Genomic DNA, 70,401 nt, shown 5'->3' with positions numbered 1-70,401 from the left:
CTTGACGGTTAGCTTGTTCAACTGCCTGTAGTCGACACACAATCTAGAGCTACCATCTTTCTTCTTCACCAGCAGTACCGGTGCCCCCCATGGTGATACGCTTGGTCGGATGAATTGTTTTTCTAACAGCTCTTCAATTTGCTTCTTTAGCTCTGCCAACTCTGCTGGGGCCATTCGATATGGAGCTATCGATACTGGTCCAGCTCCAGGTATTAAATCGATGGAGAATTCTACTTCTCGTTGTGGTGGCAATCCTAGTACTTCTTCTGGGAACACATCTGTCGTAACCGGAAAAAATCGCGACGGGACGACGATCCGAAAAGGAAAACTTAATTTTGAAAAAGAGATTTGGAGTCACCACCATAGTTTATTCTGGAAAACTACGGAAAAACCATAAAATGATAAGGCATGGTCTGCGAAAATGAGATTCTTGGTTCGGGAGTCGGTTACGTGTAGGGAAGGTATTAGCACCCTACAACGCCTGCCCTAAAGCAGTACCTTTAATTAAATACGCGAATATGATGTGGTTTTCAAAATGTTTAACTATCCCCTAAAATAAAACTCTAAAGAAACAAAATTTTGCAACACTACTAGACTCAATGGGCCCAACACTATTCTTTTTACAACCATGACAAGGGTGTGAATTCCTCTATTTTTATTTTTTTGCACAAATACTTGTTCACACAAATGGAAAGGGAAATTATGAATTGAAAACACAAAATCTTCATAAACATTTTTTTATTTTTTCCAGAAATTCAGATGCACTGGTTCAAGAGAAACCGCATATGACAACGGGGCCTAATGGGCTCAAAAACTGTTCATCTTTCATTTTCAGATTTTTTTTACTACAAATTCAAAGAAAATGACAACTTGGAAGATTGTACTCTAAAGACATTGTTGAAAATTTGCACTTTGATACTTTTTTGAGATTTTTGGATTGACTTTTATTTTACAAGACTACAAAGAAAACTAGGTCAAGCTTGGACCTGAAGAAAAATCGAACCAAATGCAAAGCAGTCTGAGCTTAACGGGCCGGACGTACCCAAATGTGAGTGCGACACAAGGAATTGAAAATATTTTTATTTTTTTTGTTTTAAAGTGAAGTTTGACATTATGTGAAAATTATGAAACATGATGAGGGAAATATTTTTTTTTTTTTTTTTTGAGAATTATTCCATGAACTCGATAACAAGATAAATGCGAAACAAAATACATATGAATCAGAACATGTACATTTTTATTGCTCTAAATTTTTTACGTTTTTTTTCTTTAGGTACATTTATTTGCTGAAAAAGAAATGACAAAACGATCTCCCTTTCGTGTCTTAATCGAAGGATGGTACTTAAAGTTCTAAGACCACATACATGCACTCACCAAGATGGTTTCCTAATTCTTAAATCAAGGCCACCAGAGCTATGGCTCTTTCCACTGTCTCTCCACAACAGTCAGAGTAATCAACTAGATGTGGAGACACAAATGAAGAGAACAGACTCTAGCTGGAGTTCTCACGATAGCCAGACAGGAAGTACATCCTAGAGTGACACCGCTACACAACCCCTCTATTTCTAAGTTGCGCTCAGACCCGGGTATAGGGCCTCACTCATGATATGCATATTGTGTGGAGGGAGATTATATTGTAAAACAACAATTGCAAAAATAAACACAGATAAGTAGAAACAATTATTTCAAACATAAATAAAAAGTAAAAGAAACTCACATGCAATTATTCCAAATATTAAACATAGATAAAGACAAAGGGAATAAAAACACAAAAGAAAAACCACATCGAATTCGCTTATCTAATTAAATGGCCTAACTCTCTAATCCCCAGCGGAGTCGCCATCTGTCGCAACCGGAAAAAATCGCGACGGGACGACGATCCGAAAAGGAAAACTTAATTTTGAAAAAGAGATTTGGAGTCGCCACCATAGTTTATTCTGGAAAACTACGGAAAAACCATAAAATGATAAGGCATGGTCTGCGAAAATGAGATTCTTGGTTCGGGAGTCGGTTACGTGTAGGGAAGGTATTAGCACCCTACAATGTCTGCCCTAAAGCAGTACCTTTAATTAAATACGCGAATATGATGTGGTTTTCAAAATGTTTAACTATCCCCTAAAATAAAACTCTAAAGAAACAAAATTTACTTTTTTAGTTTTTTGGGCCCGACAAGGATTGACCTTGCTCCTACGTATTCTCATTCAGAATGAGAAATCAGGGTTCCGTAGTTCGTTTAGAAACTGTTTGAGAAAATTGTTTGGAAATTTGTTTTTTGATAATTTGGATTTTGATAATTTGGATTTTTGGGAGAGTGAGCCTGACAAGGACTAGCCTTGCTCCTACGTATCTCCACTTTTGATGGAGAATCAAGGATCACGTAGTTCTGCAAGGCGATATTGTTTGTTGTTTGAAATTGTTGATGTTTTTAGTTTTTGATGATTTCACATTTTTTTGTATTTTTATGAAACAAACAGGAAAGGTTTTTAGCACAAGGACGATGCGTGCGATCACACATGTGCCTAAACCTTTAAAACATTTTATTATCATTTGAGAAAAAGGAAAGGTTTTTAGCACAAGGACGATGCGTGCGATCACACATGTGCCTAAACCTTTGAAATATACTTTTATTTAAGAAAGAGAAAAGGTTTTTGGCACAAGGACGATGCGTGCGATCACACATGTGCCTAAACCTTTAAAACATATTTTTTTGTAATTTTTTAATTTTACTTTTAATTTTGTATTTTTCTTTTTGTCTTTTATTTTATTTTATTTTTTTATGAACAAATCTGACAAACAATAGATACAATATACGAGAGTTATCACCACTGAAAATAAAACAAATCACGAAAAAAGTATTAAAGAGCATAAAAAAAAACAACCAATAAGCATAAAAGTGTAGAGATAAAAACCAGAGGTGTGGAAAGAATTGAAGCTCTTTGGTTTGGGCCCAAAACCTCTCTTTTTTGTCTTTGTACCTGTCAGGGGTGTAATGATGAAATTTGGAGGTGCATCCCAAGATGTGTTAGGTCCAAATCTTTTTTTCTTTCTTGTGTTTTTTTATTTAATTGTTTGCACAGTGGGCTTAAGCCCCAAATGGAAAGGGGGTGTGAATATGAGTTGCGCCAAGGAGGCATCCCACGCTAGGCCCAAAGCCTCTTTTCGTTCCCACATCAGAAACCTAGGGTCTCCTTCCCATCCAGCAGCAAAGGAATCTTGGGGCCCCTTCTTCATCTTCTGCGGCAGCCATCTGCCCCTCCGACGAGACCATCCCGCCGCACATCCCCGTAGCTGACCGAGAAAGTCGCCGGCGACGTCACTTATGGTGGAAGCACCGCCGGACACCGTAGAGTCTCCTTTTCTCTCGCGCTCGTTCTTCTTCGAAAATGGTAACCCAGGGAGGGGTTGGCCTTGCACGCGTCGCCACCTCCTCCGCGCATTTCGCCGCGAGTTGCCTCCACCGTCGGAATCGAGCCCTGGCTTCTTCCCTTCGCTCTCGTGTCTTTGTGCCACGCCGACGCTGCTTCTCGGTAGGGCCAACCTCCGCAAACCGAAGGTCGCGCCAGTGATGCCGCTCGCCGCCGGGGTCGTCGCCGGTCTTGGCGTCAGGTCTCCTTTCTTGCTCTTTTCCTCTTCTCCATCTGATCCAATGAAGGATGAATCGATGATGAGTAAGGAATGAATGTTCTGAGAATGAAAAAGTATCAATTTTGTCTGTGGACGGTGATGAAACCGAGGGTGGAGGAGAATGAATGATGATTGATGTTGGATGTTGGCCGTGGTATCAGGTGTTGGTAATGAATGAAGTATGTGGTTGCTATGGAGATTCGAAGAGGAGGATAAGGATGGTAGAACTGGTGTTTGGTTGTGTTGATGATGATGGTCGTGAGAGGCCTTGGTTGTGGCACTGGGTGAATATGGATGATGATTGTGGAGATGAAAGTCTGTGGGCAGAGGTTGAGAGAGTCAGATGAAGATGATAGGCTGTTGGAGGTGATCACAGGTGAAATGGAAGTATAGTTGGAATGGTTACGGGTGAGGGGTGGAGAGTAGTATGTTATGGATGAGAGGAGCAGAGGGAGCCAGTGCCCCACGGCTGTGGTTCCTGGATTGTGCCCCCCTTTGCAGTGAAGATGATGGGCTCCTTAAATTGGCATAAGGGGTGCCATTGTCGGCAGCTTTGATTGGGGAATTAGGAGCGTCGGCAGCTCTCATTGGAGGATTGGGAATTGGTGGAAGAATTTGGTAGGCAGATAATTGGAGGATTGGGAGTGTCGGTAGCTGTGATTGGGGAATGCAGAAATTATTGGGTTGGTGGAAGATTATAGACAGACATAAGTGGATGGTTGGTAGTAGTGGAAAAATTAGTGGAAGTTTGTTAACTATGGGATGATGGAAGTGGACCATGGCAAACTGTTTGAGAGTGTCGGCAGCCTTCATTGGAGCATTGTGAGAAACAGGTGGGAATTATGGACGAACGTTCAACTGAGACGAACGACCATTTTAAAATATACTACACTGTTTGGACGAACGCTTCAGACCGCACAGACGAACGCTCCCCACGAACTGAAATACATCATCAAGGCCGAACGTTCAAAACATCACCAAGGCCGAATGTTTTTGAGGTCGAATGGTTTGAGATCAAACGGCCGAAAAGGGAGGACGACCATGACGAACGCCAGCACACAAACGACCATTTTTAAAACAAATGACTATTCGGACGAGCGGTACAACTAAATGGACGAACGTTCGCACTAGGCATAGGACGAGCGTCCACAGTCGAACGCTGGAAGAAAATAAGCACTAGTACGAACGCTGAAGTAGACCGAACGTTCATTAAACAATATGACCGAACGCTCACTAACACAAACTTGCTAGGCCGAACGGTTGATGACGAACGTCCAAAGGACCGAGCCGAACGGGTCGAAGATGATCGAACGGTTGAAACTGAGGACGAACGTCCTAAATGAACAAATGGCCGAACGGCCGAATAGTGAACGCTTGAGGATGACCGAACGGTTGAACATGAGAATTGCCGAACGTCCTAGAAGTCAGTATGGACGAACGTTCGAATAAGGCAAAGTATGAATGGTGGAGGACGAACGTTCGTGAAAATTCAAGGACGAACGGTTGCAGTGAACGGAGGACGAACGTTTCGAAGTTGGAAGGATCAGGACGAGCGCCAGGATAGCGAGGACGAGCGGTTGAATAACGAGGACGAGCGTAGATGGGGGGAACGAATTGGTCGAGCGGTCGCACAAAGCATAGGACGAGCGTTCAAAACCGAACGCTGGAATAAAATAAGCACTAAGGTACGAACGCTGAAGGAGACCGAACGTTCAAAAGAGGGACCAAGCGTTCAAGTGATGACCGAACGCTTTATTAAACAATATAAACCGAACGCTCATTAAAAATATAAACCGAACGCTCACTAACACAAAACACATCAAAACCGAACGTTCACTAAGAATAAACATGACCGAACGCTATTTGCTGAACACCACAATGGGCCGAACGTCCAAAACCGAACGCTGAAGACATATATCATTGAGCCCGAACGTTCATCAAATCATTATGACCGAACGGTTGAAGATGAGGACGAACGTCCTAAAGAACCGAAATGCCGAACGGTTGAACAGTGCAAAGAACGAACGTCCTAAAGGACCGGGACGAACGTCTGTGATATAAAGGCGAGGACGAACGTTTTTTCCTTTTTTATTTTTTTATTTTTTCTATTTTTATTATTTATTAATTAATTTTTTTTTACTCTCTTCTTTTTTTGTTTTTTTTATTTGACACTCATGATAAAATAAATTTATTAGTCAATCCGGACGAAATTGGGTGTTGACAACATCACTAAACTCATTAACTATGGGAATATCAAGATTTTGGTCATTTTTCTCAACTTCCACATGAGTCAAGATAATGAAACACGAAGATCCTTCTTTTACTTCTTTTAACACTTGTTGTAATGACAACAACTCTGCTTCTTCAGGATCAGGGAAAATCAACTCCTTCTTATTGGAGTCTATAAGGATATGATTGGCAGATAACCAATCCATTCCTAAGATTACATCTAAACCTTGTAGAGGTAAAGATATAAGATGTACTTTGAACCTACATCCTTCTACAACTATTGGACATTGAGGACACATCCTCGATGTTTTTATCAATTTAGAGGTCGGTGTAGCTACTATAAGATAATACTACAGCTCTTTCACGGGTAGGTTCAACTCTTGAATAAGAGTTTCAGACAAAAAGGAGTGTGTCACTCCATAATCAAACAACACATTCAAGTCTTTACCAGCTATAATACAACATCCAATGATGAGGTTACCTGATTTGGCAGCTTCTGCTCCCGTTAAAGCATAGACTCTTCCAGTCGCTTGTGGCTTATTGTCAGTCCTTCCCTGTTGAGGCGGTTGTTGAGGTTGAGTTATTTCTCTTCTGTTAGAGGGACAATATCTAGCAAAATGTCCTTCTGCTCCGCAAAGAAAACATTTGTTGCGCACAGTAACTTGTGGACAAACGCTCTTCAGATGAGGTCCTCCGCAGACGTAACATCGGATTATTTTCTGTTGCTGATGAGAATTCCTCTGAGGCTGCGGTCTTTCATAAGGTCGGATTCTTACATTCTATCCAACTCGTGAGCCAGATGGTCCTCCCACCCTTTGTGACTTTTGTTGAACTTCAATCTCACTTGTTAACCTTTCCGCAACTTTGGCATGTTCCACTAAAGCAGAAAACTCTTTAATAGCTAAAGGGTTCACGGCTAATTGTATGTCTGCTCTCAATCCATTTTTAAATTTCCTACACCTCTATTCTTCATTTGTTGGTTGGGTGTAGAAACGTCCCAAATGTTTGAACTTGTCTGCATACTCAGCTACCGACTTGTTACCTTGCACGAGCTGCAAGAACTCTACCTCTTTTACATATCTTACACTGTCCGGAAAGTACTCAGCATAAAACTTATTCTTAAAAACTTTCCAGGTAATAATCTCACCACCTTCCTTTAATACTAGCTTCATGTTGTCCCATCAGTGTACTGCTTCTCCAAATAGTTGATACTCGGAGTATGCCAACCTAGTTTCTGATGAACAATTTTTCGCATAAAAAATCTTTTCCATATTTCTTATCCATAGATCAGCCTCGTCCGGACTTGTCCTCCCATTAAAAGTGGGTGGACGATGTTGTGGAAAGTTTTCTAAGGTCCATTCCTGAATCCTATGAGGTTGAGCTTCCACAGACGTGCCATTCTCAGATAGTTGCCTTAAGGCTTCCACATGTTCTCTTTGACTGGCTTCAGAATTCAGCCTAGCCGCTTCTAATTGTTGTAGAGTCGTTTTGTGTTGTTGCACTAAAGCAGCGCCCTGTTGTTGAAGAGCAGATGCGATAGCCTCCAAAGCCCTTGCCAAGCTAGGCATATTAGAGGTTTCACAGTTGGATTGTGTGCGTGTCATTTCTCTGTTCAAAAAGAGAATTATTGTCATTATGATTCATAATATGAGTTCGTAGGATAAATCCACAACTCTTAGGTCGTCATAAGGACGAACCGCTCTGATACCATTAATGTAACATCTCATAATCTCACACTTGATAATTCATAATTGATATATTGTAGCATTACATTTAAGGTAACATCCCATAATCTCACACTTGATAATTCATAATTGATATTTTGTAGCATTACATTTAAGGTAACATCTCATAATCTCACACTTGATAATTCATAGTTGATATGTATATATGTTTTAAACTCATATTTTATTATTTTTATAATGAATATGTGTATAAGTTGTTTATATATTTTCTTAATAAAATGCATTATATTACATAATTATTTATTTCAAATAATGAGTGATAAATTTAGATGTAAAGGAAGTAATGATTAATAATTTCAGATGTTATGAGAATAATTAATTAAATATTTTATGTTTTTCAAACTCAAAATAAAATTTAGTAATAAATTGAAAACCTTCGTGTGTGTCCAGAAGCATTGTTTGTAATAGTGATTAAAATAATTGAATGACTTTAATTATTATTATTTTTAATTCTTTTCCAATATAAAGGAAAAAAAATCAAATTAAATTATAGTTGAATAGACTCTACAAACTTCCTAAAGTTGTTAGTCACATTATAATCTAGAATTCCTTCACTCAAGAAAAATTTAGTTTTGGTGTATCAATTAGAACCACTTAATATATGAAATAGACATTTTAATCAAAGATGTTGAAATTTAAAATAACAAAATAACATCAGCTAATGCGCCGTAAATAAACTAAAAACTTAATGTAGTAAACAATTGTCCTTTTCTGTTTTTAATCTAAAAACAATTATAAATAGTTGACTCATGTGCATATATATATATATATATATATATATATATATATATATATATAAAAGACACTAAAGATAAAATTCAAGGTTAAAAGCATTATACGTACACCTACTTCATCTAATTTGATTGAGAAGGTGTATATGATTTTACATTAGCTTTTTTCTTCCTTTCCATATTCAACTGTAAGACAAAATGTTCTTTTAACATTTAAAAAAATAACTAAATGGATTTGCTTCCACACATTTACATTTACTTAGATGGATTTGCGAATGATCAATCTGTTTGTTTAAATGCATCTAAGGGTATTTGAAGGAATAGATTTATGAGAAAGTAACGTATTCCCAAGATCTACAGGAATGTACGGTACAGGAAGCGGAAAATGACGAATTAGCCCTTCTTTTTCTTTTGAAAAAAAAGGAACGCTATTAATCTACGCATGGGTTGATCCCTGCACTTACACATTATTCTTTAAAAGATTATATTATAAATTTAAATCAAATTATTAAATTATTTCATATTATTAGGTATTAGGTATCAGTATTTATAATATTAAGTTTTATAATGATATTTTTGTTTTGTTACGTTACAAATTTTAACCTAAAAACAATTTTAATTATTTTATACGAACACGTTGTATTTTAAACGAATTACACTTATTAGTTTTTTATTTATTTAAAAGCTAATCAAACAACATTTTACTTTAAACTAATTTTAACTCATAAAATCTTTGTTTTATATTAATTTAAACCACAAAAGTGCCTCAAATTTATTCTTATAAATAAAGATACTCCAATCATTATTTTATGTAAACTTTTCACCATCTTTATTTAAACGCTCCATCTTCAATATTGAAATTCAATCGACAATTTTTTTGGAATGTCTTGCACTTTAATTTATTTTTACAATGTGTAATCTTATACTTTGTTAAAACTATAAATCTTTTGTATTTGAAATAATTTATTGATGACTCACGTCAAATCTATATTATATTCCTTACATTTTTTTTCCATCAGCTTATTTCTTTTTCTATCTTTATCCATCAACAAGTCTTTTAGATGAGTACTTTCATTAAATAAAATTTATAAGCAAATTTTATAGTTTATCTTAAAATATATATTCACTTTTTATTGTTATTTCACTTTAAGAAAATAGATTCGAAAGATTCAAAATTAATAAAGTACAATTTATCTATACACATTACCATAACACTACTTTCAATTCAAATAATACATTTGTAAGTTTTCTTTCTTATATCTTTTTATTTAATGTAAGACTTTGTGTAAGAACCTAAAAAATAAAGTAATTAGAATTGATACATGTTTTAAAATAATGAAACTGATTATTTAAATGTTAAAATAATTCAATAATATAAATATAATTTTTAAACACGCTTTATTATTAAAAACACTCATCATCTCTCTAAAACACATTTTATAGACTTTATGTCCCATCTCTCTAAGATTTCTAACTCTTGAGATATTTATTTGACGATTAGGAGATGTTTAGAAGATCATGGTAACGAGTTTTTCATTTTCTATCGATTAGTCTTTCTTATAGAGTAAGTCAATTTTTGTTTCTTTTCTTTAATTTTCATTTTAAGACAAATGCAAAGAGAATTTCTTGCATGTGTCGTCCAACCTCTCTTGTTAGTTTCTTATCGATCATTGGTCCTAAAGACTTATTCTGATCATGATTATATGGTTTGTAAACACTTTTAGAGTTCTATGAGCTGAGGCATGAATAATGTGCTTCATAGAGTCGTTGTAGCTTTCCAATTAGGTATGAGAAGCAAACTATTATCTTTTATTCTTGGTCTAAAGATTTTAAGTTTGTATTCATCGTTGAAATGTAGTGTAATTGACGTTTAAATTTGAGTGGCCATTGATAACATGTATTGATTGTTGGTTATTGGATGATTTATTGGTTGACTGATGCTTGTACTTGTAGAATATTGGTGCGCATGCTTGTGTCTGGTTTATACTCATTTAAGTCACTTGAGACTGCTATGTTGGGGTATAAGTTAGTGGAAATATGATGTTGTTTTGATATCGGTGAATATATAGAATTTATAGTTGATTTTGAATAAAGAATGGGAGGGTTTTGATATGCGAAGTTTGAAATAATGCTTGAATGAGAAAAATAGAGGTTTAAGGTTTGTTCTTAGAAAATTTAAGACTTGTGTAGGTTTTAATTCAAGTAAATATGGGCGAAATGTGTAGAATCTGATATATGAGTTTAGAATTTTGATTTTTGGTCAATAGGTTGGTATATGGATCAGTCTTAGTCAAGAAATGAGAGGGTTTTGACAGGTGAAATCGGGAAGGAATGGTCTTATGAGAAAATCTGTTGTTTGGTGTTTATTAGGAGGCCATTTAGGACTTAGTTAGCTACTTAGAGTATTAAGAACCTAGTTTAAAGCCAAAGAAATGAAATACATGAGTTTTAGTTATAGGTTGATTGGTTGAACCTTGATTCCTGACCAAATAATCAAATTGGTATCTAATTTAAGTTATAAACATGTTTTTAAATCATTCCCAATGTCTAAGATGTCATTTTGATAATTTGAATAGGTGTGGGGGACAACCAAGCCTAATTTAGTGGTTTTTATACTTTTGGTGTGGCGCTCAATAGTGCCTGCCCACTAGAAAGTTGAGAGCTTTGGCACTCAGTAGCAGAGTGATGCTTAACGACAAGGATGTGTCGCTCAACGCTAGTGTCTTTACATAACCAATTCTATACTTTATAAAACAAAATTTAACAAACTATGGGTCTAAACAAGTCATAATTGACTAAAAAATAGACCTCAAACCTTTAGTTTTATCACAAACTTACTATTTTATATTTTCACCAATTAAAACCCTTAAAATGGACAAAAACAACCTCAAACTCAACCTATTAACTACTTACTAACTCAATGTCAGATTTATGGTTAATTAAGGTTCTAAACAAGTTTGTAATGATATAAAAATAGCTCTTTAACATTAGTTATAGTTCCAAAATCACTCTTATAGAAATTCACCTACAAAAATCTCAATTTAGACCGAAAATTAGCCCAATTACACTTCCATTTCACTACTTCCAACTCTATAACAAATTTATACCACACATAACTTCAAGACAACAACATCACATGTTTAAGCAAGCATCATATCACAACCATACACCACAATATTCATCAATAGGCAAATATTCACTCAAATTGTAACATATTCAACCAGGTATACATCTCATATTCTATCAAACATACCTACATACTTATTAACATAAAAATTAAAACAAATATTAATGTCTCTTACTTGACAGAAGAACAAACAGTTCTAGAAAGCTTAAAACAATTTCAACGTACAAAAATTTCTATTTGCTCCTACGAACCATAAAAACATGATCAGGATACACCGTAAGGACTACTAATTAACAAAGAGTCTTATCGAAGACTCAAACTTCACATTCAAAACAAAGATAGCTACCATGGAAGAAAAACAAAACTGACCAAAGAAAGAAGTATAAAACTAACTTATTATATATGAAAAAATGATTGGTTAGACTTGAAGATTTCGTCGCTGTGATATTTAAACAAATGAACTTGAGATGAGAACCCTTAGAGAGAAGTTAGATAAGTTTAGAAAAGTGATTTATAGAAAAATGATGTATTTTAAAATAATGAATTTCGTTCCTCACAAAACTATTTTTATTAAAACTTAATTTAAAAATAATTTAATCTCGTTATTTTTAAACCACTGTCAATTCTAAAATATCATTTTATAGATCTTTAATTTAATTTTTACCCATTCCATTTTATTTTCAATATAATTTTATCATTTTTATTTTTTATTATTATAAATAATAACTCACATTTCATTTTAACACAATTCTCATTTATTATATTTTATTTTAACTTGCTTTTATGACCAAGAATAAAATGATAATTTTTTAATTTTAACAATTAATTTGTTTTACTCTATGTAAAACATTATGTAGTTCACAAACTTTTATAAACTTTTCTCTAAAATTCTTTGATTTCTTATCATCTATTTCTTAATTCCAACAATCTCATTTCCATATTTTGTTTTTCAAATCTTATCATTTAAACCTGACTTTAGAAACAAATATACCCTTTAAAAAATATTTTAAAAATATTAATTTTTTCTTTACAAAAATTTGAAAAAACTAAATATATAAATATATTACAGTTAACAAATAATTTTATTTATACCCTCATATATATATATATATATATATATATATATATATATATATATTAATTGGAAGGCTAAGAACCCTAATTAAACAACGTGCCCCACGAACAAAACAATATTATCCAAAAAAAATAACGTGTATCCATGATCTAATAAAGTCACAAACAAATTTGTAAGTCATTTAAGGTCAACAGAGTTAACAAATTTCTTTTTTGATCTTTTAAAATTTGTAGTCCTTTCTTCAACTTCACAATATTGACATTGAATATAAAAGGTGGTTTAAGATTGAACTATTCTAAATTAACTATTTTGTTAATATAAATAATTTTACAAGTTTGTTTATAATATTTACACACAAATATCATGAAATGAAGCATAATACTTGCACCTTATAACCCAAAACATATTGTATTTTATGAGGAAATGTTACCTAATAAAATGGAAATACAAAATTTCAAATAAGGGTTGAAAGAATGAACATTATAAGATACTTTTACAAGTTATACGGAGAGAAGAAAATAAATTCAGATGAGGGAGCAAGAAATTGACCTGTGTTCCAAAGCCTATATATATTCAGTCGTTAAAGATTGAATATTCAATGATATTGAAATTATTTTTTAGGTTTAGGCAGATTTACTTATTGGACAAAGGTACCGAATAATAATCAACTGCAGTAGAGTTTTGATATTTTTTAAATGGATTATCTGTCTCCATTGATGCTACTGTTAACAAATTAACATTGTTTGAATATATCTGATGTCATGTCACTTTGTAAACAGAAAAATTAGTTTAAAGAATAAATTTAGTTGTTTCCAAAATGCAACGCTTATAAACTAGGTTTAAATAGTAGATGAATTAAAAATAAAGATATTAGATTTATATATTATGAAAAATGTATTAATAAGGTCCTAGTTACATATACTTTTCATAACATAGAGATCTAAAGTCTTAATTTTTAAAACCAGATATTAAACAAAAATTCACCTCTTAATACGATAACAAAGTAAATATTTAAGCCTATAAACTAATACAAAATAACTCACAAGTCTATTTTTTTCCTATATCTAACTATTCCATCTGTAATAAAATCTGCAGTTGGTTTTCTAACTTAAAAAGACACAGTACTTCAACCTTTAAGTGATTTGAGTAAAGAGAAAATGAAGGAAAAAACATCTAATAATTGTCTAAGTCAACAACATTTTTATAACATTATATTAAACACATGCTAATTATTAGAATATAATAGAAATTGTTCTTATCACATCAATAATTTTATATTATTTAGAATTTGACGTTGAAAACAATTTAAATTTTATTATTAAAATCATTGCATAGAAAAGATATAACATATGATATCTTGTTTATTTTGTTAGTATTTATCGTAATAAATATTTTTTTATCTTATTTTAAAAAATAAAAATAATCTGTAATTGGTTTGTTGATAAATAAAATGTTAATTCTCAAAATTATCTTGATCTTAATATTATTTATTATTTTAAGCCAAGAGGGTTGACTGGATTTCTATTTTCCATTTAAGACTCTTAGCTTTTTACTCAAAAACATAATAATTATATTTTATATTGTTTTATGTTTTATCCTTTTGTTGAAGACAACCAAACATACTAATCTTTTCCAACGTCCCCTTAAAGAGAAAGCGATCTTCGAGTGAAGAACCGGACGGTGACCGCCGACAATGGCGGCCACCCCACCCCCTCCGTCTTTGTCGCTCCCATCGAATAAACCTTTCTCACTCAAACGCTCTGACTTTCTGTTTCACCCCTCTAAGAACAACAACAACAAATCCCTTTTCTCTTTTAATTCGAATCTGAGGTGCGAGATCAAAGGCTTCGAGGGCCATCGCCGCTGGACATTTGACCGTATCTCCGACATGAACAAAGACTCCACCGCTCTCTCCAATTCCATTTCCAACCCTTCTTCTTCATTTGTTTCTGTCCCTGCTGTCACCTCTGCTTCCCAATTCCCCACCAAAAATGCCAAAAAGGTTGTCCTTTTCTTCTGCGCCGAGACCAAGGCCCTCGCCGAGAAAATCGCCGCCGACTCCGACGCCATCGAGCTTCGCACCATCTCTTGGGGGTTCGTCCCTTCTCCCTCACGCTGCATTTCTCACCATGCATGATGCATCCGCTGCTCCTCTCTGTTTTCTCTGGTTTTTATTTTGACCAATGTGGTGATTTGTGTTTGTTTTTCGTCTAATTTGAGTGTCCCATTCGGATGAATTGCTCTATTGTGTTGGAATTGATGTCATTGTGGTGCAATTTAGGAACTTGGAACTACCCATTACGGTTATATTGTCCCGTTTCTGTATTCCATCAACTTCTAGTGCCCCATTTCCCTAAATTTCTTTGTTGGGCTAGAATTGATGTTTCCGTGGTGGCAATTTAGGAACTTACATCTCATTCTTTCTTTGTATGATAGGTATTAACTGTGTTATATATTTGCATGCATTAAATGGCTTTTCATTTAGTACTTCCACGGGAGTAAGAGCTTTTGTTGGAGTATATAGCATTAGATAATGCTGCCCCATTGTGAATCTTGATCCCCGAGAATAAAGCTTAAAGCCCGAGAATAGTTTTGTGATATTTTTTTTTTCTAGCTAGTTTGCGGTTTGAGTGAATTGTATGGTTTGTTTCACTGAAGTACTTTGTGCACCTGAAAACTCAGCAAGTTTCCTGATGGCTTCCCCAACATTTTCATTCCTAATGCCCAAGGAATTCGCGGGATGCATGTGGCTTTTCTGGCCTCATTCAGTTCTCCAGCAGTGATTTTTGAGCAGATTCCTGTTATTTATGCATTGCCAAAACTATTCATTGCTTCATTTACCCTTGTCCTTCCGTTTTTCCCAACGGGCACATCAGAGCGTATGGAGGATGAAGGAGATATTGCCACAGCTTTTACTTTGGCCAGACTTTTGTCGAACATACCCATTTCTAGGGGAGGACCTACCAGTCTGGTGACGTTTGACATTCATGCCTTGCAGGTCTAATATTTGTGGAATTGCCTTTGACATTTGTTTTTTTGGGTGGTGTGTATCATGTTTTCCTTGTCTTTCTTTGTCAGTTGTGAAATTCCTGACTATAATTGTTTGATTATTTGTGGCAATTCAGGAGAGATTCTACTTTGGTGATAACATTTTACCATGCTTTGAGAGTGGGATACCATTGCTGAAAAGAAGGCTCCAGGATCTTCCTGATTCTGATAATGTGAGGATTTCACCTGTATTATTTCTGCCCTTTCAGGCTCTGTGTTCCTGTATAGTTTTCTCATGTGCACGTGAATTTTGATAATGGAAATTATGTTTTGACCTAGGCACATGGGTAAAGCTCTTCCTAAAAGACTAATCTATTAAGTAGAACTGCATCACAAAGGACTCACTCATAACAAGTTACTGATCTTTTCTAACTTTAAAGTTATAAAAAAAGTTAGTTATTCAAGTGAATGAGAAACATTGCTTTTGTACTATCGCATAATAACTAACAACTTTGGTTTTCTTCTTTCACAGATAGCAATTGCTTTTCCCGATGATGGTGCATGGAAACGATTTCATAAGCAACTGCAGCATTTTCCAACGGTATTGAATATGGTTAATCTAACAAATTTCCTCAAGTTCAGTAAAAGTTATAAATATCACACTGGTATCAGTCTTGCAGCTACTAATTTGAAGTTGGAAACATTGACTAGCTTGCTTTGGTGGTTCCATCTATTAGCACTCACTTACACAATGGATATGCAGATAGTATGTGCAAAAGTTCGGGAAGGAGATCAAAGGATAGTTCGTATTAAGGAGGGAGACCCTAGGGGTCGTCATGTTGTGATTGTTGATGATTTGGTTCAATCAGGTGGAACTTTGATAGAGTGTCAGGTATAAATGTGTATGTGGGTTCTTACATGGCACAAAAGGTGGAATCTTATGTAGTTTTAATTATTCTAGCAAAGATGCTTTTGTTTATACCTAGTTAATTCATTAATTTGTCATCTTTCAGAAAGTCTTGGCAGCTCATGGAGCATTGAAGATTAGTGCTTACGTGACCCATGGCATTTTTCCAAATAATACATGGGCACGCTTTGAACACGATAATGGGGGTAATGCCTGATTTACTTTGTTCATTAAGCCATGATCATTGATTTTCTTTGTTATAAAGAAAAATAACTTTATCTAAAGTATTTGTAAATTTATAATACGAATTGATGAACTTGTCGTTCATCCGATTATAGGCACCACTTGTTAACATGTTTTCTTACATCGATTTGATTTAATTGAATTTCTTGTAATTTTTTCTTTATTATTTTCCTTTTATTGGGTTAATAACAAATTCTTCTAAAAACATGTAGTCAATTGTCACATACCTTCAAGGTCGGTTCCCACCGGCCTGAACCCTTTAACTTATATTATGCACAAATGGGCTGAACCCACAACAGATATCCAATCTCCTCTCTTTTAGATCATTGACCTTCTTTTCATCATGATTTTATTCTTATACTCAAGTTTGTAGATTTTTTTTTCCAAGGTCTAGTGTCATTAACTCTGTTACAGTTGCTAGTGGAATAGGCACTTAGATTTATTTTGGTGTCTGATTACTTATTTTATTTGGTAGAGTTTCAACATATTATGAAACCATTCTTGTTGTAATTGAACACTCACAAATGCAGTATTGGTGTCAGGAAACAGTAATTAACATTAAATTCTGTAATGTTAAAAAAATGTACAAGATATTCTTCCATGTGTTAACAACACTTGTATTTCATCAAACAATATTTTATGAAGTGAATGGCTTACTGTTTACACTTTTATTTTCTCACCTTCAACCATTTCTAACTTTCATGCACAGGGCATCCAGAGACTGCATTTACTTACTTCTGGATCACAGATTCATGCCCCTTAACAGCTAAAGAGTTGATGAATAGGCCACCATTTGAGATTCTCAGCCTTGCAAGCTCCATATCTGCCAGTCTTCAAATCTGAAGGGGACATATAATGTCATTTTCCTTTCATGCTGAATAAAACGGAGAAAAAGAAAAAAAAAAGATCCTTTAATAACAATAGTCAAAGTTGAGTTCTTGGACTTCAGGATGTGGCTTATAGCAAGAGTTAATAAGACTCTTACCAAGGTTATTGCTGCGATAACTACTTGGGGGCTGCATTGATTTATCCAAAGCTTGCTGTTGTGTTATAAATACGTACTCTATCTTGTGGATTTTGGTAGCTTCAGTCGCTGTATGATCCTTGATATATGAAACTTTAAGAGCCTACTCTACTTTTCAAACTAAATAAATTATGATTTCAATGTCCATCTTTAAAATCTTGCCGGAACATTTTGAGGATCTAAATTTTTAATTGCCAGAACAATGCTTCATTTTAGTTAATGATTGTTTGAGGTACTAACATCAGAGGCTGCCATAGATTTGGTTAATGATTGTTTGCACAAGTTTGCCCACCTTATGATTGGCTGGTTGACCAATATCAATAATGAATTAATTGAAAGACAGAAGAAACTAATAGTGCTGTGTACTTTAATTTATATAATGAGTGCATCTTATTTTTGTAACCTTTTTATTAAAAATAATAAGACTAAATCAAAAGAACTAAAATTGAGCCATTCATCAGCTTGTGATTGGCAATTAATATGAATACCACATAAACAATATGTATTGCTATAATGTTTTTTCTGTTGCAATTATCTCTAAAGTTTGCATTAATCAATGCATCACTTTTAATATATCTATTCTTCTATTGAATATAGGTATATTTGTATAAATTCCTTTATAAAAAAAATATAGGTTGATAATGTCTTGAATTTTCTGACAATAAAAGCTTCTCAGTTTGGTAATTCTAGGATAAGCATAAATGTCAATTGAGATGATTTTTTCCATTAGAATTTCCAGAAAAGTAAAGAAGAAAAAGATAAAACTCGCATAAGTTATTTTAACCTAAGAAAAGGTATATTTTTTCTTGTCATTTATTTCTCATGAAATTGTTATGAAAAGTTTATCCGAACAATTCCTAAATCGTTGTTTTAGTAGTCCTTTTGCTATTCATAAAATAAAAAGTAAATATATTTAATGTCTTAAAAATATTAAAAAAGTAAGTGTTTTATTCAATTGGTAAGTAATAACAGTTAAAGGAAGTTACATAAGACATGAAATAAGTTTCGATGGCATTAGAGTACACTAAGAACGAAACAAACAAGATTCTACTTGACAAAAACGTTGCTTTCTCATCATAACCTGCTCGAGCCAATTTTAGAAGTCCACGTAAACCAAAATCTGTTCACAACAAGCTGCATTTACGTTAACACAGCAAGATAAGATATTGAACATACCAATATAACAAGCTGCCTTTACATTAACATGGTGAATACACCAATGAGAGCAAGGATAAATATAGTTGCTTCTGTTGTCTTTAATTCCTGTTAGTTTCAGGTTGATCAAATATTTGATACAGTCAAATCATACTTTTAAATCTTAAATAAACTCTGTAGCCAAATGATGAAGTTCCACATTTGTCAGAACATTGACAGTCAACTGAAGCAGCAGATATAAAATTTGAATATCTATAATGGTTAAAGCATACCTTTCTCGGCCTTTTGGCTAAGATCAAGTGTAGTATCTGTTCTTATCAGTTTAATATCTGATATGTGGACTATTAGTTCACACGATATTAAATTAATTTTTTGAGGGAGAGAACCATTAAGGTAGCTTGCTACTTGGTTTCTTATGCATCGTCCTTGTTTTGCACTTTTGCAAGGACTTGGTGCATCCCACCCAAATAGTTCAATTGTCTGGTCTGATTTCTTGATAGTTTTATATTATGTTTTAACTAAATGTTTATTTATTTGTTCGTGGTGGTTGTCAAACATATTGCACCATAATTAACTTAAATGTTACATCCTAGTTTATGCTTTTTGTTTCAGGTGTGGTAGGAGTGAAGACATCAATAATAATGCAGCAAAGGCTTGGCGCATCCCATTCAGATCAGTTCAATTACTTATTTTTGTGAATATTGTTGTCCACTCTTCAACTTACACTTCTCCAATTAGCTAGGTATACATAATCATTGGTGAATTATTTATCTGGGTTTCCTATTATAACCATTGGGTGAATTTAGAGGTTTTGACAGAGGCAGACATATCTTGACCTGTCTTCTGTTGGGCAAAAATAATTTAGTGTTCAAGTAAATAACAATGAAGAAAACAGCTCCTCGTGGTTGAGCATCACATATTCGAGATTGCAACATCACATTAGAGACATGGACAACAATTGGATTCTTGGCTTCAATGGAAGCTATATTAGTACTTAGTTAAGCCTTAATTAGGCATGAACCAGTGCCATTGGAGAAGAAGTAACATGGTTGCTTATATCTAGTAAAAAGAAAAATTGGAATGACTGGGTAGTTTCAAGTTTTATCACATGCCATGAACTCAATTGCTGATTTCAAAGTCTCTTACGGGTGATTTTGCGAGCATATGACTCGATTTATGAAGTACCACACTTCTCAGAACACTGACAAGTAGGTGAAGTTTGAGATATAAATTTTGAACACTTTTGCTTGCTAAAGCATACCTTTCTCGGCCTTTTGGCTAAGATCAAGTGTAGTATCTGTTCTTATCAGTTTAATATCTGATATGTGAACTATTAGTTCACACGATATTAAATTAATTTTTTAAGGGAGAGAACCATTTGAGTAGCTTGCTACTTTGTTTCTCGAGCATTGCCTTTGTTTTGCACTGATGCAAAGGCCAGGTGCATCCCACCAAAAACAGTTTGAGTGTTTAGCTCTGATTAGCATATGATTTTGTGACTGTCAATTGTATAAGAGGTTTATGATTTTAACTCTTGATAGTGCTATTGCTTTTCTTATTGTATTGTTTTGTTTTTTCTTTGGAACACGAATTTCATAATTATCTTATCAGCTGGGTTTGTCTAATTATTTTGGTCTGCTTGAATACTTTTGCTTTTCTTATTGGGTGGTTCTGTTGTTTCTTTTGAACTGTCATTAGGTAGAAGAGTTTCATACTGGGTTTGTCTAATTATTTTGGTCTGCTTGATAGTACTATTGCTTTTCTTATTGTGTGGTTTTGTTCTTTATTTTGGACTGCCATTAGGTAGAAGAGTTTCATAATCAACTGGGTTTGTCTAATTATTTTGGTTTGCTTGATAATACAATTGTTTTTGTGTGGTTTTATTTGTTTGGTACTGTCATTAGGTAGATGATTTTCATAATTACCTTATCAATTGGGTTTGTTTATCTTATTTGTTGGTTTATGCTGAAACTATCCTTCCTCATCCGACAAACTATGGAGGGCGGTTTGCCTTTGAAGATTGTAAAAATTATGTATTTTTCATTTGTTCTTTGATGATAATTGCCTTCTCTTTTGATCAGCCCAGAGTTGTCAGGCCCAGGTTGTAAGTAACATTAGTCCTAGTCTTGGGTTTCTTCCACAAGGGATCAGTGATGGGCTTGATAAAGTTACCCGCATATTTATTTGGGGTTCCTAATACAAATCAAGTTTCCATTCGTGAAGCTGAGCATAGTCTGCAGCTTTTTTCGTCGACAATGCTTAACATATAATGTGTAGTTTTCTGAATTTTTTTCCATCAATATTTATATATATATATATATATATATAAATATATATATATATATATAAACCAGTCCTATTGGAGAAGGACCAACATAGTTGGTAATGTCAAGTAAAATATATTAGGAAGGACTAATTATTTAAAGTTTCATCAGACATCACATGACTCAATTGCTGTTCTAAATTTTAAAGTCTGTTGATTTCATGAACTCATGTTGAGAGCATTACTCAAAGTTATGAAATCCCACACTTGTCAGAACACTGACAAGTAAGTGAAGTTTGAGGTATAAAATTTGAACACTTCTGATTGGTAAAGCATACCTTTCTCGGCCTTTTGGCTAAGATCAAGTGTAGTATCTGTTCTTATCAGTTTAATATCTGATATGTGGACTATTAGTTCACACGATATTAAATTAATGTTTTGAGGGAGAGAACCATCAATGTAGCTTGCTGCTTGGTTTCTTAAGCATCGTCCTTGTTTTGCACTCTTGCAAGGGCCTGGTGCATCCCATCCTAAACAGTTTGAACCTTTTGGTTTGTGTTTATGTTAAACATCACCTTTGTTTTGTCTTGAGACTATAACCATTCGTATTTAATTGCTTAATTTTATTTTGGATTTTTGTTGAGATTAACAATGGTCTCTCTTTGAGGAAACTTGATTGCTAAACTGTTAATTCAATTACTATTTAATCTTTAATTATTTATTACTTTTAGTTCCTTAAGAATCATGATGGTTTAAAATATGATTAAAAATATATTATAAATTAATTTAGTATCAATTATCAAATAATGAAACATGAGATTTAGTAATTCCTAAATGTAATACGCATATTTCAACAAGTTTAGTAATACTCAAATTTGTGTTAGTATATTATTGGCACTCGGTTTATGAACTTCTTTCAAGATACTTCAAAGGAATGTCTATAATTCTTACAAAGTTATCATATGAAAAAGTTCACTCAGTGAAGTAGTTTCCAACATCGTTTGGAGAAAACAAGAGAGCAAGTGTAAAATAATGGCAAGGAAAAAGAGAGGATAAGAATAATGTACAGTGGTTAAACATCTCAAAGATAAAATGCACGAACAGTATATCAACCTTTCATAAATATCTTTTATACTTATTCTAATAACCATTAGATGTAAATTAAATGTCCAATATTTCTTTACTAATCACTCATAAGAAATTATGATGCTATTTCTCACTCAATTTTATGGTAATAAATTTTATGGTATAAAACTTAAATTAGTATTTAAATTGAATTTCTAACAGAACTTGATATATATGGCTGAGGAGAATATGTGAGAGATTGAATGACATTGCTGAAGAGAGAACTGAATTTCATTTGTACGAGACTTTTCCATAGAGAAGTGGAGCCAAACCAGTTCATTCGTCATAGAACCACAAATCTATGGAAGAGAAAAAGATATAAAAAAAATTGCAGACTTTTTTATTAGTGATACTAATGCATCTAGTTCTGAGGATTTAACAGTCTATCCACAGAACCACAAATGTGTTGAAAGAATTGAAGCTTCCTTTGTGGATGTTGTTTGTTTATAATTCTTTTGGAATGAATGCTGTGTATTTCAGCGATTTCAAAACGATGCTTCTGGACTCGATTTCTTCTGTCATTTGTGTGGAACAACGCTAATTGTCCCTTCCACTGAGTACGCCCAATGCCCTTTGTGCAAAACTCTGAGACATAAAGGTAAACGTAAAGCAAAAATGAAAGGAAAAGAACTGAGGTTTCTTAATGTCAAGATGTCTGAATCTATATTTGGATCATCAATCTTCATAAATTTGCTCTTTTTACAAACTTGAAGTAAGTGTTGGACTTAACGAGAAACAACTTATTTGGTTCCATGCATTGCCTTAGTCTCATCTCATGCTAGACTGAATTATGAATCTACTCAACTTGGATAACTTTTGTGTGAAATAAATAAATAAAATAAAGTTTCCAAACATGTGAACAAGTTGTAACAGTATACAAGTACCAAAGAGATTAAACTACAAAAGTTTAAAATTGTGGAAGCTAAAATTATTTAACTAATATGTTTTAAGAAAATAGTCTCCGATAAGTCCTTTAAATATTAAATTACTTTCATATTAAATATTAAATATAAATATTATTATTTAATTAATAGAATAATAATATAAATATTAAATAATTACAACTATAAAAATATAACTATTATAATTTTTCATCTTTATTATTGCTTGAATGTTTTGCTCTCTATTTTTATTATTATCTTAAATTATACACCTCATCTTCATTGTTGCCTTGTTGTTCAATGCATGAAATAACTTCGTTTAGTGTTAACAAAAATCACTTTTGAATACATACACCTATTTCTGAAAGCAACTTTTGTGTTAATAGTTTTTAACATTTTTGTGTTTTATACGTTTACAATTCTAGAAGATAATTTCCAGCACATATTTTACTTATTTTGTTATAGCTTTAATGTAGTTCGCTTCTTTCTCAATAAAACCAATGTAAAACAATGAAATTAAAACAAAACCAATGTAAACCATTTGAAGAGAGGTATGAAAATCGGATTTTGAAATTCAATCCAAGTGTTACCTAGATTTTGGAATTCGAGAAAAATGAATTTTGAATTTCAAAATCCAGAAAAAGTGTTTACCGGAATTCAAATCTGAAGAAAATATTTATCGGATTTCAAAATATAGAATACATCTTTATCATCGAATTTTAAAATACGTTGAACTCCTTAAATTTATTTCAAAATCCAATGAATTAATTTGAAATTCTAGTCAGTTTTAAAATCACGTAAGTTTCAAAATCTAATGAATTTCTTGATCAAATTTTGAAATTTGATAAGTTTGTCAAACAAATTTTAAAATCCAATTAGTTTTGAAATCCGATGAATTCATAAACCGGATTTTAAATTTGATGAATTTTTAAACTGGATTTTAAAATCCGCTAAATTCCTAAACCAAATTTCAAATTTTGATGATTTGAACAGGATTTTGAAATCCGATTAATTAAAAGGAAGTTCGGCACTAGGTTTAGGTTAACAAAAAGTGGTGGGATAATTATGGGAGAAAGAAAAAAAATTGAGCCTTGTAAGAAGGGTACTTTAGACATTAAGAGAAAGTTTGGTGGTGTTGACGAGAAACCTTGGAGTTGCAGGGAGAAGCCCCTTTCGTAAGAAGGGATGGGGGTGGTGTTAGGAGTGAGAGCATTGCGCTTATGGAAAGGGAGGATGGTCTCGTGAAAAATGACATTTCTTGACAAGAGAATTTCTCTATAATCTAAATCCAAAGTAATATACCCTTTTGTGCCATTAAGAAAACCCAAAAGAATCCCACGGGATGTTCACGAAAGCAATTCAAATTTACAATCTACCATTGTAGAAGATAACAGAAGAAAAAAGTTGTAAGTGTAAACTGTGGCTAAAACTACAAATCCTGAGCTCGTCTCATCAGTTCTTCCCTATCAATGAAACGCTCAAGCAGATCTTTCTCTCGCAAAACCAAATAATCTTCAGCCCTGCCTAACCATTCATATCTTTGTTTTGCTGCATAATCATAGAGAGCATCCCTGATAGGAGTAGGAATCACCCAGAGTGAGCTTAAAGCAGAGTAAGGTCGCGGTAAGTATGACAGAACTCGCAATGCAGCTGCAGATCATAAATCAATGAGATTGACACAAACCACAAAATCACACAGAAATACCAGTGTGGTGAAGTATTAGTCTAAATGTTTATTCCAGAATTTGCTCTAAACATGATCCAGATTCAGATGCTGTTGGCAACGTCACTCTTAATTCAGATTCAGAGTGACATTCATCATACAACAGAATATGGACTTATCAATTCAACAAAGTAAGAAACTTATCAATGCTAACTTGAATTAATAATACTTAGTATCCATGTGCAAAGACCTAAAAACCCAAGATACAAAGCAGATCTTATATTGGTCCTTACCATGTTACTACAAACCTGGACTAATGCTAAAACTTTATATGCACAGATGTACGCCAAAACTACAGTAATGTAGTAAAATAGGCTAAAAAATGTGAAAAACAACAGCAGCATGGATACCATTGAAGTTAACCAAATGAGTGAGAGCATTCTAACCAGTGGATCCCTGAGAATATTCATTCAGGCCTTCAACAAACAACATTCGACGCATGACATCCTCTCGGTCAAGACCGCAAGCTCTCAAATAGGGCTCAGCGGCATCAGATTGAACACAGCAGAATTTGATCCGTTTGTCCTTATCTGCTCTGATTACCCATTTTACTCCTGTCAACACAGAATTATCACAGCTATGAAAATTGTTGACAAGCTACAAGATTTTAAAAATATCAACCAAAATGCCAATTACTAATTTTATAACCTTTAGTTTTACCAAGTCTATCTTACAGAGATAGTTTCTTTCCCACAACTAAACATAACCTCAATAAAGTATTCTTGGAAATTAGGTTTACACCTAACTCAACTCCACAAAGTTCACTTCTAACTTGAGCTCTGCACTACATTTATATATTCTACTTTAGTCATATTTCGAGTTGATGTGAGGCTAAACCACCACCCTTGAAGTTGCAACTAAGGCAACTCTCAAAGAGGCCACAACTAAGACAGGGCTAGGGGTGATCGCAATTAAAGAGACTTTCCAACAACTATTCCCTAGTCTTTTCAAGACAATGTCCCCATAAAATGAAAATAGCTTAGTTGAAAACTCACCGATAAGTTGAAATTGATTATCAGATCCTAATAAAACAATGCAAATGTTCAAAGGATGAACAAACAAGGGTCAGCAATGGCTCCGACATCATCTTATCATCTTCAATCCCTATTACATGGGATATTCAAATTGTCCTCTATCATGGATTATGTCTGATACCAATTAAAGTAAACTGCATTCTTCAATTCAACGCCTGAGCTAAGAATACTCCTACCAATTTGTCTCTATTTGAGCGCAAGGAATCTGAATAAATTAAACTAAATCATTACACACAAGATACAAGAGAGACCATTTAGCATTCAATAAAGAAGCAAAGAGCTGAAAACTCCAGACTAATAAAAACCATAAAACATACAAAGAAAAATCCACCTCACACTGAGACAGAAAATAAACTCACAATGAAATTCCAAAAAGAATTGGAATATTTGTGGCATGTGCTCAATATTTTAAAGAACAGTCAGCGACAGAAATCTTGGACGTGATTTATACTGCAATATCAAGATATTGGGAGCCTCCGAAACTTCAATTGCGGTCACATCAAATGCATTTGTCTGCATACAATTTCCTTCAACTTCGAGAATCACAACGAAATCGAGACCCTATAATCAATTCAAAACGTAGACCAACCTAGCAGAATGCTTAGTTAATTTTCTTGAACGTTAGATATATTAATCTTTCCCAAATTTTCGTGTTCTAAGAACATCCCCAATACGAAAGGCGGGATTTTTATTCTAACCAAGGCAGCTAACGAGCAAAAACACACACCTCACGAGTTGGATCACACGAAAGACGAAACCCCATGAAGTGAAAAGAGAACAATGACCGTGAAGAATGAATACCTCGGTGGCAGAAGAGGGAAACGGCGTCGTACAGCAGAACTCTGGGCTGAAGCAGAGTGGGGATGACGCCCTTCCAATTCGAAGAAACAGAGCTGAAACAGCGCAATCCATTACACCACCGTCTCTCTATTGGAGTCTTTATTAAGCTTGTGAGTTCTCTCTTCATCCTAACATTCATCATCCTCTTGCGTGTAGCAAAGTTTCAACCTTGGGTTTTGGGTTCAACACTGTGTCTCCTGTTCTAAACTGACAAACTCGATTACATCCGTGTTTAAACATACAACTTTCTTAACTGAAGTTTAAATATAGACATCATCAAAATATAAATAATTCGAGTCTCAACCTATAAAAGTTACAAATTCCTAAAAAAGTTGCAAGTTTTGCTCATTCTTCACTATATATAAAATGAAATAATTAATGAAGAAAGATAACATTGAGGCTTTCTTCAGGTGATTTGTGGGATGATTTAGGGCAGATAATTTGAATGAATTTGAGTGGGTTTGAGGGTAATTTTTTTATTGTTTTTTTAGTAGATTTGTGGGTAATTAAGAATGGATTTAGAAGTAAAGTTTGTGAGAATTAGTGTAGGATTTAATTGATGTGATAGATTTTAAAAATTAGTTTAATTGGTAGAAATTAAAGATTACCAAAAACCCCTAGTTATTAAAGTAATATAAAATGTTATTTATTAATGTGATATTTAATTGTAAAAATGTTTATAAAGAGAAAAAAATTAAAATTAATTAGTAAAATTAATTTTAAAAATGTAGAAAAATTATAATTTGGTAAATTGAATTTTTTTTAAATATAATTTAATATTAAGTGGTATGATTTTTTGGTTATTAAAGTAGAATTTAATAAGAATTGCATTACATTTCCAAGTCATATTTAAAAATATTATAGATGTTATTACCAAGTACATTTAAAAGATTGTTTGATTACGGTTGTTTGCTTTTAGGAATATTTTTAAAATTTTAAAGAAACATCCTGGAGAGAGTACAGAAAGATAGTATGTGTTGTGATTTATTGAGTCACAGAGATGACACGTGAGAAAGTGAGGATTCACTTTTTGGTCATGCCAAATACAGATGTTCATGTTTCCGCCGCTTACACCCACCACTGCAACTTCGTTCTCTTCTTTTTCAACCTCTGATTTCATCTTCAACCTCCATTTTTCTTCATCTTCAACCTGCAAAAACAAGAAAGAATTCACAAAAACATTTACCTGAGCTGAGCTTTGATGTTTGCTGGCACATAATAGTTCCCTTCTCAACAGAAAAGTATGAGGGTAAAGTCCACTTTTTATATAAAATCAGCTCAAATATTTGCAAATGAGCGGGATAAGAAAAAAACGTAAATCTCGCAAATCGGTTTTTATTGATCTCTCCAAATCCCTCCAAACAAACAACCATGATCCCACAAATCCATCCTTCTTAATCATTTTCAACAATAAATTCTTCTAAAGAAAACACAACGTAATTGAATGTATTTGAGGATAATTTTTTTGTTGTTTTCTTAGTGTATTTGTGGGTAATTGAGAGTGGATTAGAAGTAAAGTTTGTGAGAATTAGTATAGGATTTAATTGATGTGACAGATTTAAAAAATTTGTTTAATTGATAGAAATTAAAGATTACAAAAATACCCCTATTTATTAAAGTAATATAAAATGTTATTTATTAATATTATATTTAATTGTAAAAATGTATATAAAAAGACTAAAATTATAAATAATTATTATAATTAAATTTTAAAAATTAAAAAATTTATAATGTAGTAAAATAAATTTATTTTTAAATGTAGTATTTGTTTGTAATATAATTTACTACAAAGTAGGATCAACTTTTTTTGTAATGGTAAAAATATTATATAAAATAATAATTATTAATATTATTATTATTATTATTACTATTATTATTATTATTATTATTATTATTATTATTATTATTATTATTATAATAATAGCAGTAACAACGGTGATATTGTAAAAGTTATTAATTCCCTACAAATCTCTTCTATTATGAGAGATGAGAATAAATACTCCATCCCGCAATTCTATCTACACAATAACCTGCATTTCATCTTAAACGAGCAAAAAAAGTTTTCTCTTTCCATCCTCTTAAATCTTCTGCTAGAGGAGAATACGTTCAAACACTAGTGCAGAATTGACCTTTAACGTCACCTCATAGACGTCCGTCCACAAAAGCCCCAACGTAAATAATTGACCGGTGACATATCCGTAAATAAGTGAAACTGTAGACGTCTGTTGTGGAGGGGGCCGGACGTCTATAATATTATAGACGTTCGGCCCCCAATATCGGACGTTTACGGTGCTGACAGGGTGGTTGAAGAATTAATTGTCTTCAGCTCGTTAAACGTCCGTTGTGGGGGGGCCGGACGTCTATAATAGACGTCCGGCCCCCCCACAACGGACGTTTAACGAGCTGAAGACAATTAATTCTTCAACCACCCTGTCAGCACCGTAAACGTCCGATATTGGGGGCCGAACGTCTATAATATTATAGACGTCCGGCCCCCTCCACAACGGACGTTTAAGGGCTGACAGAGGGAGTTGAAGAGGTGATTGTTCCAGCCTCTTAGACGTCCGTGGGAGGGGCCCGGACGTCTATAATATTATAGACGTCTGGCTCCCTCCACAACGGACGTTTAAGGGGTTGACAGGGGGAGTTGAAGCGTTCATTTCTTCAGCCTCTTAGACGTCCTTTGTGGAGGGGGACAAACGTCTATAATATTATAGACGTCAGGGCCCCTCTCACGGACGTCTAAAACCCCCCGCGAATATCAATTTTAAATCCCCAAAGACGTCATATTAGTGATAGCCCCGACATCTATAGTATTATAAACGTCGGGGCCCCATAGTACCGGACGTCTATTGGTTTTTATACTAAAACGCGAACCCGCGAGCAGTTACGCTCACTGTTCATCGTCTTCCCCGCGAACTCTCTCTGCGGCATTGCATTTCCAGGTGCGTTTTCTCTCTTTTGGACCGTTTAAATTTACTTTCAATCCGATTACATTGCTATGTGATGAAATATCTTTGATTTAAACCGATTAAAAATCGTTTTCGGTGCGTTTTGGTGTAGTTTGGTGCGTGTTCTTGGGCGGCTTTTTCGACTATTTTTGGTCGTGCCCTCCTCGATTTCCCTCCCTTTCATTTGGAATCTACTTTTCAGGTTAGCTTGTACGTTGATAAAGGTTTTTTGTATGCATGTTATTGGTTTTTGTGTATGCATGTTTTTGACTCTATAAGGTATGCATGTGTTATTGGCTTTTGAATATGCATGTATTAGTTGTGTTATTATAATTGTGATATGGTAGAATGTAAGTATCAAATCATTGAGTGACACTTAGTTCCCGTTTGAAATTTAACATAAACGATTAATCTTTTAATCGTTTGTGTTAAATTTTGAATTGTCCGATTGGACAGTTTAAGAAAATTAATTTTCATAATTTGCAAAACATGTCAATTGGAGTTTATGGATAAGATTGATAAACTGAGGCAGGAGTTCCTGAGGCAATTGGTCTTTGTGACTACTTTGGCCCTACACAGAAAACCCCCCCATCAATGAGTCAGGAGACACTGAGGCAGATGGATCTTCAGTGGGAGGAAAGACTCAACCAAAGCATGAGATCAATGGAGCAACGATTCATGGAGCAGCTACAAGAACAAAAAGAAATACAAAGAGCGCTTGAAGAAAAGCTGCATTCCATGACGCAAGGCAACATGGGGGCCGCTGAAACTCCCACACCACCTCGGGTCAGCACTAGAGGATCATGCTCTACTGTAGGACCCACTCAGTATAGTGGTCAGTATGAGCTGTTGGTTGATGGGGATCCCCCACGCATTGTGGCTGTCGGACGAGTGCTTGAGGGAGGGCAGACTATTCATGGTGTTCCCACATTACCCCAGCACGTGCGTGTGACGATTGACGAGGTTCGGGATCCCCAGGCTCAGGTGCTTGTACCCACTCCAGAAATTAACTTTGTGGGGGAGGCCATAGAATCATTTATAGCCTGGCCTAGAGCATTGATCATGTCACACATCGCTACTCCAAAGGTATAATGTCTTTTTTATTAGTATTTCTATGTTTATTCTTCAAATATTTGTTGATAACTCTTTGACGTAAATTCTTATCTTCAGTTCACACGTCCTCAGAAGCAGCCAATTCATGATACAGTCATACATGAAGATGATGACATGGCTGAAGCGGAGGATGATCCTCTATCAAAGCTAATGACAAGATTACCCAGGTTGAAGAAAGCACCATTAGAACTATACTGGGATTTGAGAGTATTTGGTCTTCCCCCACATGTGCCAGTTTATATCACATTATCTGATGCATTGGAGATGATTGGGGAGACCGGATGTTGAATATTTCCATCATTCAGCTGTGGTGCATGTAAGATAGTCAATTTGGTCTTTCATATTACTTTTATTTAGATTCTTATAGTTTCTAACAACTTAACTTTGTTGTTTTAGGTACATGGACACAATCGTTGTAGAACAAGGTCGGTCTTCCATGTACGGATTTGTTGAACTTCAGACCATTCAACCGTCTGGTAACACACTTCAAAACAGACAACATTATTTGCAAACATGGATGGATGAGTCAAAAAGAGACGTATACCTTGTGCCATACATTGATGGGTAGGTGTTGTTATATGTGGCCAGTTCATTATTATAGTTTCCTTAATTAGTTAAATAATTATTTATCCTTTATGATAGCATGCACTGGCAGCTGATGGTCATCATTCCCAAAGCATGTAAAATTATATGGTTTTGTTCGTTGCATAGGAAGATGAAAAATGACTTGAGAACAATGCTTCAAGGGTAAGTGTTTCTCCAAAAATGACTTTGAATTTGATGTTCACCTTCAACTTTTATGATAAATATAGTCATATTAATTATACTTTGTGTTTTCCATCTGTACAGAGTTATTGGTAAATCACGTGGTCAACTGGTTCAAATTTTGTATCCAAAGGTTTTAAGTCATTTATAGTTCTAATTCATTATTTTCTATGTTATTCAATGATCTAAATTCTTAACTATTTAGTTTGTTATTTTAGTGTAACCAGCAGCTAGATTCATGGGAATGTGGCTTCTATGTGATGTGTTGGATTAAGACCATCATTCGAGCTGGCATTACAGATGACTGGAATGAGGTAATGATGTATACCTTGAATACATTACAAATCAAATTTATCTTCAAACATATATGAAACCATAATGAATCTTTCTTGAATTTTGCAGCGCTTCAAGAGTACATCGTCTATACCAGAGGACGCAATTAGACAGATAAGGCAGGAGTGGACCGCTTATCTTCTGCAAAGATGGAGTTAGGAATAGTTTTATTTGTTGTTGAACATTGCTTAGTTTTAGTTTAAGTTTTAACTTGATAGTTTTGGTAGTGGATTATATTTTACATTAAGTAGAACTTTGTTTATATGAAACGCATATATATATTATTGCAAAATTGTTCTGGGACAATTTTCTGCTTTTCAGGTGTGGTTTTATTGCAAAAATAAATTAATTTTTAAGAAAAAAATGCCCAGTAGACGTCGGTTAATGCACTGTCGGACGTCTATAGACGTTTGGCAGTGCACACACCGACGTCCAACCCCACCCCTAGCACAAGACAATTCAGGCATGTGGTCGTCGGGTGACACACCTCGGATGTGTGTATAGACGTCGGGGGGAGGAGACGACGGACGTCTGTATAGACGTCTGACGGGGGCACATTGGACGTCTATATGGACGTCCGAGGGGGTACACTGGACGTCTGCATAGGCGTCGGGCCTGACACATCGGACGTGTGTATAGACGTCCGATGTGGACCCCCCGACGTCTGAGTAACGTCACCCACAAAGACGTCGGAAGAAGGTCGGACGTCAAAAAGCCAAAAGAACGAACGTTTAAAGCCCTTTCTGCACTAGTGAAACGAACAAACGCTGAAAGCAAAAGAAAATAGACCAAACTATTATATAGAAATCTGTAAGTTAGAAGTCTCAAGTTATAAATTATTTCAAAAATTATTTTATGCCAATTTAACTTATTTAAATAAATGCAAATAAGTATTTTTACTATTATTATTATTATTATCAATATTTATAATTATATTAATTTTTTTATAACATTAAAATAATGTATTTATTTTTCTTACTTATTTGTCGTGTTGTAACCTACATACTAAAGAAACATGTTTACGTAAAAGATATAGTTATTCGTTGTTTAACAATTTTATTAATTTTTTTTATTACGAGTATATTACATGATAATAAAGTTTAGGTTTAATATCTTAATAGGTCCTTTATATTCGTTCATAATTTGAAATAGATCCTTGTATTTTTTGACGTCTTAATTAGGTCCTTATTTTTGTTAATTTGATGCAAATAAATCCTTTCCGTCAATTTTATAAAACGACGTTAATGAGTGTGTGACGTGGCCTATGTGAATGCGATTTTTTAAAATTTAGAATTAAAGAATTAAGTAAATATATTATATTTTTTGCTGAAATTAATTAAAGAAAGGGCAAAGATGGAAAATGGTATTGTTGTTTATGCTGAAACATGCATCATCTCTACAAGTGGGAAATCAAAATGAAATTGGGGGAATTTTCTATTTTAGGGCTCGTGTCTCATAGTTGGGAAAGAGTGGATGTGCGAGTGCTTCAGGAATCAGAAAGACGTTGTTGTTCGAGTGGATGCGCGAGTGTTGGTGGGTGAATTACCGGTGCATGTGCGTGTGGAAAAGGTTGAAGCACGAGGTGAGTTGTGGGACCTTGTGTCGTTGGAAGCGCGACACTGAAGCACGTGTTGAGTAGAGGTTAATCTGAACGAAGGTCAGTTTTTGTGGTTTATTGTCTTGCTTTTTATAGTTGGGAAAGTATAATATTCGATTGTGGTCCCCTATGGTTTGGGCCGCGTTCTTGATTGCGTTTTGGTGGTCCCCCATGTATGTTTAAAATTATATGAGTCTTTGTGAGTGCGCTTTGTTATTGTTTTAATATATTATTTTTTGTCGTCATACTGTGTTGTGCGTGTAGATATATTGATACTGTGTTGTGCGTAATGGGCGACGTTTTTTACTATGTTTTCCACCATGGGGGAAGTTCATTACTGATGGTACCTTGAAGTATGAAGGAGAGACAATAACTTTGTCCTTTGACCCTGATGTCTGGAGTTATTTTGTGGTTGTTAGTGTAGTGAAAAGTTTTGGATATGATAGCTTTAAACAATTATGGTACTGTGTAGGAGGGGGTTCAGTGTTGGAAAATAGGTTGGAAGAATTGATTGATGACACTGGTGCCATGCATATGGCTAACTTAGGTAGGCTTAATGGTGAGGTTCATTTATACGTTATACATGTTGTTTCTGAGCCTGAAGTGATAAATATGCTTCAATATGTTACTAATGACCAAGGACAAGTTCATGCCGATGGTGAAGTACAAGAAGAGGGTGAAGAAGATGGTGACGATGTTCATGTAGATGGTGAAGTTGATGGTGACTTAGAAGAGGTGCAACAGGGTGAAGAAGATGGTGATGTTGTTGAAGTAGAGGTTGAATGTCATGGTCACGTAGAAGAGTTCCATGAGGTTGAAGAAGATGTTAATGGTGTTGAAGGAGTTGTGGAGGATGAAGTTCATGTTTGTAGTTGGAGTACATCTACTGATGAACGTGATGTACATGAAAATAATGAGTGCTTAGAGGGACTTGTGGATGTGAGTGTTCAATGTGATGTTGATGGTGATATAGATGGTAATGTGGAAGTAGAAGTAGAAAGTCTTAAAGACAGTGATGATGTGAGTGTTGAAAGTGATGATCATGATGAGAGAGGTTTGTCAGATGAGGAGTGGAAATCTGAGGAATTACTTACTGCAACAGATAGTGATGAACAGGTTAATGACACTGAAGGTTATGGGAGGTTTAGTACTTTTTGTATGCCAAAAAGTATGGTGGACTTTACATGGGAAGTAGGGACTTTTTTTACAAATAAGCAAGATATTATAGATGCTGTAAAAGGGTATGCGTTGGAAAATGGTAGGAATATAAAGTTTGTCAAAAATGACAAAAGAAGATTGAGGATGAAGTGCTTTGGTGCAAAAGGAGAATGCCCATGAACCATATATTGTGCTTATATGGAGGCTGAGAAATCATGGCAGCTGAGAACTAAAAATGACATTCACACATGTAGCAGGGAGTTCAATCTCAAGTTACTTGACGCCAAGTGGTTGAGCTCAAAGTTGGAGAAAACAATAAGGGAAAATCCTAAAATGAAGGGTGTAGATATTCGTGAAAAAGTTCAAAGTAAGTGGAACATAGGTATATCTAGGGGTATGGCTTATAGAGACAAAGCTATTGCTTCTGAGCACATTGATGGGTCCTTTAAAAAACAATATAAGAGGATATATGATTATGCACGTGAGTTGTTGGGAAGAAATCCTGGATCTACAGTTAAAGTGGTTGTTGAGACTAATGAGGATGAGGTAATTTTCAAGAGATTTTACTGTTGTCTGAAGGCATGCAAAGACAGTTTTGTGTGTCGTAGGCCAATAATTGGACTAGATGGGGCCTTTTTGAAAGGGAAGTATGGTCATGAGTTGTTAACAGCTGTTGGGAGAGATGGAAATGATCAAATGTTGCCCTTATGCGATGGTAGAAGGGGAAAACAAAGATTCATGGTCCTGGTTTTTGAATATTTTGATTGATGATCTTGGTGGTCAAGACATATGTTCATCAATAACTTTTGTGTCAGACCAATAGAAGGTAACAATCATATTTAATTCGGTTCTTTCTTACATTAATTCATTACTTATATATCATATTTAATGTTGCCCACAGGGTCTACTACCAGCAATACAAGAGCTACTCCCCGATGTTGATCAGAGGTTCTATGTCAGACACTTATATTCAAACTTTAGGAAAAAATTTCCTGGTAAAAATCTGAAGAAACTGATGTGGAGGGTAGCTACTTCCACTCATCCACAAAATTGGGAGAGGGAAATGAGAAACATTAAAGATGTCAATGAAGACGCATTCAAGCATTTGATAGCCATCCCTCCAAGGTTTATTTTTGTACTTTTTTATTAGAACTATAACTCACTGCTACATATATAGGCACTGTAATTGTCTATATTTTATGGTGTAGATACTGGTCAAGGTCCAGATTCAGTCCAAGACCAAAATGTGACACATTGGTGAACAATATGAGTGAGGCATTCAACAATGTACTGGTTCATACCCGGACTAAACCAATCGCAACAATGCTGGAAGAAATCAGGGTGTACATCATGCAAAGATGGGCAAAAAACAGGACTAAGATACAGTCCTTTACAGGATCAATTTGTCCAAAAATCTAGAACAAATTTGAAAAGGAATCCCAATCAACCAAGAACTGGATTCCTAGGTAAACTTTCTTCTCTACTTCTGAATTCTAATCTACTTTCTTCAGTTGTATCTAAACTTTGTTCATTTTTCTTAAAATTTGTTCACAGCTGGTCAGGAAATAAATTGTTTGAAGTGAGACACGTCTCCCACATTGGAGAGAAATTTGTTGTAAACATAGACGACTTGTCATGCTCTTGCAGGAGATGAAGCATCACAGGAATCACATGTTGCCACTCCTTAGCCGCAATGAAGTTTCTGAATATTGATGGACAACAATTCATTCCAAGTTGCTTTATGAAGTCCACCTATGAAGAAACATATGCATCAATCGTATTCCCCATCAACGGCAACAACATGTGGGACCTACAACCATATCCGGATGTTATGCCTCCTTACAAAAAAGTTATGCCTAGAAGACCTAAAAGAAAAAGAAGAATGGAACAGTGGGAGATAAAAAAAGATGATTCTCGAATGACCAAGGCTGATTTGCGCAAGAGATGCAGACTATGTAGGGAGCTTGGGCATAACAGGAGTCGTTGCCCCAAAGCTACCCAGCAACCTACTCCTTCATCACAACCTCTGATATCATCATCACAATTATCTGAAGTCTGTAATGACCAAGTAGCTGAACCGTAGAAGCTTTTGGATGTACTGTTTTAATGTACTCTTTTAATGTTTTAATGTAATACTACACTTATGCAATACTACACTAAATGTACTGTTTTAAAGTACTGTTTTGGATGTACTAAATCTTGTTTTGGGTGTCCATTTTAATTTTAAGTTCACCTAACTGATGTTTTCCAGCTTGGTTCAGTATTATTACATATTTATGAGTTGTTTGCATTGTTGTTTAGCATTTTGATTTAGTGAAACTCAGTTTTGGGTGTGAGGTTGCCTATTTGTCTGCATAATGGGCTGTTAAGAGGTCATATTCTGAATTCTGCTATTTCTGTACCAATTAAAAGCTTAGACAACTCTATTTTCATCATATAAAGTTGTTGGAATTGATTAATTGACCTTATAGCAACTCTTGTGCATTTCCACATCTCGAAACCCCATTCTAGGTTCATTTTTTGGTGCAAATTGGCTGCTGTATAGGCACTGTTTTAAGTCTGCTGTCATTTTTTTTCTAACCTCCAGTGAAGAATCTACATTTTGTGTATCAACCTCAATGTTTTCATCTTTATTCCCATCAGTAATTTAAATATTTGCATTGGATTCCTGTGCTAAATTTTGAATCAGAGTTTTATAAGTTTGCTTAGAGACTGATAGAATAATTGTGTAACTAGAATTTTCATTTGGCAGCAGAGTTAATGTAAAAAAGTGTCATGTCATGCATTTATCTCTACTCTGGAATAGTCTTCGAACAAAGGGTTTGAATAAAGTAATCTTCTTAGATGTTGTACACTACGTGTGGTTCTGCAGAAAAGCCAAAGTCCAAATTCACATTATCATATTTAAGATGCTACAACTACAAGTTAAAGAAAAGGATAAAGAGATTGGGGACAAAGTTCTTTCCTTTTTGCTCAAAACAAGAAAACAAGATTTAGTGATATTTAAGATGCTACAAACACTCAAAAGGTTTAATGATCTTATCTGGAAATTTTCATGTCCTCTCATACTCTGAAGAACCTTTTTGAAATTTTCTGCTCAAAAAATTAATGCTCCAACGTATTGCCCAATTCAATCAGTGGGGTTTTGAGTCATTAATTATACACTCCACAATGCATATGACCAAAGTTGACTAGTTGAGATTACAGAGTAATGTACTCCAAAAAAAATTATAGACAGAAGGCATCGTTCCAAGGTTTTAGGAGAAAATGTTGTTGTCATTTTTTTCTAACCTCCAGTTAAGAATCTACATCTTGTGTATAAACCTGAATGTTTTCATCTTTATTGCCATCAGTAATTTAAATATTTGCATTGTTTCCAGCCTGCTAAGTAAATCACGTAATTGTAAACAACTTTTGAAGACACTCTCTCTTCATACAAGATACAACCCCTTCTGAATCAGTTTGCAAAAGATGATTTTCTTCATTTTGAATCACTAAGGTTTCCTCAGTGCAACAATTAATTTCCCCTGTCTTTGAGCTTCCAGCAAGAGCCCGAAAGTATCATCACCTACCTTAGTGTCATAACTACAACAAGCATCCAGCGGACTAACATAATCAGCAGTCCAACTAACAGTTTGCAAGAACAACAGAGATGAAGTGTAAAATTATAATAAGAAGAAAAAGGAAAATACAACATCATTTCATTAATTGAAGATAGTCAAATACATTGTTATTCCCGTTTTCATCACAAACTAAGTTTAACATCACCTACAACATCCTATCACAACAAATCCTATCACAACGAAAATGCACGATACATTATGGATTTGTCATCCATATTGAAATTACAATAATATTAACCACACAAATACAACAAACCGCCCCTATCAACAACTTCATCCATTTTTCCACAACCTTAACAGAATTTTTCAAATCAATCACCATATTCGCTACACCACCCATTTCTTCTGTCTTTGACAAACACTCATGATTTCCTTCCCACTTCACATTCGTATAGCATCTTTCATTACCATCATCACAACATTATTTGAAGAAATTGCAACCACCGTTTTCATGCCCGTTCTGAAAAAAAAAATTAAAACCCAATGAATACGACTTTGAAGTAAAACAAACAACAACTCATCCACGTTCGGTTACCTTGTACTTAGGGCACCCCCAAAATTGTTTCCCTCTGTTCTTTGTCGTTCGAGCTGTTCTGACCACTGTTTTCTCTCCACACAGACAAAGGGGTGACACACCACGAAAAACGACATTGGGGTCTCCATTCCGCCAGCCATTGCAAGTCGAAGAACAAGTTGAATGTGAATTCTGCATTTGATTCTCCATTGTGAATCCACTCGAACAACAACGTCTTTACCTTGTGAGACGACACGAGCCTAAAATAGAAAATTCCCCTAATTTGATTTTGATTTCCCACTTGCAGAGATAATGCATTTTTCAGCAAAAACAACAATACCATTTTTCATATTTGCCCTTTCTTTAATTAATTTCAGCAAAAATTATAATATATTTACTAAATTCTTTAATTCTAAATTTTAAAAAATCGCATTCACACACGTCACACACTCATTAAAGCCGTTTATGAAATTGACGGAAAAGATTTATTTGCATCAAATTAACAAAAATAAGGACCTAATTAAGACGCCAAAAAAAACAAGGACCTGTTTCAAATTCTGGACGAAAATAGGGACCTGTTGAGACATTAAAATTAAAGTTTAAATATCATTGTGACCTATATTTTCGTTGAGTTTTTTTTTAATGTAATATTTTTTTTTATCAAATTATAATTTTTTGTTAATTTTATTTCATCGAGGTATTTTTTATAATATTGATTAAATAGTTAACCAATGTTAATAAGGTAAGTTATGTATTAATTTTTTTTCTTATTTTTAAATTTTTTAATTTACAAAAAGAAGTTTGTGTTAAATCAATTTGGTGTTATTTGACATTAGTACTATCACATGTTAACGCAAGTATTTTGTGTGATGTCTTAATTGAGTGTTTATTTTTATTCAATTTTAATCTTAACTTTTTTAAATGAACCAATATTATATTTTTTTAAAAATTAAATTTAAATTTTATATAAATATTATATTGTTATTCTTATTTAAATTATATTTTTATTAGCTAATATTTTTTGAGTTATCGTTAAATCAACCATAATAACTGATTTAAAAATAATTTGAGATATATTAAAGACCATGTTACAATATTAAATTTATATTTTATTTTTAAATGGCCACCCAACTTAAGTGCAGACTTTTTTATTTTAAATTTAATTTTGTTATCACCTCATTATTTTTGTCATCTGAAAATTTCTATTATTTCTGTTTAGTTTTATCATATTTGAAATCATCCGGTTGACTTAAAAGTAACTTTATAAATACTAATTAATAAAAAATGTAAATTTTAATAAAAATATTAATATAATATTTATATTTAATTTAATCTCAATTTAAAAAGGAATCAAAATAATTTTTAAAAAAAATTAAATTAAACAAAAATAACAAATTCAGAAAATAAGGTATGAGACATGACATTGTCACCATTACGTAGATATATTTTTAAAAAATTTAAATATTAAAAAATAAAGAAAATAGAAAAAAAATTCATGAAATGACTCATGACATATTATTCATATACACTTTAACTATCCAATCAATGTTACCAAAAAAAATTTAATTGATAAAAATGAATACTTTATTGAAAAAAAAATAGGATTATATTAAAAAAAAAAGAGACTAAATAATAGTTATACCTAATAATAATATAAAGAAAATATTGTCATTAATGTACTAATAATATATTTGATTTAAATCTTATACTGATATGTATAGGGTAAATAACATGTTGACCACTGACTCATTTCCTCCACGGATCAATGATCATGTCAATTTTCACAATACTAGGTCAAAGACATTCTAACAAAACATAGTTTGTTCCAATCCATTTCCACCCTTAAGTGCACAGAGAATATCTCATGAGAACAACAACATCTGACTTTAATTCATTTCAGAATGAACTCTGACTTCAGTTTTTATTTTTTATTTTTTATTTTTTGATTGGGCTCTATTTTCTCATCAGTTTACTAATTGTAGACTAATAGCTTAGTTGGTTACAATTTGTACATAATATGTCTATGTGATTAAAAAAAACCCAAATATATAAAGTATATTTTTAACATCATAAATTAGTGTGTAATTTAGTTCAAATAATCATATATAAAAAATACTTTTTTAAATAGTTAATTTATTTTATACAAATCAATTCACTTTATTTCAAATATTTCTTAACTATACCAACGTAACGATATTAAGGTTTTTGTACGTAGGCAAATTTAAACAAAAGATTACTGTAAGAACCGAGAATTATAAAGAAAATTGGAGAAAGATATGTGTATGCACTGGATTGTGCCGTTCGGTTTTTAGAGTGGTATATAAATAAAAGTTTCAAATTTTGTTCATCTCTATATATATTCTCTCTCCAAAATTCTGATTTCTTCTTTTCTCCTCCTTTCTAGATTTTCTCCATCTCATCTCATCTATTCTACAATCAGACTGTGTCTCAGGAATCGTGGTGTCAAAAGCTTCCATTTCTATCGATCAGCCTCTTGTTTAGTGCTGGTAAATTTCATTCCTTTAATTTTTGTGAATTTCTGGAATTTCTAGCACATGCAAGTAAACTTTGTTGTTTGCATGTGTTCATCAGTCTTCTCTTTCTCTTTCTAACTTCCTTTTTGGTACTTTGGATGGTTCTCACCAATCAGTGAGCTATATGAGTTCTTAGGATTTTCTGGAAGTGTGAGCAAATTCTGGAAGGGTAGAAGATTTTTCCCATTCGGTTAAGAGGTAAGGGAAGCTAGTTAATTTAATTGTTTGGTTGGTGATTATGAAAACATTGGTTGATGGTTTTGCATGTGGGTGAAATTGAATGTTTAGGTGATCGACATTGTTTGTTTGAGATGTTAATTGTTGTGATTGTTGAGTTGTAGATTATACAGACCTTGGAGTGAATTCTGGGTTGGGAAAAATATTCAGTTCTGGGAAATTCTAATGTGTATTTCATTATGCAGAAGTTATGCAGAATTATGCAGAAAGTCGAGCGCTCGTTGTTGAACGCTCGGTCAGGTCAGGTAATCGGTCTTAGCGATATTCAGTTTCGTAGTAGTATTATTTTTTAGTGTTGGTCGGTTTAGTACTGACGTTCGATTTTAACAGTATTCGTTTTCGGCCTTGACAGTATTCGGTTTGGTATTAGCGTTCGTTCTTAGTCGTACTAGGTGTTAGCGTTCGTTTTTAGTCGTACTAGGTATTAGCGTTTGTTTTTAGTCATTTTTGGTTTGAGCATTGCTCGTTAAAGGACCATTCGGTCATGTTCATGTGTTGTGTGTTTTTCCGTTCGGTCTCATTCATTGGTTATGTTGAAATTTCCCGTTCGGTCAAACTCAGAGGTTGTGTTGTTGTCTGTTCAGTTTCTTCTACAAAGTGTTATTCGGTCTATTAAACGTTGATTTCATTGTTTGGTTCGGATTGATTATTAGAATTGTATTGATCTATCTATATGTGAAATTGTATTGAAAATTAAATGAAGTATGAAGTTCCAACTGGTATGAAAGAGAATTCCAAGGAGGAATATCTCAGTGATCGGTAAATCAAGGAGTTGTTATAGTATGAATATAGATAGCGAAATCTACGGCGTTCGTCCTGACATTCTAATGGTTACCAAGTCTCAAGTAGAGATGGGTAAGTCATGTCGTAAGAATAGCAAGAGGCCCTAGCCGAGAGGGGGGGGGGGGGGGGGGGGGGGGGTCCTACGATGAGTGATTACGGGTTAACCTCGTGTGGCAGCTGATGGTTTTCCAATTACTACACCCACGAGTGTACGAACGACCAAAGCTACATATTCATACTAGTCCGGACGGTCGGTTAAAGTGGTCGGTCAATATGTGTTATATGTTTTTCTTCGTGTTTAATTATTTTATCTGTTCGGTATGTTTGGATTGTATGTTTACATGATTATTAAATTACACTGGCTTACCATACTTTCTGCCTTGTCATGTTGTCGTTCGACATTTCTCCTTTGAAATGATCATCTGGTGGATGTGAGTAGAAGATGGTGAGTGTTCGGTGGAGCAGACGCTAGATGGAGAGGACCCAACTGCTTAGTTTAGTACCGATCGATCATGTGAAGTTTTGTAGAGACCGATCGGTTGTGTCTATAGTTTTGTTCTTTAGGCAGTATTTTGTAAAGTTTTAATTTTATGGTTATTTTTGGATAATTGTACTCTTAATACTTTATTAATTAGTAGATGATTGTTCTATTTTATCATGTTATGTGATGACTCTATAATATAGTTATATTATATTTTTGGGATGTTACAATTATGGATGTAGGCAAAAAATTTTCCAATTACGCAAATAGGCAAGTCGTGGGGTTCAGACTTCAAATGAAGAAACGACTTCATCCTGACACAGTGATAAGAGGTGAAGTTGTGCACCAAAAAACCAATTTAGGGCATGATAATCGATTACTAAGCATGGTAATCAATTATCACGCATTTTTTCATTACAAAATAATAAAAATATTGAAGTTGTAGGGGTTGACGAATTCTCCTATTAAAGTCGTCCATCCCACACATTTTTACTTTTTTCTTTTTTAATTTTTTATTATTTAAAATCACTTATATTCTGTAAATAATGTTTTAAATATATTTAAAATAATTAAAATTATATCTAATTAATAATTAAAGTTTTTTAATATTATTAAATAAATAAATTTCATGATTTTAATTATTTTGATAATTAAATTAAATTTTTTATGAAATGATTTCTATTAAATAATTTATAATTGTAATTATGTAATTAAAAATTTAAAAAGTATTATATTTCATTATAATTAATTTTTTTAATTATTATTATATTATATTTTTTTACTAATTATAATAAATTAATAAGAATTTTTTTCATTATAAACTATTTAAATTAATAAAAATATTAAATATAAACTATTTAAATAAATAAAAATACAATATAACTAAAATTGTGACTTTTTATGTTAAATGAAGTCGTCCACCCACACACTTTCACTTTTTTAATTCTTTTATTATTCAAAATTATTTATAATTTTTAAATAATGTATTTAAATGTTTTTAAAATAATAAAATTATATCTAATTAGTAATTAAAGTTTTTTAATATTATTAATTAAATTATTTTAAAATTATTTCTCATTATTTTTAATGTTATTAATTAAAATTAAAGTTTATTATTAAAGTTTTTCAATATTATTAAAAATAAAATTCTTTTCATTTTTAGATACACTTAATTGTTTTAATATTATTAATTATTTTAAATAATTTCTAACCAAAATTATTGTAATTACATAAATAAAAATGCATAAAATTATTTTATTTTATTTTAATAAATTAATTATAATAAATATTTGTTTAAGTAAATTTATTATATTAAACAAAAATAAATTTGTAATGAAATATAATTGTTTTTGAATTTTTAATTACATAATTATAATAATTATTGTTATAAATTATTTAATTAAAATCATTTTATAAAAAAATTAATTTAATTATAAAAATAATTAAAATAATGAAATTTATTTATTTAATAATATTAAAAAACTTTAAAAATTATAAATCATTTTAAATAATAAAAAAAATAAAAAAAAGTGAAAGTGTGTAGGAATGTACGACTTAAGAGTCGTAAAACCCTACAAATTTAATTATTTTATATTTTTATTAATTTAAATTATTTATATTTAATATTTTTATTGATTTAAATTGTTTATAATGGAAAAAATTGTTATTAATTAATTATATTTCGTAAAAAGTTATAATATAACAATAAAAATTAAAAAAATAAATTATAATGAAATATAACTTTTTGGAATTTTTAATTACATAATTATTATAATTATAGTTATAAATTATTTAATTAAAATTATTTTATAAAAAATTTAATTTAATTACAAAAATAATTAAAATCATAAAATTTATTTATTTAATATTTTTATTATTTTTAATGATAAAAGACAAGGTAATACCATGTCTATATCGTTTTTGGATACACGACTCCCTGCCCGAAATGTTTTTTGCCTGCATCGTAATTATTTTTTTAAAATTTACATGTACATAAACCAAGAGTACAAAAGGCAATAATTAAGAACTTTCATACAACAACAGAGGGGAAACCATGGATTTCTGCCGTGGTCTCTTTCTCTGATTTTTGGGACAGGTAGTTTTACACAATTTTTGCAACTAAGAGTTTTGAATTTAGTTGCGCATGAATTCATGAAAGAAATACATAAGAAAAAAATCAATAATATTTAGTTGGCCATGAATACATGACAGAAATTCCAAATGGAAGGAAGAAAAGAGGCAGCGATGATTGTGGATATGAAGAAAATGACCCAGTAGGGAAAAAAAGAATTAAAGAATAAGAAATTTGGTTAATGATGATGATGACATGGTTACAGTAATTTGTTTGATGTTTAATTGGTGGATCTACAAATCTTCCTCACCTCCCCTTCATTCCCTGTGAGCACATTCAAAGAAGTGAGTTTGACCATGACCTCAGGAAATCTCTTGGGGAACAAGGTAGGGTCAGCTGCCATCTGTTCGACGATTGGCCTAGTTCTGGGATCTTCATACAGATGTGAATCGGTAATGAGCAAAGTTCTCCTTCTCTCCACCATGTCCTTGAAGAAGAGGTTATCAAGAACAGTTGGTGTGGCATCAAAGTTCACAGGGGGGTTCCTATACAGGGTTGTGCCAGGGTTAGGACATGCTTTTTTTATTTCATCAATCGTCTCCACTCCCAGGGTAGGGTCAGGGATCCCAGTCCCATTGAAGTTTAAGGCCCTCTGCATGAAGAAGTCGCAATGAGAAATCCCAACAGAATGTGCACCAATCATCACCACCATTTCTTCTATGTTGAACCCTTTCCTGCCAAACAGTTCCATCATTTGGTCGATGTTCCAATCTGACATAGGAAGATTGTCGGATTCTACAACGCTTGCAAGGGAAACGATAGAGTCTCTGCGACCTCCAAGGGGCCTCTGAGCAGGTAAACCCGCCATTGTCATTGCTGCGTTGTTTGTAAATGCCAATACGTCTGCACATGACACGGTTCCAGGACACTTGCTCTCCAGCTTTGCCTTTATGTCATCTATTATGTCAGCCCCTTTCAGGAGTAGACCATTGAACATCGAACCTTTCTCAACCAGGTCACCCGATGGTGTATAATCTAACAATATCGATGCATCGCATCCCTTTGTTCAATCCCATCATCCCAACTTCGGTTAGAAACTCATCACTGTCTTGTCGTTCATATATATAGCAAAAATATAAATATACAAATGACCCTCTACAGATTACTTCATAGAATTCTTTTTTCCTAAAACGAAAATTTTGTCCTTTATAAAAACTATTTTACTGTCATCACCTTGACTGATTTCATTTCACTATTAATTTACTTTTTCTCTAAAATGTTTGAACCAAATTGATGGTTATGTTAGTGGTACTATATATATATACTTTGGTTATAATAATAAGATTGATTTATAGAGAAGAAAGAGAAGTACGATGAGGCAATGCATTGTTAGGAAATGCTTACATTGACGAAGCAGTCATGGAACTGAAGGCGAAGGATGTGACCGATAGCGCCTGGATTCTGCTGAACGATCTGGAGGAAAGCTTTGGTGATGATGTTTTCTACATCGGGGCAAGTTTGGTCGTAGAATCCTTCAGTGAGTTTGCCGGGAGCGTGGAAAGCATTTTGAGCCATTGTGTAGGGTGTTCGATCATTGAAGCGTTTTCTGTCCTCGGCTGAATCACCTGTTAGTTCAGTGTTGGAATCTTCATGGCGGCCCAGAAAAGGAACATGAGTTTCAAAATTAGATGCCGGTTGGTATGAATTTATTCGATCAGCCTCGGAAGGAGCAAGAAGCAGGAGCAGCAGAGAAAGAGTGGTAAGGAAGATCCGTGCCATTTTCCTGTGCTGAGAAAAACTCAATGTAGGTTCAATGGCACCCAAAGGAAACAAATATTTGGTCTTTTATAACCCAAGAAAGTGCGTTTGTTGTCTGAGGTTGTTATTAAGGACAGGTGTTCCCTTGTGTACTGTCAATTATGGTGTTTGATTCAAATAGGCATGACCTAATGGAGAAATTTTGATTGCAGAGAGGATACAAAAGTAGCAAATTAATTATAGATTTTTGTCTTTCTAAACTTGGAACATTGTCATTGTTTCCTTCATTACTATTGGAAGGGAAATTAATTAGGCCAAAGTCAATGAACTTTCACAACCTCTCTTTTCTCCCTTGTTTTGGTTTAAGGTTGCCGCGAGAAGTTAGCTGTTCACCCAACATAAAACCTGCCACTCGTGTATGAAAAATTGGGTTTCGTTCATGATTGTCACAATGCTGTAGTTATTCGGCCCAAAACCTATGACTTCAGGACTCTTCTTTCTGCACCTGAAGAAATTCTCTTTACAAACTTTCAAAATTAATAAATATAATTTTTCTAATTTGCTAATTTTTTAGACGATGTTTTAGGTTGAGTTTGAATTGTTTATCTCATTATCTAACTTAAATATTAACTGAAACGTCATTTAATTAATAAAAACATTATTAATTTATTTTCAAAAATTTAAAGATTCAATGTATTAAAATTGAATATAATGTGACGAGTTCTAATTTTATGGTCAAGTTTAAGACTATAAACAATTAAAAAAAAAACTTTATAAGATCAATAAAGGATACATTTATTTATTGTATACAATTTTTATAAATATTAAATTTTATATAAACATTTTATTATGTTTAACCGTTATTGTGAATCTCGATCTGGATCATCTAACATGATTAGCACTTGCTGGAAAGATTGAAACACATTCATTGGCCCGATTGACTTAATCCAATTTATGGAGTTTTATAGTTCAAAATTTCTGTTTATGAATTATGTTGTTATCAATAGATTTATTCTATACATTAGTTATTTTACCATGAGAATATTAGTTATTAAAACCTTTCACTTTAACTCACCCAAAGGTGAAATTTGTTCACCTATTTCTAGAGACTTACTACGCTTAGAGGCTAATTACTTGGATAATGAGAATAAAAATAATAATAAGATGGTCTTCGTAATGTATAAAAATCATTATATCGATCAATCCAATTTAGATTTGTGATTTAATAATACATATGCATAAAACGTAAATTTGAAAATACGTGAATTTATTTCTATAATTAAGAGATTTGTCCGCATAGAGGATAATGGTAAACTTAAATATCTATTTACATATAGAACTAGAAAATAGTTCCTACTCTTCAAACAAAGTTAATTCTCAAATTTTAATACGAAAAAAAAAAAGAAACTTAGAAAGGTTGGGGAGTTAATTCCGAAGATGACATAAACGCTTATGACGAGAATTAGATTTTTGTTACACTTATTTCTTTAAAATCCAAGTTAGTATGCTTCAACTGAAAACGACTGCCTAACGTGAGGATAAAACGAAAACCCAGATAAAATAATATAACTTTTGCCAGTCGTCGACATTCAAGTGGGATTAAACTACAGCTAGAGTGTGACTTGTGATGGCACCATGGCTTTTTTATTCGATGTGGAACTTGTCTATGGCTTTTGTTTTCTGTTCGAGTCCACCATTGCCGTCGGAGATCCCACAAATATGCTTCATCCATACGATTGGAACCAAATAGTTCTATAATAATCATCACCATCATCACATTTTGTAAAATCATGCTAAGTGGAGAACGTTTCTAGTTCTTGAAATCAAGAAGCAACAACCACATGATGACAAGTGCAATGCAACGGATGCACTTGGAAATTAACCAGTTTGTTATTGCTTTCCTATCTCTCTTCCCTTTCAAACAGGTTTCATGATCACACAAACCATGGCTTCTCTAACTTCTCTTCTTTCTCTTCTCATTCCTCTTCTTGCAACTTCTTGTGTAAGTGTAGCTGTGTTTTCCTTCCAAGCTTCTCTCAAAACAACTTACTTTGAACCGTTCAGATGCTCCTCCATGATCAGCACATGCAATGCCTCACTCTACCACATTAGTTACAATCACAACGCAGATGACTTAGCCAACTTTTACTCCGTTCACCCCTCCCAAATCAAACCTATAATGCGTGGCACAAAGCAAGATTACCTTATAACAGTGCCTTGTTCCTGCAATAGCTCCAATGACCTTGGCGGATATTTCTATGATACAACCTACAAGGTGAAGCCTAATGACTCTTCTGTGGAGATTAACAACATTGCGTACAGTGGCCAAGCCTGGTCTATTAACAGAGAAGTGAACCCAAACGAGGAATTAGCAATAAATCTTCCTTGTGGGTGTTCAGAAAAAAATGACTCTCAAATTGTTGTCACGTATACAGTTCAGCGGAGTGATACACCCATATCAATCGCTACTCTGCTAAATGCTACCTTAGAAAACATGGTGAGTATGAACGAAGTTCTGGTTCAGAACCCCTCATTCATAGATATTAGTTGGGTGCTGTATGTTCCAAGGGAACTCAATGGTTTGCCTTCCAATGGAAAAGGTGATGATTTCTCTTCCTCAATCCCTTCTATATTTCAGCATTCATGATTTTTCCATATTTTTATTGGCTCGCGGTGCAAAAATCTTAGCATGGCTTTCCCTTGTTTGCAGAAAAGAAACACTATATAATCATTGGCATCTTGGCGGGTGTGACATTCTTTTCAATTATTACTTTGATAATTCTCGTTGTCGTTCTTAGGAGATCCAGGGCCAGTGTAGCCGCAAAAAATGATCCAAATATTGTGTCTAAAAGATCAATTGGAAATAGAACTATTTCCATAAAGGACTTTCATGCAGAACATATAGAAGGTAACTTGAAAATAAATTTTTGGAAGCAAAAGCAACTGATTTTCGAAAATACGAAGTTTTCAGTAATTTGCTAATATCTCTACAAGGAGACTAAGAAGGTCTTTTGTTTATTCATGATAAATATGGCCGAAGATGCAACTCCATTTGAATCAGAAAGACCAGTAATTTATGCTCTAGAGGAGATTGAAGATGCTACAAATAACTTTGATGAAACGCGAAAGATTGGAGTAGGTGGATACGGGAGTGTGTATTTCGGAATGTTAGAGGAGAAGGTATGAAAACCCAAGACATTGAAGCATATTTTCATTTGCTGATTGAGAATTGGAGAATGATAGCTGTTTTAACCTCAGGAGGTTGCAGTAAAGAAGATGAGGTCTAATAAATCCAAAGAATTCTATGCAGAACTCAAGGCCTTGTGTAAGATCCATCACATTAACATTGTAAGTAATGTCTCTGATGAAGAGAGCTTTGGCATTATCTTTAAGATATGTTGTTTGATTATACTATAGATATAATCACTATTTCAGGTGGAGTTGTTGGGATATGCCAGCGGAGATGACCACCTTTATTTGGTGTATGAGTATGTTCCAAATGGATCTCTCAGTGAGCATCTTCATGATCCATTACTGAAAGGTATATCGATGCCAAAATCATTTTCCACACAAAAGTAAGCCTATGAGACATTTTAGGACTCAAACAAACACAAAATATAGACATTTTAGGACTCAAACAAACACAAAATATAACTCTTCTCAAAAGATGAATCCAATAAATGAGAGAGTATTATTACTTAAAGATCAAATTAAGTAATATAACCTAATTTTACCATTGTATTGGTACAGGTCACCAGCCTCTTTCTTGGTGTGCTAGGGTTCAAATTGCATTGGATGCAGCAAAAGGTCTGGAATACATACATGATTACACGAAAGCTCGATATGTGCACCGTGATATAAAGACTTGCAATATTCTCCTTGATGAGAAGCTAAGAGCAAAGGTAAATCTTGCTTTGTTTTGCTCCCTTCTGCTCTGTCCAAATTGCCACCACTAAAAGAAAATTGGGACTAATTCTATTTTTTTTTAATATACAAAGTAAACTGAATCAGCTATTCATGTTATCATATAATAAACATGTTATAACACTGTAGATTAACAAAACAACAAAGGTTTTAAAACATTGTACTTGTCCCTTTTAATTTAACTTGTCTTGTAAGAAATTGCCGGGGATGAATTTATTTTATTTCTTTGTAAAGCTGAGTTGGAAAACTTTGAACCAAAGTCTCTATACTTAGTTCAAAATCAATCGTTAAGTTGGCCTTTTGTACGTAGGTAGCAGATTTTGGACTTGCAAAGCTAGTAGAACGAACCAATGATGAAGAATTCATAGCAACAAGGCTTGTTGGAACACCGGGCTACCTTCCACCAGAGTAGGTTTTGTGCTTTCAGATCATAAGTACACTCTTCTGGTGTATTCAACAGAATCAATTTTCTTGCTACCATTATACACTTAAACCCATGTCAAAAAAAGTTACACACCAGTTGATTTTATTCTGACTTGATAGCTTTTTTGCTCCTTTTAGATCTGTTAAGGAGCTTCAAGTGACTATAAAAACAGATGTTTTTGCATTTGGGGTGGTTCTGTCAGAGTTGATAACAGGGAAACGTGCACTATTTCGTGACAACCAACAAGCCAACAATATGAAATCACTTGTTACAGTTGTAAGTCAAACTCGTTTTTCATAGAACATTAAAAAGAGAAATAGAATTTAAGGTTGAGAGTATGTACTTTGAAAATGAAATCCAAAACATCATTAGTTCACTTTTATTCAGAGAAATCTAACTCTGCAGTTGACTTAATACTCCATTTATTATTATTATTATTTGAAAGGCTTCTTTTCATCACATTCAGGTTAGCCAAATTTTCAGAAATAAATACCCAGAGAATGCTTTAGCAGATGCCATAGATGGGAATCTTCAGCATAGCTATCCCATGGAAGATGTCTACAAGGTTAGATTTACCTGAAGTTCCTATCTCTCTGTGGACTCAATGGAAATATAAATAAAAAAAAATAGTTTTGACAGATATTTGTTTTTAAGAGACAGTAAATTAGTAATTGAGGATATCAATTTCACTCCGGAGGACATGTAACCAAAACTTTTCCCTTTAAGAAGTCAAGAGCACCAATGAAAAGTTTATGCTTCAAAGATAATAGGGATTTTATTAGTAAGCTTATCATAAATTAGGATACATTTTCTGACTAAAACTTCATAGACAACTAGAAAAGGGGTGAAAACAAACAAACGAATGAGTTTCTTAATCACCTAAAACAAACAATCTTTTAAAGGCAAAAGCATTAGATGGGTTTTGTGTTTGAACAAAGATAATAATGATCACTCCTTTAACATAGTTATTGTGTGTCTTTAGAGATAACGTAGGGGATAGAATAATGCTGTTGCTTTCCTTAATCTAATATTATTCTGACATAAAATAGTTATATCACTTTTTCACAAGACTCGTTTTTCCCTTTTCATAATTTTGTTATTTGGAACATTTGGCTTTGCAGATGGCAGAAGTAGCTCATTGGTGTTTGTGGGAAGATCCAAACGACAGGCCTGTCATGAGGGAGATAGTTGTGGCATTGTCAGAGATTGTTATGTCATCCACAGAATGGGAAGCATCACTAGGTGGAGACAGCCAAGTCTTCAGCGGGGTTCTTGATGGAAGATGAACACCCTTTTCTTACTTCACAATTCTGCACTAATGCTTCTTCTTTTTCTTGCATTCATCAAATCTCATGCTGCTACCATTTTCACTTTATGCTCTGCTGTATATATTCCTACACATTTTTAATACAAGATTATAGAATTAAATCGTGGAAGCTTCTGACTCAAGTTATGAAGTCCCACACTTGTCAGAACACTGACAAGGAGTTGCAGCTTAAGCTATAAAATCTAAACACTTTAAACTTTCAAAGCATACCTTTCTCGGCCTTTTGGTTAAGATCAAGTGTAGTATCTGTTCTTATCAGTTTAATATCTGATATGTGGACTATTAGTTCACACGATATTAAATTAATTTTTTGAGGGAGAGAAACATCAAGGAGCTTGCTGCTTGGTTTCTTAAGCATCGTCCTTGTTTTACACTCTTGCAAGGCCTGGTGCATCCCACCCAAGTTAGTTCAATTTTCTGGTCTGATTTTTGATGCTCTAATATATGTTCTAGCTAGATGATTGGTGTTGAAATGAATTATTTTTACATTATTATGATTATTTATTTGTTAATATAAATTAGAGTTATTTTTTATTTATGTTTGACATGAATTTTGTTAATCACTCAAACTATTTTTAGGTTGTAAATCAACTGTAATTATTTTTTTTCCATAGTTGCAAGGTTGGAATAATAATTTTTATATTCAGTGGTGGTTAAAATACGAAAAAAATTTGCAGAAACTTTAAGTGTTGTATTTAAAAAAATAAAAAATGTTTTGGTTGGACCGGTCAAGTATTCACAACTCCAAGATATTTAAGTTCTTCGTTTCTTTCTCTTTTGTATATATGCTCAGTCTTCAACTCGTTTAGTGCTTTGAGTTTTTCGTTTATCTATCTGAAAGACACCTATAAAAGATATTTTGATGTTTAAGTTAAGAAGGGTTCAAGTGCTCAAGTATTAAATACAACAATCAGTGTGTATAACTATCTTATTTGGACCCTATGTATACAAAATATAATGAGTTTTTACTTATCATTAGTCTAATTATGACCTAAACATCCCTTAATTATAATTATAAGGTTGATTTTCATTAATTTTTGCAAGCCTGCTTAACCATGCTAGCTACTGCCTGATTGGTCATTCCATCGACCGGTCAGCCTTTGTCAGGATTTGTCCGACAAGCGCCATAAGCTTTCTTGGTCCTAAGTGTTCGAATAGATTGGATGGGGCTACCAAAGCTATAGTTAACCCAAATGATTTGTGTTGGACTTTGGTCAGATACCTACTATATATACTGGCCTCCCAAGCCCAAGCAATGGAGGACTTACTATGATGGGGTTAACAACTGCTCAAAAGCGGCTTGATAGTACTGCTTAGGATTGATGTTTGACTGGGTAAGTTTGAAAAGCGACTATTGGAGCTTAAGGAGACGTGATGTCTCGTACTACGTGCTATTAGTTATAACATCGGATGTGAAACATTAGATCTCCTCAATCGTTGGATGCGTCTTAATTTTATGGTCTAGAAGATGTGACTGCTAGCCTTCGTTTTTTGTGAATAGGTTAGACGTTGACTTGCCATGTTCACCTTTCTTTTCCCGAAGCTTTGCACACGCCATTCAACTTTTGTTATTAAGGTAATAATGATTGCAATCAACATTTCTTTTTCAAAGGAGTCCTCTAGTCAAAATGGTGGGGATTCATGGATGAACGTGCCCTTAACCAAGTTTTCTACGTTCAGTAGGGGTTCATTGTTAAACATGCCCTTAACCAAGTTTTATTCGTTCGTTAGGGGTTCATAGGTTAATACGCCTTTTAACCAAATTCTATGTGTTTAGTGGGGGTTCATAGGTGAACTCACCTTAATCGAGGTCAACCCCTTCGATAGGGGTTCATAGGTGAGCATGCCCTTAATTGAGTTCTATGCATTTTGGTAAGGGTTCTTAGACGAACACACCTTTAAGCGATCACGTGATTTGGTTGGGAGGGATTCAATTTTAAACATATCCTTACTTGACCAATGTTAGTGTGTGTGTTTTGTGCAAATATTTGATGAAAAATATGCTTTTGTTGATAAAGGGCACCTCGTTAAAACCTTATCAACCAAAACCCTCCTTATGAAAAAAAAGTCAAAGGTAAGAAAGAACACACTGTTCAGAATTTACATCAATTAGTTGAAATAAAATTTAAGGTGTGTAACATTCCAAGTATTAGGATTGTCTTGTCGTTTGGATGTTGTAACATATAGGCATCGTTGTGCAAGTTCTCCACCACTTTGAATGACCCTTCCTAGTTCGATGCAAGCTTGCCATGTGTAGACATCTTTTGCTGTTGTTTGTCTTTGCTTCCTTCTTTTCTGTTTGTACACTTTAGTCTTAAGCCTGTTCAATACTTTAAGTTTCTCGTTTGTCTAGGACCGCTCAAAGGGCACACCTGCAAAAAATATTTTGATCTTAAGTAAAAAAAGGTTCAAGTACTCAAGTATTAAACACAATAATCAATGTGTTCAATTACCTTGCTTGGACTCCTATTTATATAAATTATAATAGGCTTTTATTTACGATTGACTTAATTACGACTCAATCATCTCTTAATTATAATTATTAGGTTGATTTGTATTAATCCTTACAAGTTTGCTTAACCATACTAGCTGTGTTTGATCGATCATTTTATTGTTTGGTCGACCTTTGTAGGAATTTGTTAAGGTGTCATAGACTTTCTTTTTATTCGGAGTATTCAAATAGATCGAGTGAGACTCTTAAAGATATACTGATTTGTGTTGGACCAATTGGCTACCTATTATAAAAAAATTTATATAAAAACAATTCAAATCAATTTACTCAATTTTTAAAAGAATTTTGTAAACATCTTTTGTTGAAACATAAATTTAAAATATTATTAGACGATTTTTCTAAAGAAATTTGTAAAAGAAGAATATATATATAAAAAAAGAAATTTATAAGAAAAAATAACTTTAAGTTAAAAATAAAAGTTTGAAAAAATTTATGTTAATTGATTTCGAGAAATTATTTATGTATAACTTAAATTTGTAGAATCATTTAACAAATATTTCAAATTTTTATTTCCCTTATTTTTATCTTCTAAATCATATTTATGATAACAAATGAAATTATCTTCTTTCTGAATTAAATATATATATATATATATATATATATATATATATATATATATATATATAATGATAAAATATAATTTTTAAATATAGTTTAAAATTGAAAAAGATATTTAATTTATATTTTTTTAAATATTTTTTTTATAAATTAATTCATATATATGTTAATTTAATTAAAAAATTAACGTATTTCATATTTTCATAAAAAAACAATTATCAATACAAAGTTTCGTGGTATTAAAATGTATTAATTTTAAATGTTAAAATTAATTAATCTCATTCAAAAGCAAATAAACATAAACATAAACAAAATTGATCGTAAGTAATTATTATTGTAAATCTCAGTCGCTTGAAACACAACAAATAAGAAAAATAATTACATCCCCGAATCGAAATAAATAAATAAGGATAATTACTTTGTGGCAACGGCGTCGTATAGGAGTCTTTGTTTTTCATGTTCTTCTTCTCCTTTTTCTGTTGACGGTGGCGCTGATCTGATAGGAATCCAGGATCCGATCACTGCAGCAGCAAGCAATGGCAGGGGCAGCCTCGGCTCTGTTCCTACTCGACATCAAAGGCCGCGTCCTCATCTGGCGCGACTACCGAGGCGATGTCTCCGCCGTCGACGCGGAACGCTTCTTCACCAAGCTCATCGAGAAACAGGTTCCTTCCGCTTTACATCTCTTTTGTCTTCCACTCACTCTTGCAACGCGAATCCTCACTCTCTAGCTACTCGTTTTCATCGAAGGCCGATCCGCAGTCTCAAGATCCGGTCGTGCTCGACAACGGCGTGACCTACATGTTCGTTCAGCATAGCAACGTCTACATCATGATAGCCACCAGACAGAACTGCAATGCCGCCAGCCTCCTGTTCTTCCTGCACCGAATCGTCGACGTACGCCTCCTTCTTATTAAATCCTTTCGAAATCCAGAGTTTCTCGATTTAGTTTGTGCGAATAATCATTGATCCTTATTTTTGCGGCAGGTGTTTAAGCACTACTTCGAAGAATTGGAAGAGGAATCGCTTAGGGACAACTTCGTCGTCGTGGTAACATGCCGACGAATTTGCGTTTTAATTACTTGTTTCGTGGATTTTGAAATGAATTGGTTGAATTGTGTGCTTTTCGATTTTTTGTCTCGCTGGCAGTATGAACTACTTGATGAGATTATGGACTTTGGCTATCCTCAGTACACCGAGGCGCAAATTCTTAGTGAGTTTATCAAGACTGATGCTTATAGAATGGAAGTTACGCAGAGACCTCCCATGGCTGTGACTAATGCTGTGTCTTGGCGCAGCGAAGGGATAAACTATAAGAAAAATGAGGTAGCCATTTCGAAAGTGAAAATTCTGAAGCTTTTTTAATTGTAATTTGATGGTCTAAGCGATTTCGTTTTCAGGTTTTCTTGGATGTGGTGGAGAATGTTAATATACTTGTTAATAGCAATGGACAAATAATTAGATCTGACGTTGTTGGGGCGTTGAAGATGAGAACGTATTTGAGGTTGGCTTCCCACTTTCCTTGAGATCTATTGATTTTCTGACATTACTATTTTTTTATTTGCTTAAATTCTACTATGTTGGTTAAGGGACTCTAATGTGTTGATTTCAGTTTTCTGCTTTTCCGTTTTAGCTCTTTTTTGTTGTTCTGTCTACTCACTTGTGCAGGGTATGGTATACTATGTTTGTGTGTGGTTATTGTTTAGGACTGAAGAGGTACATTTGAGATTAGAGGACCAAGCCTAAACTTAGTACTTGTTGAATCTTTTCTTAAAACTATCTTTGATTTCTGTGTAGGAAAATTTTGAGGCATGCAGATGAAATTAGCTGTGAGGACGTGCAGTTTGTTATTTCTGTTTTTTACTTTGTACTGGTTACGCAGGCTGGTGGATAGCTTTATTCAGCACTTTTAAGTGATGTGCAATAGCAGCATAGTGTGGTGAGGAGTGACGCCTGCCCACCACAGGATTATTGCTGGTGCTAAGTCCTCTAAACAACATCATTAGGGTTTTTCGTGGGAGGGTGGGTATATGGGATTTCAGTTTCAAAAAATGAATTCAACCATAGCAGTCAATCCTGGATAGCGGAGTGGCTGACCCCAAAAGTGAGATAGTAGAATGATCTCTGCTCTAATTTTTTTTTTATATATTAAATACTTAATTTTATATATGTAGTTGTATATAGATGACATAGAATTCTGGAATGGTAATAGGTCAAAATGATAAAGAAGACTTGGATTAGAAGATGATCATTAATTATTCCTATCTAGGAAACTTGTATTTCACTTTTGTTGGTATTTGCTTCTATGTTTTGTTGACACCAATGACTTTTTACTGTTATCTATGAATTGAATGTAATTAATTGAGTAATGTTTACCATTTTTGAGAATATGTATGCATATAGTATGCATTGTATAAATCATACAAATAATTTCTAAATAGTGGCTATCCCGCTATAGCATTTGTTAGACCAGCCATTACGGGTTGTTATCTGGAATTTGAAAAATTGGCTTTTTCATTTGGTACTCCTTACTCCAAAGGCTTTCTTTAACAGCTCTTGCTAAACATACTTATTTGTGTTAGATATATTACAGACTCGTCCATCCACTGAATCCATGTTCCGCTGCCTATTTTTTTACAGTTGAAAGTATTTGGTAGACTGTGTTAACCTTGAAGTATCTGTTATTCTAATTGACTTATATGTTAGTGTATTTATCTGACTCAAGTGTGCCTTTCATGGCTTATTTAATACAGTGGTATGCCTGAGTGCAAACTTGGCTTAAATGATAGAGTATTGTTAGAGGCACAAGGTAGAACAACAAAGGGAAAGGCTATTGACTTAGAAGACATCAAATTTCATCAGTATGTATGCTAGACTTCCTTGTATTTAGAAAATGATAATTTAAACCTAAAATTTTGTATAATTTTTTTAAGCATGTTTCTTCTTCTTCTTGATGCTAGTTCTCAAATTATATCTGGCCTTTTATGAAGGTGTGTGCGTTTGGCTCGATTTGAAAATGATAGAACAATTTCCTTTATACCACCTGATGGGTCGTTTGATTTGATGACATACAGGCTCAGTACACAGGTTCATCTTTTTCTCTAGACATGACATATGTTTCTATTTTTAGAGGTAAACAGAGAAAGGGAGAATAAAAGCATTTTGAAGTCTGATGATTCTATCATCACTTTTTTTCAGGTTAAGCCTTTAATTTGGGTGGAAGCAAGTGTTGAAAAGCATTCAAAGAGTCGGATTGAGATTATGGTAAAAGCAAGGAGTCAATTTAAGGAGCGTAGGTAATGAGATTTCTTATATTTGCTATGTTTCCTACCCCCTGGTGATAGAAGATCATGTTTTAGATCTCTAGAACCTAAACTGTCTTTGCTGCCCCAACTAATTGAGTTGATTTTATAGCACTGCTACAAATGTGGAGATTGAGTTGCCAGTGCCTGTTGATGCAACAAATCCTAATGTTCGAACTTCAATGGGATCTGCATCATATGCACCTGAAAAGGATGCGTTAATCTGGAAAATTAGATCCTTCCCTGGAGGCAAAGTATGAGTTCACTTGAAATAGGCATTGAATCCTTGAATAACACCCATCTTTTGGTACCTCAATTGATCCTGATTTGTTGGATCTGGTTTTCCTCCTTGATTCTTTCAGGAATATATGTTGAGAGCAGAGTTTCGTCTTCCAAGTATAACAGATGAGGATGCAACTCCTGAGAGAAAAGCCCCTATAAGTGTCAAGTTTGAAATACCATACTTTACTGTTTCTGGCATACAGGTATTGCATCATGAATCTGGTTTTCTTATATATAGAATGTAGCTAGATTATATTTTTCGGCTTAGGAAATCTAATGTGTTAGTATCTCTGCTTAAATTTAGGTGAATGTGACCTTTTATTCTAATCCGTATCTACTCTTCCCTTATCTCTTTTTTTCACTCCATTTGTGTGTTAACATTTTTATTATTTCAATGGATTTAGGATTGTAGTAAACTTGATGAATTTGTTTTAGTTAATATTATTTTCACAATTCAGAATTCACAATAAATGTTTAAAAAATATTAATATAAACAAATAATTGTGGAAAAAGGAACTTGACATTTGGAAAGGATAAAAAACTACCAAACTTAATTTTCCATTGACCATGATAAATTGTTTAGAAAAGTAGTTTACTTGATCCATGTGAATTTGAAGACATACCCACATGTTTTGATGGTGCTATTCAGTTAGTTGAAAGGTTTGATTTGATTTGATTGTAATCAACATGTAAATGTTTGGGTTTAATAGGTTAGATATTTGAAGATTATTGAGAAAAGTGGTTATCAGGCTCTTCCATGGGTGAGATACATAACGATGGCTGGAGAGTACGAACTACGGCTTATTTAAGAACTTGTATCTTTCTTTGGCGCTTGAATTTTTCTCCGAATAATCGTGTCAACTTCCATGGTTAATGGTTTTAAACTGGTGGGTGGGAGAGGAACTCTAATGACATTAGTTACATTTTATATGGCGTGATCATATCTCCCATCATGATAGTTGATTTGGCAACAGATCGCGAGTTGCCCTTGTTCATAAAGTTCAGGAATTGGCAAGTGTAAGGCTGTATCTTCTGTAAGTTTTTTTGTTCAAATCTGTTTTTTGTTGGGAAAATGCTTGATTTTTTTTCTTCTATTGCTTTTTATTTACAATCTATCAATCTTTTCCCAATGTCTTAAGTTTGATTTATTTGTAAGAGAATTATTAGCTTTTGTATTACGAAGACTGAATATTTCCCCCTCATTATTTTGTTGTATTCACTATCTGACCCTCTCTTGTATTAATATATGCCATATCCTTTTCTGGACAAAAACGGCGTTTTTTTAACCTTCATTCAGAAAGTTTATTGAAGGCCAATGGCAGAAAAGCCTCTAGTCTTCATTGTTTCCTAGACGACTTCTGTGGACAACACCTATGAATTTTTGGTTCGCAATCTTTTATTCTGGAATGTAGAAGCTATAATTCGGAATGATTTTTTTCAGAATATAAAATTTACTTTTTGGGACATCTACTCCGAAATAAAAGAAAGAAACCAATAATTTTATACGAAACACCCAAATTTATCATATGAACTCACCTACAAACCAAGCTGCACTCGAGATGATATACTGGGTAAGTGGGATTTGGGATATCTCATCTTAATTTTTGGTTAAAGACAATCATTGAAATTTAAAAATAAGTTTGAACAACTTAGAAGTAAGAAATTCTTAATTTTTCATATTAAGAATTTTTCTTCATTTTATATAATTTTTGTTCATTATTACTTAGAAGTTACAATTTTTTTGTTAATTTTTGTTCATATTATTTTATATAAATAAATATAAAAATGAAATTCATTTTTAAATGTTATAAATTACATAATTATTAGTTTCAAATGTTAAAAAAGAAATATCTGATAGCGTTTTTCTTTTTTAATGGCAATAATAAATATAGTATTACTTTCAGATTTGTATTCATATCTTTAATTTATTGTGAAGTTCATCAATGAAATATTTATTATTTTCTCAAAAGCATGTACTCGTACTTATTGCTTACAAAATTATTTCTTGAATTAAAAAGAATTATATTAAATGTCACCATTATTTAATTTTATAAGTACGTTTGAAATAAAATTTAATTTTACGGTGTTATTAGTTAGTTAAGTTATTTTTGTTAGTCTTAAATATTTTATTTTTATGATCGTTAGATCAAAGATGATAAACAACGTTTATTTTGAGTGATAATAAAGCATGATTACAAATTATATAAAGTATCATCTGCTAATCGGGATCAAATAGAGTTGAGTTTAATATGATTATTTAATATTTGCATTTTATCTAATATTGTTTTTCATTTTATTTTAAAGTAATATTCAAAGTTTAAAACACTTACTTAAAGTATACAAGTGGCATCACATATGAAACTAATATCTTTTAATTTAATTTACTAATTAAATATTAATTAACTTGTTAAATTACATTACTTTTTTTTTTTCTTTTATAATAGTTGACTTCTCTTTGTTTCTAACTTAAAAAGGGTTAACTGAAGCTAACTTTAAATCGGTAATTGCTTAGAACACGATCGAGTTGTGTTGTCTCCTGTTTTGTCATCGAGATTTCAGGTGATACCTCGTTTGTTGTTACGATTATATTAAAATTTGGACAAATTGGTGATTTTTGAGATCTAGACATGGTTCCCTCTCATTAGATTCATACTGATTATAAAAATACTTTTTAATATTATCATTATATTATCATCAAAGCCTCTTGCTACAAATAGCACCACTACATACTACAATTTTTTTTCTTAAATTATAAAGATTAAAAATATTAATTTTAAATTCATGATGAATAAATTTAACTCAAAGTAAGAAATTCGAAAATATATTTAAAGGAAAAACTAAATTTTTAAAAATAACTGTATTCTATTTATAAAATAATAATTTTTTGACATACCTAAATTTTTTATATTAATTTAACACTATTCTTATTTATTTTTTACTTTCATCCTGAAATAATATAAAAGTTTACGCTTTCCCTGTTTTACGTAGCATGTATAATGTGAATATAAAAGTGTACCATTACTTTTATTTATATAAATAAACTCTGGTAAAGTTTAAAAGTTTAATAAATGCTGATATGAGTGGGTTTATTCATATCCTACGGCACTCATCCTTTATCACACATTCTACACCAGAAAAAGACATTATTCTAAATTGTGGAAAGGCGGTGCTTGAACTAGCTACTGCTACATGACAGTGTTCCAATCATCTGTTCTGTTCATTCAGAAATTGACACCTTTTTCTCATTCCTTCTTGGCATTTGACACCCTTCTCAGGAATTCATTGAAATCATCATCTGTTCCTATCATGCTGATTCTAGCATACTTTGAATCAACACCAAACCGTTTCCCTGCTCTTGCACGAACCTTCAGTTTTTCCAGCAGATAACTCTCACAATCTTCTACGCCCTCCTCACACTTCAACCATATGAAACCTGAACCATACACATACATTAATTATAAAGTTACAAAGTTACAAAACAACAATGTATATCTATTAAGAGTGGCAGAATGAAGTATACCAGGAGATGGTTCAGATGACTCATTGGTGAAGTTGCAAAAGGCCTTTGGGTACTTCGCCACTGAGAAAACCTTGGATTCATCAATAACTGCCCACAGTTTTTCCCACCTCTCTCTCAAGAGGTGTTTGCTGTATTCAAAAAACAGCTCAGACTCCATCGACCCGAAGTTTTGGTATCCATCACAAACCACTCCAATTATTTTAACCACTCGAGTTTGAGTTTCTTTTGACACTCCAATGGAGCTCAGCTGCACATACCTCGTCATCTTCTTAGCTACCTCAATGTCCTTAACCAGTGCCCACCTTAACTCACATCATAATCAAAACTTAGCATGCACTGCTCTTTAATTCATAAAGAGAAACTAAAAATCCCATGTTTGAAACAACTTCATTCCAGTTTTGTCTGCATAAAAGATGAGTGATTGTAAAATGAAGTGTGTGATGAATTAACTCACCCGAAACGTGAACCAGCATGACCAGTGCATTTGGAGAATGTGAAGAGCATGAGATCATGGTCAGCTTGGTGAGTGATGGGAGTGTAATGTGGCCAGTAATATGCAAGATCATGAATGAGTTTCCCTTTAGCCTCAGATTTCACCACAGGTCCTCGAATAATCCCATCAGGATTATTTGGAGAGGTTATCACCTCTATGTAAGGCTCGTTTTTCTTATACGAAGCAGCATCGCCACCCCACTGGTACAACCCTGAACGCAAAATACTAATCTCGTCTTGGTACTCCTGCAAAACATTTTCTTTATCAGATCAAGTCAACCCTTTGGAAGAGAAAAACAAAACCACGTTGTGTCAGGTTGACCAAACTGAGATTTTCAGACAGACACCCATGTTACCCATGTTTGTATATAGAATCGAATCTACATCTTCATGGGTCTACGTGTATATGTTTCCAACAGACATGTTTGCCACTTTTTGGCCTCCTAAAAACCCCAGAAAACATGGATGAGAAGGTTCCATTTGAATTTTCATTTCCATCTCCCAGAGGGGGAACAACTGGTGCTGATCATTGCCTTCGACTCAATATTTTAAGTGGTAACCGCCGTAACATGGTTGGTTCGTGAAAGAGAGAAACTCTGGCAATATCCATCGCCAAGAGACACGGTTTTGAGATCAAACGTGGACGCATTCGCACGTGACAACTGGCAGAATGACATGTGTATTCATCAATATTAAAACTTATTTTATCTTTTACTTGTGGATCTCACAAATTCTAGTTTTGACACAGTGAATGCTATCTTCATAGATTGTGTCTTCTTCAACTTAATTATACAAATCAACTCATAAAAACATTAAGCATAGAATTCAAGGAAATATTTTGATGTTGGGAGATAGAGAGATCGATCGAGGGTTTCATTTAAAATACAATTTTTTCTTGTATGTTTTACAAAATGAGGATGGAGATATGTTTTGAAAATTACCATTGTGTTTTAGATTATTCTATAATTCAAAAGATATAAATTTAATTCTACAATATTTTAAATTTGATTATGATAGTCAAATTTGGAAATAATTTTATAACCTTACGTTGTAAAAGCACAATTAAACCTATTCAAGCCCATTAGATTCAAACTTATCAATGTGAAGATAAATATTTATTAAAAAATTAAAGTTATGAGATCCTCCCTTGGTTACTTTTTGATTGTTATTTAAATTTTTTATAAAAATAAAAAATATAATATTTTTTCTTATATGCATTTTATAAGAAAATTATATTTTTTATTTTTATGTTAATATATATATATATATTATTTAAGTAAAGGTATAAATAAATAAATAAATAATTACATTATTAAACATGATAATTAAATAAAAAATAATTTTAAAAACATACACTTCAAAAGGATAAAAAAACGAAGAGGAGAGAGTACCACAGAAGAAAGAGAAATAAATACTCCTGTGAGAAATTAATTAATGCTATAAAAATAAGAATTAATACAACGTTTGTGTCAATGAGTTCATGTTTGTAAAAATAATCTCATACTAAATAGAGGAAAGAGAGAGGAAAAATTTCTTGCAAAAATTATATTAATAAAATACTTTATTAAAAAATATTTTTACACTTGATAAACCAAATTTTAGAGAACATGAAAGTTATTTTTGCTAAGCAATAATTTTCCTAAATTAGAAACATATTCACCTATTCTAATCTTTAACCATATATAGTAGAAATTCTTCCATTTAGTTTATATATATATATATATATATATATTACTTTTATTCTTAATAATAGTTTTTAAGTTATAATTTTATAATAATAATGATTCTCTTACATATAAAAACTATTTTCCTACTTTATTTTCAATAATATTTTTAATTTATTTATAATTTATAATTCAAATTCCCACTTGATATACACAAGTTATTCTTTTTTATTTTATCTTTAATGATGTTTTTCATACAAAATTTATAATAAGAATATCAATTTAAAAAATAGAAAATAAATTAAAACATAGTGAGTAAAAGGAATAATAAAGATAGGAAATAAAACAACACATACTGCAAAGAGATTCTACTCTAAATTATGAAAATGAAGAAACAAAATATATAGTGAGAAGATGATTAAATAGAGTTAAAAAAATTACTACTCATATTCTAACTCCAATTAAACTGTGTTTAAGATGTTTAACCCTTCACAAATAGATCCTTTTAGTACAAACCAATTTCCATAATTTAAATCAATAAAATATTTAATTACTTTATCTTTTATATAATAAACTAGTATATATTATTCATAAAATGATTCTAAGAAAAAAAAATGTAAACATATGTATTATCCATCTGTATTCCCGTTAGTAAAGACAAAATCCTGTGTTTTCGTTAACAGTTTCAAGCCGTACACTAATTTTCGCAACTATTTTCAGTATACATATTTTTTTTTTTACCATTCCACTTTAATATTTCTTTACTAAAATCTGTTGTCGTTCTTACGTACTTTCAAAATAATTTTATTATTCATATTTTGTAACGATAACTCTAATACGTAAAAAAATTAGAAAAAAAAGTTAAGAGAAATTTGTTTTACATCAGTACAATCACTTTGGTATTATTTTAAAGGATGACACAATCATTTAAAAAAAATGAAATTTAGTATTAGTAAAAAGCAATAAGGATAAAGGGTAAAAAAATGTAAGATGGATGAAAAAGTTTACAGAATGTAAAATTAATGGAAACAACCTTATTTTGAAATACAATAAAAAACAGTTAATTTGAATAAATAAATAAATAAATAAATAAAATGCATGGTAGCATATGGATGAAAACCTCTTGTTATGTCTGTGTCTTGTTTGTGTCTTGTGTGTGTCTTTTCTCAAACCATGACTCTGAAAAACTAAATGACTAATTAAGTATTGAAAACACTGACAGAGAAGGCAGAAAATGCTTTATCAGTGATGTCTGTAATGGATGACAGAAAAAAAAAAAAAAAACAGAGAGAGAGAGAGAGAGATGAAGAAGCAAGAGAGTATAATGAATCACCGAGTAGAATGGCGCAGCAGCAAGAACATTGATGGGTTTAGAAGGGTGTGAAGGAGAGAGAGCAAAGACAGCAGCTTGGAAGAGTTGCGTTGCTCCTGTCCCCACCACAATGTATCTGTCATGGGTGACAGCATTTCCCACCACGTGATGCAACCTTCTGATGCTTCTCTCAACTTCCGGCAACATGTACCAGCACACGTTGTTCTTCGCATCACCATGGTAACTCATCATCTCCCATCCTCTTATCACTATGCTGCATTCCTCTCCCCTCTTTCTCCAGTACTTTTCGAACACCACTGGATCACCTCTGTCAAACCAATAACACACAACAATATCACACTCATTCTCTTTTTTCACACAGAAACCAAGAACGTCACAGTACTACTGAGAGGAAAAATAAATGAAAGAGTGAATACTTCTCAAGTTCGATGATCGTATTTGGGGAGATGTTGGTTGCGGGAATACTTCTGCCATTGGATTTGTCTGTGGCGACCACCATTGTTGCAGATGTTAGCTAGCTCTTGTTTTTATCAGAACCACTCTCTTAGTATTATACTCTTTGCTTTTTTCTTAAGTTCTGAGTTGCTTCACATGTGTATGTGGTTATATATATATATACGCTCAGAAATTCAACTTCATCTATTATAATATTACATAAAATTAACTCAAGCATCTTAAGGTTTACTGTATTTTATTTTATTTTTTATACAATTAATTAATAAGCCAATAATGGATTTACTATTTTCTCTACTTACTGGCTAATAACTTGTTAATTTTTAAATTGTAAAAGATTTAAATGAAATATTGAATTAATAATTTTTACATTTAAGGAATTCTTGATTGCATTTTATAAATCGCATTTTATTAAAATGTGTTAATGTTGTCTTTATTTTTTAAGGAAATTTCTATATCATTAATTAAAGAAATTTAATTCATATTTTTTGAGTTTTTTAATTTTATTTTAAAGATAGTGTTTCCATGTATCCGTGCATGTTAACTAAAACTTTACTGATAATTTCCTGAAATATTCAAATTCTGGAAGGAAATTGAACGGTTTGCCTAATCAACTTAGTTCATGTTCATGTATTTATTTAATAAAGTTTAAAAATCTTTAATTAAATAAATAAATTTAATTAATGGTTTCATGTATAATTTAAAAAAATGTTTAATTAAATAAAGAAATTTCATTAATGGTTTCACGTATATTTTAAAAAATATTTAATTAAATAAAAATTTTAATTAATGGTTCACGTACATTATGTATTCATATATGTGTAACTTCTTTGAAATTTCATTCTTAAAACAAATTGAAAGTCATATCTAAGTAATTGTCCTATATGCATTTACTAATTTTCAAGCTTACAATAATTTTACTTCAACTTTTTTATCTAATGAGTTTAATTTCTCAATTTCAAAAGAATATTTAATTGATTATAATATGTTCTAAGTTATTTACACACAGATAATTTCTTTATGTATTTGTTTTCATATATCTTGAACACAATTTACTAGAAAAATATATAATAACAATTTTAAATTTTTTATTCATATGTTTTCTAGAAAAGATAAATAAATTGGTTTATGTGAAAATAGTGAAATAAAAGTAAGTATAAAATTAATTTTCCTTGCATAGAAAATAAACATAGGTAATAGCTATATTTTGTTCTGGAATACATCTTCCTACAATATTTTGATTCTTATTTTTTAAGAGATTAAGTTATCTTCAATGGAAACGAAACATATGAAAATAAACCTTCTATCAGAAAGATATAATGTCTAGTTGGCATTTGACTATAAAGAATGTGAGAACAAATGATAAAATGGTTTAATTTTACAACTAATATTAACAGACTTTCCATAATTAGGTCGAAGTTCGCTATTGAGATCCATGGATGTGTCAACAAATTGAGTTCATAAACTCAAATCTCTCCAAAATATCAAATACATATTTCCTTTGCTATATAACAATATTGTTGGATTATATTACCTCAATCCCCAATAAATATTTGAGTTTGTCAATATCTTTAATTTGAAATCAATGTCAAAGGTATTGTTTCATCTAGGAGATGTCATTGTGATATAAGTGATTATAAGAACAATATCATCAACATATATTATTAAATAGATACACTCATCACTTGAGTGATAGTAAAAGACTAAATGATCTGACTCATTACAAGTTATACTAATTTGTTGAACAACACTACTAAATTTACCAACCCAAGCCTTAGGAGATTGTTTCAAGTCATATAAATATTTACAAAGATGATATACCAATTTAGAAGATTTTTCCTGAGCAACAAAATCAGTAGTTGTTCCGTACAAATTTCTTTCTTGCAAATATTTATTAAGAAAAGACATTTTTGACATCTAATTAGTGAAGAAGTCATTGTTGAAGAGCTTTCATGACTATAAATAAGAAAATAAAGTCATTTTTGTCATTGGAAAAAAAGTTTCACCACAATCCAAACAAAAAATGTGTATAACCTTTGGCCACCACAAGATAAGCTTTGAGATGGTCAATAGTACAATCAGAACAAACTTTGACAGAAAAGATCCACCTACAACCAATAACAAATTTCCTAGTCAATAATGGGACAAACTTCAAAGTTTCATTATTCTGAAGAGTATTGATTACATTAAGCATGACTTGATACCAACTAGGAAGGACTAAGGCATCACCTACAAATTTTGGAATTAACACAACACAAAATAGTGTAATTAGAAAAGGAATTACGATAGAGCATATACCTTTATTGAGGACAACTAAAATTTCAAACTCAATTATAGGAGCCGAAGGGGATAGAGGACTAGTCACTAGAAATGAATCATTCAGTGAAGGATGAGAATGTTGTCGTTGACTACACTTGAAGGATTGGTGAAGATAGAGAATCTAAAGGTGAAGTAGACACAACAAGAGAATCACATATAACATGAATATTAATTATACTAGACAGAGACACTAAAGTAAAAAATAACTCATTAAATGTCATATCTAGTGAAATAAAATAACGAAGGAGAATAAGATTTATATGTTTGTGAATTAGTGAATTCTAAAAAGACACATTTATATAATGCATGAGAATTTATAAAAAGAAGACTATTTTTTCTACTAAAACATACAAATTCAAAAACTTCAAGATCCAGACAGAAAAAGATTCATAAAAAAATAAGATAGAATAAAAAACTTTTTTATCTAAAATAAAAAACAAACAAGATAACATGCAGTGATAACATCGTCCTACAAATATTGAAAAACCTTATAAATTAAAATTATACAAACTGTTTCAACTAAATATCTATTTTTACACTTAATTATCCTATTTTATTAAAATGTATAAACATATATGAGGTTTGATGAAGAAAATATATATAAAATAATGTATTTATAACGAAAAATCTTTCGAAAAAATAGGAGTTAAGTTCAAATACTTATAATATTATAACTAATTCAATATATTATAATTAACAATATTTAATAATATTTTAATAATATCTGACGGTTGAGGAGTTCATAACAAATTAACAACACCAGTTCAAGAGAACCAGGACAAGAGAATATTAAGAAACCCACTGTTCTTAAATTTCTTACATGATACAAGAATGGTGGCATATTTGTGAAGTTTTTTACTTTAAAACTTTAACCGTAGAAAGAGTATGTTTTAATTAAAATTAAGTACATTACAATTTAAAGTAAAGAAACTAATAAAATAATTACTAATTAAAAGTGAAATTTAAGAATATGAAAGGTTTGCTTTTACGAAAAATAAATATATTTTATTTCTTACAGAAAATATTAGTAATAGGGAAAATTTGATTACACTTATTTAATTTATACATATTTCAACCAATTATTCACGGGACATTATAGAGACTTTGATACTAATAATATTGAAAACATAAAAACCTTAATTTAATGAAATAAAATTTTGATTTTATAAAAAGAATATATTTGAAAAGTAAGAATATATTTGAAAAGAATATATTTTAATGAAATTATTTAATTAAACTTCTTTCTTTAGGGAATATTTAACTGTTCTTACACTAGTTAGACTCAAGTTTTTGGATCCTCCAGACATGCTTAGCCAAATGTTGCATGTAAAGGCAAATAAATTATCTGATTAAATTAAGTGTGTAGCAACTATTTTTGTTATTAAGTTTATAAATCTAATTTATTATTTTAATTTAATTATAAAGATAATTTAACATTGTTTTTTTTGTTATTAGATTATACTATTTAAAGATTAATTCTTACTTTTTATACAATTAAAAATTAATCATAATTTTATTCTTTTTAAAATAGAATTAAGTTTACAGAATTTCATCACATGACTTGTACACCTCTGACCTCTGAGAATTAAATCCTGAATAAATTTAATAATTAAGGAGTATATAAACAGAATAATGAAAAGGTTTGGTATACCAACTTCT

General features: G+C 32.7%; 7 protein-coding genes and 4 non-coding genes across 15 annotated transcripts; 8 read left to right on the top strand and 3 right to left on the bottom strand.

The window, feature by feature from the left end:
* The first annotated feature begins 14,125 nt into the window (after positions 1–14,125).
* Positions 14,126–17,840, top strand: LOC108329750 (ribose-phosphate pyrophosphokinase 3, mitochondrial). Of its 3 annotated transcripts, none has more exons than XR_008245655.1 (7): positions 14,126–14,625; positions 15,214–15,529; positions 15,657–15,752; positions 16,052–16,120; positions 16,283–16,421; positions 16,533–16,632; positions 17,379–17,412. XR_008245655.1 is itself a non-coding variant. In XM_017564109.2 (7 exons), the coding sequence occupies exons 1-7, from the start codon at positions 14,225–14,227 to the stop codon at positions 17,510–17,512; spliced, it is 1,245 nt and encodes a 414-aa protein (XP_017419598.1). In that variant the 5' UTR covers positions 14,127–14,224; the 3' UTR covers positions 17,513–17,840. The 3 variants fall into 3 exon arrangements, 1 of the variants encoding a protein (XP_017419598.1); XR_008245654.1 differs by having other exon boundaries at positions 16,283–16,449; XM_017564109.2 differs by having other exon boundaries at positions 14,127–14,625; positions 16,283–16,411; positions 17,379–17,840.
* Positions 17,841–19,116: 1,276 nt separating this feature from the next.
* LOC128194550 (U2 spliceosomal RNA) lies at positions 19,117–19,311 on the top strand. Its single transcript, XR_008245925.1, has one exon. It is a non-coding gene; the product is annotated as a U2 spliceosomal RNA (small nuclear RNA).
* Positions 19,312–20,105: 794 nt separating this feature from the next.
* Positions 20,106–20,300, top strand: LOC128194551 (U2 spliceosomal RNA). The gene has a single exon (XR_008245926.1). It is a non-coding gene; the product is annotated as a U2 spliceosomal RNA (small nuclear RNA).
* A 1,145-nt stretch (positions 20,301–21,445) lies between these two features.
* Positions 21,446–21,640, top strand: LOC128194555 (U2 spliceosomal RNA). Its single transcript, XR_008245930.1, has one exon. It is a non-coding gene; the product is annotated as a U2 spliceosomal RNA (small nuclear RNA).
* A 2,755-nt stretch (positions 21,641–24,395) lies between these two features.
* LOC108328027 (uncharacterized) lies at positions 24,396–26,996 on the bottom strand. Its single transcript, XM_017561800.2, has 3 exons — positions 26,676–26,996; positions 25,227–25,394; positions 24,396–24,767 (listed from the first exon to the last, which is right to left on the bottom strand). The coding sequence occupies exons 1-3, from the start codon at positions 26,854–26,856 to the stop codon at positions 24,547–24,549; spliced, it is 570 nt and encodes a 189-aa protein (XP_017417289.1). The 5' UTR covers positions 26,857–26,996; the 3' UTR covers positions 24,396–24,546.
* A 3,247-nt stretch (positions 26,997–30,243) lies between these two features.
* On the top strand, positions 30,244–32,144 carry LOC128194349 (uncharacterized). 2 transcript variants are annotated; one of them, XM_052869804.1, is made up of 7 exons: positions 30,244–30,751; positions 30,836–31,094; positions 31,175–31,342; positions 31,421–31,525; positions 31,628–31,676; positions 31,762–31,857; positions 31,946–32,144. In XM_052869804.1, the coding sequence occupies exons 2-7, from the start codon at positions 31,060–31,062 to the stop codon at positions 32,033–32,035; spliced, it is 543 nt and encodes a 180-aa protein (XP_052725764.1). In that variant the 5' UTR covers positions 30,244–30,751; positions 30,836–31,059; the 3' UTR covers positions 32,036–32,144. The 2 variants fall into 2 exon arrangements, with proteins under 2 accessions (XP_052725764.1, XP_052725763.1); XM_052869803.1 differs by lacking the exons at positions 31,421–31,525; positions 31,628–31,676; positions 31,762–31,857; positions 31,946–32,144 and having other exon boundaries at positions 31,175–31,379.
* A 12,861-nt stretch (positions 32,145–45,005) lies between these two features.
* On the bottom strand, positions 45,006–46,789 carry LOC108328831 (peroxidase 28). The gene is made up of 2 exons (XM_017562718.2): positions 46,279–46,789; positions 45,006–45,934 (listed from the first exon to the last, which is right to left on the bottom strand). The coding sequence occupies exons 1-2, from the start codon at positions 46,651–46,653 to the stop codon at positions 45,155–45,157; spliced, it is 1,155 nt and encodes a 384-aa protein (XP_017418207.1). The 5' UTR covers positions 46,654–46,789; the 3' UTR covers positions 45,006–45,154.
* Positions 46,790–48,352: 1,563 nt separating this feature from the next.
* On the top strand, positions 48,353–52,706 carry LOC108328851 (lysM domain receptor-like kinase 3). The gene is made up of 10 exons (XM_052869495.1): positions 48,353–49,232; positions 49,343–49,540; positions 49,673–49,812; positions 49,891–49,980; positions 50,068–50,173; positions 50,383–50,534; positions 50,867–50,964; positions 51,118–51,256; positions 51,447–51,545; positions 52,102–52,706. Exons 1-10 carry the CDS (start codon positions 48,563–48,565, stop codon positions 52,264–52,266), a joined length of 1,857 nt encoding a protein of 618 aa, XP_052725455.1. The 5' UTR covers positions 48,353–48,562; the 3' UTR covers positions 52,267–52,706.
* Positions 52,514–52,706, top strand: LOC128194554 (U2 spliceosomal RNA). Its single transcript, XR_008245929.1, has one exon. It is a non-coding gene; the product is annotated as a U2 spliceosomal RNA (small nuclear RNA).
* Positions 52,583–60,166, top strand: LOC108329526 (AP-1 complex subunit mu-2). Of its 2 annotated transcripts, XM_017563772.2 has the most exons (12): positions 52,583–52,710; positions 55,881–56,042; positions 56,128–56,274; positions 56,365–56,427; positions 56,527–56,703; positions 56,778–56,881; positions 58,131–58,238; positions 58,368–58,464; positions 58,576–58,673; positions 58,792–58,933; positions 59,042–59,164; positions 59,672–60,166. In XM_017563772.2, the coding sequence occupies exons 2-12, from the start codon at positions 55,914–55,916 to the stop codon at positions 59,768–59,770; spliced, it is 1,287 nt and encodes a 428-aa protein (XP_017419261.1). In that variant the 5' UTR covers positions 52,583–52,710; positions 55,881–55,913; the 3' UTR covers positions 59,771–60,166. The 2 variants fall into 2 exon arrangements, with proteins under 2 accessions (XP_017419261.1, XP_017419260.1); XM_017563771.2 differs by lacking the exon at positions 52,583–52,710 and having other exon boundaries at positions 55,797–56,042.
* A 1,814-nt stretch (positions 60,167–61,980) lies between these two features.
* LOC108327681 (L-tryptophan--pyruvate aminotransferase 1) lies at positions 61,981–66,507 on the bottom strand. Its single transcript, XM_017561365.2, has 5 exons — positions 66,387–66,507; positions 65,971–66,277; positions 62,936–63,219; positions 62,482–62,783; positions 61,981–62,394 (listed from the first exon to the last, which is right to left on the bottom strand). The coding sequence occupies exons 1-5, from the start codon at positions 66,467–66,469 to the stop codon at positions 62,204–62,206; spliced, it is 1,167 nt and encodes a 388-aa protein (XP_017416854.1). The 5' UTR covers positions 66,470–66,507; the 3' UTR covers positions 61,981–62,203.
* Between the last annotated feature and the right edge of the window lie 3,894 nt (positions 66,508–70,401).

Source organism: Vigna angularis, chromosome 10 (assembly GCF_016808095.1).
Source record: "Vigna angularis cultivar LongXiaoDou No.4 chromosome 10, ASM1680809v1, whole genome shotgun sequence".
Lineage (NCBI taxonomy): Eukaryota > Viridiplantae > Streptophyta > Magnoliopsida > Fabales > Fabaceae > Vigna > Vigna angularis.
The sequence above is the reverse complement of the archived record's forward strand: the minus strand, read 5'-3'. Positions and strand labels throughout refer to the sequence as shown.

Bases quoted from the DNA above. Each gene is read 5' to 3' on its own strand.
- LOC108329750 (XM_017564109.2), top strand. From the start codon at position 14,225: ATGGCGGCCACCCCACCCCCTCCGTCTTTGTCGCTCCCATCGAATAAA. The intron at 14,626-15,213 runs GTTCGTCCCTTC...CTGAAAACTCAG, and splicing joins CTTCGCACCATCTCTTGGGG to CAAGTTTCCTGATGGCTTCC. The intron at 16,633-17,378 runs GTAATGCCTGAT...TTTCATGCACAG, and splicing joins CTTTGAACACGATAATGGGG to GGCATCCAGAGACTGCATTT.
- LOC108328027 (XM_017561800.2), bottom strand. From the start codon at position 26,856: ATGATGAATGTTAGGATGAAGAGAGAACTCACAAGCTTAATAAAGACT. The intron at 25,395-26,675 runs GTATTCATTCTT...CTGTGTTGACAG, and splicing joins TTCCCTCTTCTGCCACCGAG to GAGTAAAATGGGTAATCAGA. The intron at 24,768-25,226 runs GTTAGAATGCTC...TATGATCTGCAG, and splicing joins ATATTCTCAGGGATCCACTG to CTGCATTGCGAGTTCTGTCA.
- LOC128194349 (XM_052869803.1), top strand. From the start codon at position 30,260: ATGAGTCAGGAGACACTGAGGCAGATGGATCTTCAGTGGGAGGAAAGA. The intron at 30,752-30,835 runs GTATAATGTCTT...TCTTATCTTCAG, and splicing joins CACACATCGCTACTCCAAAG to TTCACACGTCCTCAGAAGCA.
- LOC108328831 (XM_017562718.2), bottom strand. From the start codon at position 46,653: ATGGCACGGATCTTCCTTACCACTCTTTCTCTGCTGCTCCTGCTTCTT. The intron at 45,935-46,278 runs GTAAGCATTTCC...GATTGAACAAAG, and splicing joins TCCATGACTGCTTCGTCAAT to GGATGCGATGCATCGATATT.
- LOC108328851 (XM_052869495.1), top strand. From the start codon at position 48,563: ATGATCACACAAACCATGGCTTCTCTAACTTCTCTTCTTTCTCTTCTC. The intron at 50,535-50,866 runs GTAAATCTTGCT...TTTTGTACGTAG, and splicing joins ATGAGAAGCTAAGAGCAAAG to GTAGCAGATTTTGGACTTGC. The intron at 50,965-51,117 runs GTAGGTTTTGTG...TGCTCCTTTTAG, and splicing joins CCGGGCTACCTTCCACCAGA to ATCTGTTAAGGAGCTTCAAG.
- LOC108329526 (XM_017563772.2), top strand. From the start codon at position 55,914: ATGGCAGGGGCAGCCTCGGCTCTGTTCCTACTCGACATCAAAGGCCGC. The intron at 56,275-56,364 runs GTACGCCTCCTT...TTTTTGCGGCAG, and splicing joins TCCTGCACCGAATCGTCGAC to GTGTTTAAGCACTACTTCGA. The intron at 59,165-59,671 runs GTATTGCATCAT...TGGGTTTAATAG, and splicing joins TTACTGTTTCTGGCATACAG to GTTAGATATTTGAAGATTAT.
- LOC108327681 (XM_017561365.2), bottom strand. From the start codon at position 66,469: ATGGTGGTCGCCACAGACAAATCCAATGGCAGAAGTATTCCCGCAACC. The intron at 63,220-65,970 runs GTGATTCATTAT...AATGTTTTGCAG, and splicing joins CTGCTGCGCCATTCTACTCG to GAGTACCAAGACGAGATTAG. The intron at 62,784-62,935 runs GTGAGTTAATTC...ATGTGAGTTAAG, and splicing joins CATGCTGGTTCACGTTTCGG to GTGGGCACTGGTTAAGGACA.